The sequence below is a fragment of the Crotalus tigris genome, unplaced genomic scaffold (assembly GCF_016545835.1).
Source record: "Crotalus tigris isolate CLP2741 ecotype Arizona unplaced genomic scaffold, ASM1654583v1 scf7180000024280.1573445, whole genome shotgun sequence".
Taxonomy (NCBI): Eukaryota; Metazoa; Chordata; class Lepidosauria; order Squamata; family Viperidae; genus Crotalus; species Crotalus tigris.
In genome coordinates this window covers 1123617-1195705 of record NW_024100452.1, presented here as the reverse complement: position 1 = coordinate 1195705, position 72089 = coordinate 1123617, and the positions used below count along the sequence as shown (strand labels likewise).

Sequence of the window (72089 nt, the reverse complement as noted above, 5' to 3'; positions counted from 1 at the left end):
CGGCGCAGGGGGCAGCACCACACATGCGCGGTACTCCCGGACAGGGAAAGTCCTCAACTTACGACCGGTTGGGTAGTCCTCGACTTACAACCGGTTGGGTAGTCCTCGACTTACGACCGGTTGGGTAGTCCTCGACTTACGACCAGTTGGGGTCACGGCATTAAAAAGGTTGAGAACCACTGAGTTAATGGAATTGGGTATGTCTAGTTTAATGAAGAAAGGATGAGGGGGGACATGATAGCAGTGTTTTAATATCTCAGGGGCTGCCACAAAGAACAGAGAGTCAAGCTATTCTCCAAAGCGCCTGAAGGCAGGACAAGAAGCAACGGATGGAAACTAATCAAGGAGAGAAGCAACCTAGAACTAAGGAGAAACTTCCTGACAGTTAGAACAATTAACCAGTGGAACAACCTGCCTCCAGAAGCAGTGAATGCTCCAACAATGGAAGTTTTTAAGAAGAGTCTGGACAGCCATTTGTCTGAAATGGTGTAGGGTTCCTGCCTGAGCAGGGGGTTGGACTCGATGACCTCCAAGATCCCTTCCAACTTTTTTATTATTATTATTATTATTATTATTATTATTATTATTATTATTATTATTATTATGTTCAATGGGACTTACTTCCCATATTACAGCCCCCATCCCCAAATTAGGCATAATACTGACTTGAAAATGACTTTCTCATTTATTTGCTTGTTTACTGAAATGGAAGCTTTTCTTCTCATCTACTTTCATTGCAAAAGAACCTGTTGACATGTTTGAAGTTGGACTAAAAAGAGAAATTTCTAAGAATGTTCTGATTAAATGTTTAATTAGGGAAGGATAGATCATCTTCCAGTGCCTTCAGGCTGAAATGCAAATGGCACTTTTCCCTTTGTGGAAGTGAATTTGAAAGAGGATATGGAGAAAAGAGGCAGAGCCATGAATGTGATCTACACATTTGGTTTCAGTTCTTCCCATTATTGATGCCTGGCTTTGACTAGTTACCTTAGAACAGGGGTCTTCAAACTTGGCAACTTTAAGATTTGTGGACTTCAACTCCCAGAATTCCTCAGCCAGCCCTGGCTGAGGAATTCTGGGAGTTGAAGTCCACAAATCTTAAAGTTGCCAAGTTTGAAGACGCCTGCCTTAGAAGGAATGGGGCACACAGTAGAAGAGGATTCCCTGCCACTGATTAAAGAGTAAATGACAATACAAAAAAAAATGTTCAGTCTAAAGAACTTTGGTCAGTCCACCCAGATAGGCTCTTTCTGTTTAAATAATCACAGAATAAATCCTACATTTAATATGCTTTATCAAAATAATAAAAAAAGAACCACGCACCCTTTCCTTCTCAAATTATCTTTGGCAACTATATGGTCTCAATAATAGAGAGCTGTGATTAAAAATGCATAGACATTTTCAGAAGTAAATGTTTCATTGGGAAATAGATGCCTGGACAATCTGAAAGTGGTGAAAGAAAACAGATAGATATAGGCGGCGGCAGCATCCTGTACATTTTATATTTATCTTGTGGAATAACAACTGTATTGCTAAATTGAACTAAAGATGGAACGTGTCCAGTGATGTCTATTCTGATAGCTAGCAAAGGTCTAAGGTTTCAGGTAAGCTCTTTCATGAATTATCTGAGATTCTTTAATGTGTAAATGACAAGGCTGAGCTGAGGACATTCCAGATACAAAATATCTAGTTTACAATTCACTTTGAATCTTTTCTTGTGTACCTTGAGACCAAGTGGAAAGTTCACAAATAAAACAATATGGAAGAAGCCATTACTTGTTGCTCTTTGCCGCATTTGATTACAGATACTCTTCTCATGAAGAAAACTAGGCTAGAAAATTATGGGCAAATGATAAAATATAGCACCAACATAATCTGCCTCATCAGAGTCTCAGCATCAGTACCAAAACAGGAATGATAGAAATTTGAAAGAATCTCAAAGGCATCTTGAGAATGAATTTGAAAAGCAGAACTGTCTTTTCGGTGATAGCAAACATTTGGAATTTGATGGCAGATTTAAACACAGATCTGTTTTTAAAAGTAAAAGATCAAAATGAGACTTTAGCCATTATAGCTCTGTAGATACTTTCTTTCATGGAACATATAAAGAAATTGGATAGTATTTTTTGCTTTTTCTCATAAAGTCAGAATGAGAAAATATTAAATTCAGACTGAGGACCTTTATTAGATCAGCTTTTGAGTTTCCATAATGCTGTATTAGGCAAAATATTTCATGAGCCTAATACAAAGAGGGAAGGGGGCAATGGGAGCAGACTAGTTAGTGATGAGGTCACATCTTCAACCATTTACAATTCTAGATGAATTGTGGGATTAATTTGGAAACAGGTTTGGTTCCATTCATTTCATCTCTATTACCTGGATCCTCCTGAGGCTTGCTGAGAACAAGAAAGCAAAAATAATTCCCTCCATTTTTGAAAATATAAACCTAATTGTTAAAGTCAATATTATTTCCCTGTTATTTAATTGCAATATTGGAGATATTACAATGCATTTCAATGTATTTTTACTTCTTCTCTATGGTCCAATCTTTATAGTAATAATTTTCTGGATATGCATAAGTTTGTTCCATTATTTTATAGCAAGATGGAAAAGATGAGTCCCATGTGTTTATATGTGTACAAGTCTTATTTGTGCACAAGTCATCTTTGACTTAATAATCACTTGTGAGAAGTCAGCCCTCTCCCCAGAGAAGGAAACATTAAAAAGACAGAATATTATATTTCCTCAAAGGATCTTAAAAGGCAGAAAAGCATGCCCACTTTTTCTTAATAGCCCCAAGTCTCCCTCCCCCAACAGCAGAGGCCAACTCTATAGAAATGCAGATTTGGTGATTCATTCAGAAAGACTTGAGCTAGGAAGTTTGGAGCTGATGAGATTAGAAAGACAAAGACCCCCTAAAGTCTACATCTCCCACCCAAACTCTAAAACATGACCATTAGGATACAATAGGATTAACTCACCAATACCAAAAAGGGACACACTGAACCTCAGGTCAAAGTTCATGTCACAGGAACAGGAAGCAACCTCAAAGGCCCAAGAAGGTATAAAAACCCACCATTCCCAGCTACATGTGGTCAGCTTTCCCAGAGCCCTCTGTCTGGCTCTGCTCTTCAATAAACAACAACTTTCTTTCTAAAGCAGTCTCCATTTTGTTTATTATTGGCTTAGACTGGACCCTGATGAAGATTTTTCCTTCAACACACTTGTGTAGCAACCTTGCAAAGTTATAACACTGAAAAAGTGACAACCGGTCCTCACACTTATGACCATCACAGCATTCCCACGGTCACATGATCAAAGTTTGGGCACTTGGCAACCAGCATGTATTTACAATAGTTGCAGCATCCCAGGGTCATATGATCACCATTTGTGACCTTCCCAGCGGGCTTCTGATAAACAAAGTCAACAGGGAAGCCAGATTTGCTTAATGACCACATGATTCACTTAACAACTGCAATGATTCACCTAACAATCATGGCAAAAGGTTGTAAAATTGGGCATGAGTCGCTTAACTGGCTTGCTTAGCAATGGAAATTCTAGTTCAATTGTAAGTCGAGATCTACCTATATTTATGCGGGTGAGTGTGTATTTTACTATAGTCTTACAGTGGAAAGACCAGAAAAATAAAACTCTTCTGATGATATATTTTTGAAGTGAAGGAAGAAGGGATGCTGTAAGTAATGTGTGATGTAATGTGGGTGAGGTTGTAACACACATAGAGATAATTGGGTTTTCAGTTTGGGGAAGGGCAGCTTTTAATTGTTTTTAAGCATTTTTGGGGGCTTCAGTTTTCATGTTTCCACCTCAAAATGATATGATACTTTCAGAAATTGTCATCAGATAACCTGCTCAGAAAGCTCCGTGGTCATAAAAAGGGGAAGCTTTAAAACCAAAGGACCCTTCTTTGCTTTGAGTGAGTCTGTTTGCAAAATGTACATAAAACTTAAACTTTTAAAAAGTTACAGATTAGCCTACAATTCTGTAATAGTCCTCCAAAATCTAGCAACTGATAAAAATCTAAGAAAAAGGAACTGTGCAGAAGGAACTAATTGATCTGATACAACAAACCTAAAAATAAAATGCGAGGAAAATGCTTCAGCAAACCCTTCAGCTCAAGATGAAACAGATTCTGTAGCAAAAAAAAAAAAAAAAAAAAAAATCCGGAAGCAAGGAAATTGGTTAACTGAGAAAGTAATGTTTGTTTACCTGTTCTAAAAAGCTACTTTTAATTTTCTAAAAATAATACTAAGTCTGATTTTCTAAAAATAGCTAGATTTTATTTACCATTTTATTTCACATGTATTTTCCCAAGAAGCCCAGAACAGTATTTTAGCACCCAAGAGCCCGACGTAGGCAGGTTACTTTTGCCCAAGGATAGCCAGCCAACATCATGCTCGACTTCAATGCAAATTTCCCCCTGGCTGTGCCCACCTACACTGTCAGGGCTCCAGGGAAGCGAGCAGAACAGTGGGGTCTGGAGTGGACAGCAGGCATGAAGACAGTGTAAACAGGCAACCATCGTCAACAAATGAAACTTGGGGGCACCAGAAGAGGAAGGTTTCTGTGCATAGGACACAAGAAAATCATGTATAGGATTTGAAGAAGGGTAGGTATAAACTCCGTATTATCTTCACCCATTCACAGATTGTCAGCTGTTTAATATTGCTAACATTCCAGAATCAGAACAATTATTTGGTTCAGTGTCTATAGAGATTCTCAATCATCCAAGTAATGGTTGTCCCAAAAGTACTTTTTCAAAATGCAATTGGACTTTGATTTTTCCTTGAAGATGTTTTGCTTTTCATCCAAGAAGTTTTTTCAGTTCAGAGAACTGAACAAACATCTTGGATGAGAAGGGAAACATCTTCAAGGAAAAAATGAGGTCCAGTTGCCTTTTGAAAAAGCATCTTTGGGACAATGCTTTGGTTCACACTTACATGAATCCAAATCCCTAGGTAGTTACATTCTAGGGTCAGGGAAATCTCTTCATTTTACAGAGATATTCTGTTTTGTCTCTTTGAGAAACAAGAATGCCAATGCCCACAACAGGGCATTGGCATTCCCAGGGCTCTGTTCTGGGCTGTGCTCTTCAACATCCTCATCAACAATTTGGATGAGGGGATAGATGGGGAAATCATCACATTTGCAGACGACACCAAGCTGGCACGAATAGCCAACACTTCAGAAGACAGGCTTAGGTCACAGGAGGATCTGGACATACTTGAACACAGGGCGCTATCTAACAAAATGAAATTCAATGGTGAAAAAAGTAAGGTTCTACATTTAGGCAAGAAAAACCAAATGCACAGGTACAGTATAGGTGGAACCTTGCTCAATAGTAGTAACTGTGAGAGGGATCTCGGAGTCCTAATGGACAATCACTTAAATATGAGCCAGCAGTGTGCTGCAGCTGCCAAAAAAGCCAACACAGTGCTGGGCTGCATTAACAGAGGGATAGAATCAAGATCACGTGAAGTATTAATACCACTTTACAATGCCTTGGTAAGGCCACACTTGGAATACTGCATCCAGTTTTCGTCACCACGATGTAAAAAAGATGCTGAGACTCTAGAAAGAGTACAGAGAAGAGCAACAAAGATGATTAGGGGACTGGAGGCTAAAACATATGAGGAACGGTTGCTGGTATTGGGTATGTCTAGTTTAACGAAGAGAAGGACGAGGGGGGACATGATAGCTGTGTTCCAATATCTCAGGGGCTGCCACAAAGAAGAGGGAGTCAAGCTATTCTCCAAAGCATCTAAAGGCAGGACAAGAAGCAACGGACGGAAACGAATCAAGGAGAGAAGCAACCTAGAACTAAAGAGAAATTTTCTGACAATGGGACCAATTAATCAGTTGAATAGCTTGCCTCCATAAATTTTGGGTGCTTCATCACTTTTAAGAAGAGACTGGTCCGGCACTTGTCTGAAATGATATAGGGTCTCCTGCTTAAGCAAGGGGTTGAACTAGAAGATTTCCAAGGTTCCTTCCAACTCTGTTATTCTGTTATTCCGTTCGATTACTGACATGTCATAAGATTTGGCATTTTTAATTTCTTTTGATTTAATGTCTTGGATCCAGATGATGTGTCACAAAGGTCCTAGTGATGGCAGGCACTGTCTTGTTGACTATTTTGTCAGGGGACTCCAACGTGAAATGTCTGCTTGGTCAGGGCAAATGAGCCTGGATTCCATTTGAATTAGAGATTTGACATTTGAAGAGAGTTTTTATTTGAATTGGTAGTCTGAAGGCAAATTAATTCAGTATTTCCTGCCTGAGCAGGGGGTTGGACTAAATGACCTCCAAGGTCCCTTCCAACTTTATTATTATTATTATGGATCATCGCACAGTCAGCCAGATGTTCAGACTGGATTTGGCATTTTGTCTACCTATCGAGTCCTTACCCAGGACCTGGGATAGGCAGATGTGGATGTTTGATGGTATTACAGATATCGTCGCAGGATGGAAGCAGTTCCTAATAAGGCCGCCTTTTGCAATTGACTAATAGCGAATTTGTCAATGCCAATGGTGTTCAAGTGGTGCTCCAGTTGTTTTGGGATTGCACCCAAGGAGCCTATTACTATTGGTACTACCCTTGCTTGCTTTTGCCACAGTCTTTCTATTTCTATTTGTAGGTCTTTGTATTTTGTTATCTTCTCCAGTTCTTTCTCTTCTATTCTGCTATCTCCAGGCACTGCCACGTCCACTATCCAGACTTTTTTGTCTTTCTTATCGACAATTGTTAAGTTTGGGGTGTTATGTTGCAGGTGCTTGTCTGTTTGAATTCTGAAGTCCCAGAGCAGTTTAATTTTATCATTTTCTATGACTTTCTCTATTTTATGATCCCACCAGTTTTTGCTTACAGGCAAATGATATTTTTTGCAGATCTTCCAATGCACCATTGTTGCTACTTTGTCATGCCACTGCTTGTAATCAGTTTGTGCAATCTTCTTGCAACAGCTTACCAAGTGGTCCACTGTTTCTTCAGCTTCTTTGCATAGGCGGCACTTACTGTCTGTTGCTGTCTTCTCAATTTTGACTTTGTATGCATTTGTCCTTAAGGCTTGGTCTTGTGCAGCCAGAATTAGTCCCTCGGTCTCTTTCTTCAATTTTCCTGCTCTTAGCCATTGCCAGGTTTTATTATTATCTGCTTTCCCAGCTATTTTTTTCATGTATTGGCCATGTAGTGCTTTGTCTTCCCATGCCTCTATTCTGTTCTTCATTTGGTCTTTTTGTAGGCCAGTTTGGTCTCTCCAGTAGTTAGTAAGCCTTCCTGACATACTAATTTCAGTGCATCTTCATCATTGTTCTTCAGATATTCTTCCAAAGCCATTTTTCTTCTTCAACCATCTGATGTACTTGTAGCATTCCACACCCACCTATTTGCCTTGGTAGATAAAGTCTGTCAATGTCACTGCGTGGATGAAGGGCATGATTCATTGTCATTATTTTTCTGGTCTGCCTATCCATTGCTTTTAGTTCTGCTTGAGTCCAGTCCACTATTCCAGCTGTGTACCTAATGACTGGGATTGCCCAGGTGTTGATTGCCTTTATGGTATTTCCTCCATTGAGTTTAGACTTTAAGATCTTCTTCACTCTCTTGATGTATTCACCTCTAATCTTTTTCTTGACTTCAGTGTGCTTGATATTGTCAGCTTGAAGGATACCCAAGTATTTGTAGTACTCTTCCTCATCCAGACTCTTAATGTTATTTTCGTGGGGCATCTTGATTCCTTCAGTTTTCACTATTTTTCCTTGTTTGATAGTAAGTGTGGCACATTTGTCCAAGCCAAACTCCATTACAATATCTTGGCTATATATACGGAAAGTGTTGAGCAGCGATTCTATTTCAGATGATGTTTTTCCATACAGCTTCAGATCATCCATATAAAGGAGGTGGGATAGTCTGGCAGATGTTTTTGATGTTTGATAGCCATGTCCTGAGTTATTCAGTATTGTTGACAGAGGAAACAGTGCAATAACAAATAGTAATGGTGATAATGAATCTCCTTGAAATATTCCTCTCTTGATATTAACCTCTCCCAGCCTCTCACCATTGATCTGCAACTGTGTCTTCCATTGTGCCATCGATCTTTGCACAAATTTTCTGATGTTTCTACTGACTCCTGTTATTTCTAGGCACTTTATTATCCAATCATGTGGCAGAGAGTCAAATGCCTTTTTGTAGTCAATCCATGCCACATTCAGGTTGGTCTTCCTTCTCTTGCAGTTTTCCAAGATCATTTTGTCTATTAGGAGTTGATCTTTTGTTCCTCTGCTATTGGAGCGGTTTCCTTTCTGCTCAGGTGGAAAGAGATTGTTTTCGTTATTATTATTATTATTATTATTATTATTATTATTATTATTATTATTATTATTATTATTATTATTAACAATGACATCTGTATCTGGCCCATTTAAGAACAGCCGACTTTGCACTGGGAACAACTCATCAATGTCGGATCTGTGTTCCGATGTCTTTACTTCCTGCTCTGCTTCTTGATTTTCAATTGATTTGGAGCAGCTGATTAATCTGCTTGTCATTTGACTCTAGGATTTTCACAGGCTAAATTGCTTCATGGAACTTATGCTCTATCTGACTCTGTCTGAACTCTCAGCCAAGACTTTGCTCTTTTCCAGAACATGTATGCTCATGCACAGTGAATCTGCCTGCCTGTTTATATGACTACTTCCTACCCACAAGTAAACCTTTTGTAAATCTATCTGGACCTACATGTACTAACACTGAAACAGTACCGGGGGAGGGTTGTCTTTATAAAATTGAGATGGTGCTTGTCTGATAAAAGCCCTGACATATTTTTAAGTGCATGTATTTATTCATCAAATTTAGATCCCACTCATCTCATGCTGAGAGTGACTCTGGGTAATTTACAAATAAATAAGATTCCTTCAATGTCATGTTCCAAACTACCATCCTGCCTTTTTGATACTCCTGCAGATGCTCCTGGTTCATTTTACTTTGTTTTTTCCTCCAAGAAAAATAATATCAATGTTCTGTGGCCATGGGGCATTGGAGCTAGAATATGGAGTATTAGACATTGTTATTATTTTTTATCTTTAAAGCAGTGGTCCCCAAACTTTACAGCTTGGTGGCCCAGCATGGTGGGGAGAGGGGAACTGGCCCACATAAGTGGCGGGCTGGCACGCACGTGTGTACACTGACCCGCTACTCGCGCAAGTCGTGCTGCATGCACGTATGCATGCGCTGGCCACCTGCTTGCATGGCCCGGTTCTGAACAGGACATTGCCCAATAGTGGGCTCTGGCCCAGGGATTGGTGACCCCTGCTTTAGGGGAAAAAAATTTTATGTGCTTCAACAAATCATGGGTTTACCTTGAGTCTGCAAATAATTGCTCTTGAGTGTTGGTAGTACAGATTTGACTACAAAAGAAACAGACATTGCATCAAACATTACTAGAAAAGGAATGACCAAAGCTTCTAAAAAGATATTATTCTGGTTCAGAATCATAATTTAACTAGCAATGTCCTCATATAATTACTTCTATCTTCCTGGAGCTTAAATGCTGCTGTAATCCAGCAGGACTTAGAGTGGCTTACATTCTCTTCTTACAGTAATAGGGTTAAAATAAAAAAAACATTATGTAACATAAAGTAATCAAACCACTAGTATGTTGTAATGGTAATGATGTGATTGGTATAGTGTAGTAATTTAGTATAGAGCCAGTTTGATATAGTGGTTAACTATATAGTAACTGAAAGACTAGTTCCCACCATTAGGGCAGTACGGTAACTACCTTGAGTGATTTTGGGCCAGTCACTCTTTCTCAGCTCTATGAAGAAAGCAATGGCAAACCATTTCTGAAATCTTGTCAAGAAAAATTCAGGGACTTGTCCAGGTAGTTTTCAAGCATCAGCACTGATTCAAAGGCACAAAATAAACAAACAAAAACCTACAATAAGAAATAATAACAGAAAATTAATGGAAAAGAAACTAAGACCAGGGAGAGAATAACATCCAAGCATAACTCATCGAATATATATTAGATTCCTCCAAAAGATTTTCTTGTCCTCCAAATTTATCAGCTTCCCTAAACCACAAAAGAGTGGGGGCTACACTGATCTCAGGTAGTACACTATTCCCAAGAAGTAGAGCTGCAACAGAGCATGCTTGACTCATTCTTTGTAAGTGATGATCCCAAAGGGAGGAATCTAAAGTGAACCCACTCTGCCTGATCTTTATGTATGAGCAGAAGAAACTGGGAGTAGACAGTCCCATAGATACCCACATCCTGAGCAATGTAAGGCTTAAAGGTAGCAAAGAACACTTGAATTGCATTCAGAAACCAATTGGTAGGACAGCTGTCAAAATAGGTGCATTATCAACATCCCCTTTATTATTAGTTCTTTTCATAAATTCAAATTGTTCTTGTTTCCTGAGTTTGCTTACTGCAATGTTTGCTTGACAGGCCCAACATTGGACTGAAAAGGGTTCAGACAATGCTCTTCTTCTATAGTAATCCATTCTATTTCTTTCCACCACTACTTTTCTGATTTTTTTTTTTTGACTGGTATTCAACAGTTTTAAGGCATGATACTTTCTGCCCAGTTTTATTTTGCTAAGACATCTTATATTGCTGCAACTCTCAGGATTCCCTGAGAAAGCAAGTTGATACCTTTCTTTAGTAGTCATGTTTTGATCATATCTGATCTGTAATCTATTCTTATCAGAATTCTCTTGATTCAGTTTAATGGTATGTGATGAAGAATTAGATGGCGCATACTTTTAACGAAGTCAGTAAAAAATAAAGTAAATTACAACTGTAATTCTGAGCTCAGTTACGATTTTAAGTGGAGGATTACCTTTACTTATTTATCTATTCATTTATTTAGGCCTCTCCAAAAGAATAAACTCTGGATGGCTTAGCATACCTAAGCATAATATCAACACAATAGTCCCTCTTTTAAATTTACAATTTATTTTTATTTTATTTATACCCTTCTGCTGTGAATCTGCCTTAATGAATCATATAAAATGCAATGTGGGTACTTTATTAATAATGCATGTGAATAACTATTAATCAAAGTAACACGCTAGGATTTTTTAAAATTAGCCCTATGATAATGAAGGTTAATATAGCCATTAACTCGGTTTCTATAAAATGTTCTCCAATAAGTTAAATTTAGTTCTACACATTTCCCAAAACAGTAATCACTGGTGTCCTTGGTAAATGAGTTGGAAATTAGCCCTCAAATGTTTTATATGTCTGTTTTCTCTTCTGAGCAACACTGGGCGATTTGGCAGGCAGGGGTAATAGAAAATTCCTGTGTTTCTCTAAAATTATAGCAAGCTCTTAACACAAATTGCTGACAGCCCGTACAATTATCATCAACGGAGGAAAAATTAAACAAGTAAAGCCAAACCTCCAATGCCACCCTGATGGCATTAGATCACCCGTGCTTTGAATTATTTCTGTTTCCAACTGAGCAACAAAGAAGGATCTTTCCCTTCTGGCTCACCCAGATTGTGACCAGACCACTTCTAATTAGTGACAGAAGCTTCTAAGTTTATACTGTCCTAAATTTTGCCAAATTTAGGACAGTATAAACAATCTTCAAGATGGGAGACTGGGCACTGAACTTCATGTAAGAACAAATTTATCATATTATGCAAAGTCCAGTAATTGGCTCTGAGCAGGTATTTTGCATAGATATTCAGTGTGATTACTCAGAAGGATATGTAGAGGGCATATGAAGACAATCCAATACTAAAGTACTCCTGGTACAGACACAAAGGTAAGTCGGGCAGGAACATAAAGAAGCAATCAATCTGGTTTTCTTCAGTTTTGCTCAAAGCTGTGCCAGCTTTGATAAGTAAAAGCTGCTTCTAGGTGGCCAGATAAGAAGGTGTCATATAATGGAAAAGTGTGGGTTCAAAGCCATCTTTCAGACCACCAAGTCATTGCAATTAAATGACTGACCTCCCACCCCAAACCATCCTACACCCTTGAACAGGCCAACAAAACATTAGCATCTTATTTTTCTTTAAGTCTGTTTAGTCAGCCCTAGAGCAGGGGTTCTCAACCTTGGCAACTTTAAGACTTGTGGACTTCAACTCCCAGAATTCCTCAGCCAGCTTTGCTGAGGAATTCTGGGAGTTGAAGTCCACAAGTCTTAAAGTTGCCAAGGTTGAGAACCCCTGCCCTAGAGACATAAGGAATAGAGTGAATTTGGAATAAAAAAATCCCTCAAATATTTATGAACTCAACGTGTCATCTCTAAAAGACACAGAGGCATATTATTCACGTGTACTCACCTATCAAACCACAAAAACTGAGAAAAAGATTGCTAAAGAGTTAATTACTCCAGTAGCTCTACTCGAAAGGACCTCCATAACAACTTTTCCAGCTATGAGGAGGATCCTAATCCTCCCTATCTTCCAAGAAAAGCCAATGATAACTCTTGATAAGGTTTAGTTTTCCCCAATGGTGCATTCCAGCTTCTAAATGCTCAAAGTCCTGTTTGTTCATTGTCTTATTACTGGCCCTCTCTTCATACATTGCAGAATTAAAAGATGGAGTACACTAATACTAAATATATTGAAGGTTCCTGGTAGGTATTAGGTAAGTTGTGGAGTATCAGGAATTCAGTTATTTTTTTTATTAATCATATCTGAAGCAAGTTTGTCTCCAGTCTCAGAGGCAGAATGCATAGCCTTCATTATACATTTATAAGCAAAATATTTAAATACCAATTTTGGTTCTTTTAAACATATGATGGTCTCTCTATTTATGTCTATACTTACTCCAAGAACTAAACTGCCATTTGTTTCATCTACATCAAATTTTATCAGAGTGTTGCTGTTTTGTTGTTTAGAGAAAAGCAATATTTGCCTTGGGTGCTGATTTCTTTTTCTTGCTATGTAAATGGAAATACAACAGCAAACAATGTCTTGTTTAAAAACTTTGTGGTTTTCAATTTAACCAGAAATTACACATTACTATGTTAGCATGTTTAAAGCTTTAGTTTCATTGAATTAAAATCAATCAAATAAACAAATGTTATCTCAAAGTAAAAGATATTGTAAAGCTACTTAGTCATGAGAATTCGGGGTTAAGGTTGTTTCAAGATGAGGTATGTTATTGTCTTGTTTTATTCATACAATTTTACAGGATCTGATTCCAGCTGATATTGTCTTAGTTGTAATTCTACAGTTTCTTGGAGAAAATGTGAGCATTTTTGGTAACAGTTTCTCACTTATCTTTATTAGACTATCTTAAATGAGGTTTTTGAACAAAGATATATACATAGCTAAAAGATATGATATTGGCACCAAACTATCTTTCCACTTCCAATTAAAGCCTACATTTTAAAGATTTACTTTGGAAAATAATTTATTGATCAATTTCTACGTGCTTTTTTTTTTACTTTTATCTTTCAGCCCCATTTTTCCAAGGATAATAGCTGCAGGCTTCTTTATAAATTGTCTTAACAGAAATCTTTTATTTTCTCATTTCATTCCCTGTAAATTTGTTTCTAGCACTATTTCTCTCTGGAGAGATTTTTATACCTTTTTTCTCATTTTATACCTATTTTCATTATTATGAAAATAATGAAACTTTTGGGGGAGAAATTAAGAACATAAATAAATCTTGCAGTTCTATATTAAATTTTCCTTCTCCCTCTTAACCATTTACTTTTGCCTTTAGAGGCAAACCCAAGAAACTTACGATAGGCATAATATATCATTTTTTTTCCTTAAAAGACACAAATCACTGATGATTTCACAAAATTTTAGAATGAAGGGTCTTTATTCTTCCCTTCACCAGAAATTACATATGCTTTAAGATGCCACAATTCAATTTAACAATATTGGATATCTGACATTGCTACAGTTGAAAGACTTCACACCATTAACCGGCCTTTAAGTAAGATATAAGTGGGCAAAATTATCCAAGGGCCACAGATAAATGCAATCTCATTTTTGTGGCCCCACAACTCCTCAAGAACTGGTATTGACATTCACTGATGAATTAATCATGAAACCTTTTTAAGTTTATTGCCCTTGTCCTGACTCTCAAAGGACTGAAAATGTTGCGGTCATTGTCACATTTTGTCATTATCACATTTCTTGTAGAGGCTGAAAATTAAAATTTAAAAGAAAGATATCTCTTGTTCTAGGAAAACAACTTACTGACGGTACATGCTGACAGTAGTAGCTTTGTTAAATGATAGAGGCTATGTCCTTAAAAAAAAAAAAACAATTGCACCATCTTACATAGCCAAACCAGTAGAGGGCAGCTCCACCATATTTTAAAAACATAAAGAATAATTGTTTATGGAACAACAGCTATTTACAGCAGGTTCCAAATCAGGTTAAACCTCTTTTAATAGGATTAAATGGAAGTAGTTATTTCAGTGAAGTAGATGCAGGAGGCTTTCATACAGACAGGACTGTGTTGCCAGTCAGAAGATCAACAGCTGTTCTATTCTTCTCACCCTAAAAGAGTTTATTATGAAAGGGGGGGGGGAATACAGATACAGCTGAGAAAAACTTGGGAGCATCACATCTGGACGTCAACACTGTCTGGGCTTCCCATGCCATTCTGTGAATGAGGCAGGACATTACATCTTAAAAGCTTCACTTAGAAATAACTCCAGATTTGTTAGCTTCAGCAGCTATACTCCTCTTTTGCATATAAACATCTAAATGCAGCTTGGCCATGGGATGAAAATCACTTTTAAAGCTCAAATCATTTTCTTATTATGCTTAATGTGAACTTGGAATGTTCTGCTGCCTGCTGTAGAGATTGATCCATGAAATCCAACCCACTCATTTTCCAAGACTAAGGCAATATTTTGAAAAGGTTAAAGGAATAATTTATCATGAACTCATACTTTTTTTCTGCCTCTCTAAACTGACTGACCCAGTGGGCTTCAATTTAGAACCAGTTTTATTTTATCTTGGTAAAGTTCAATTAAAAAAAGGATAATTTGCTGAGAAGTCCTCATTGGCTGTGTTCACAGAACATGTTTTTAAACAAGTCACTTAAAGATCTAGTGGATGTATATGTATCAGAGGCTAAACATGGTTAATTTTAATCTTAGTTTGTTTTCTGCAGCTAAGCCTGTTTTGCAAAACCTATTTGGTGCATGTATATATGTATATGTATATAATATGTATATGTATATATATATACACACACCAAATAGGCTTTGCAAAACAGGCTTAGCTGCAGAAAACAAACTAAGATTAAAACTAACCATGTTTAGCCTCTGATACATATATATAATTTCTTTCAGACTTAACAATTGTTGATAGGAAAGACAAAAAAAGTTTGGATAGTGGATGTGGCAGTGCCTGGAGACAGCAGAATAGAAGAGAAAAAACTGGAGAAGATAATAAAATACAAAGACTACAAACAGAAATACAAGGAGTGTGGCAAAGGCAAGCAAGGGTAGTACCAATAGTAATAGGTGCCTTGAGTGCGATCCCAAAACAATTGGAGCACCACTTGAATACCACTGGCGTTGACAAATTCACCATCAGTCAGTTGCAAAAGGCAGCTTTACTGGGAACAGCTTCCATCCTGGGATGATATCTGTAACACCATAAAACACACACATCTGCCTATCCCAGGTCTTTGGTAAGGACTCAATAGGTAGACAAAAATGCCAAAACCAGTCTGAACATCTGGCTGACTATGTTGTTGTTGTTGTTATCACCAGAAGTCAAGAGGGTGCCCTAATGAATCCAAAAGCAGATATGTTTTCTTAGTACTCTTCTTGGCAAATTGGCCATTTGTATGTACATCCCTCCCCATGCTCTGGTGCAATTGGTTCGTGCAAAAGTACATTTTATATGTTCAAAAAGTTGTACTTCCATATGCCAAAGCTTATTATTCTCTTCACTGATAGCTATTAAATAGTATTATATGAATGTTGTTTTCATTAGAGTACTAGAGAGTTTATTCCTGAGGTCAGCACTTCTTTCATCCCAATTTTCCAAGGAGGCTTCTGCAAGTTAGAAAAACATGGTGGTCACAGTCATGGTTTTCAGGGTGTAGATTTCTGATTTTTCCTGTTTCTGAATGCTTTCCTATGCAAAATTACAAATTGGCATGTTATAAAAGAATCTGTAGTGCTTCCATTTCTCTGTGCTGTGTTAAATAGCTCCTACAACAGGTAATATACATTTTTTTTTGGCATGGAAGTTTTAAGATTGCAACAGAATTATCCTCCTTTACTATCTGTGGGAGAATAAGTACTGAAGTGAGTAAATAAGGTCTATAAGACTTGGAGAACTGGGGAAAAACTTGGGGGTTAGAGTCAGGCTGGAACCAGAATATGAAAGAAAAAAATGGAAGAGCAGAAAAATACATGAGTATGTTGGAGAAAAAGAAGGAACAGAAAAAAGCCTTGGAATGGTAAGATGAGAGAATGTTTTGGCATGTAGCTGAAGTCTTCTGGGGAGAGGGTAAGAGAGCAAGGAAATAAAATGAAAATGTGAGAAGACAAAAGTGAATATTGCTAAAAACCTGAAAAGAGAGAGACTTGTAAAAGAAAAGATGAAAAGAAGGATGTATAGGATTGTTAGAAGTGGAAGGAGTGGTTTGATAGAAGTCAGTTGGAAAGAATTTCATCATTTTGGATATGGGCCTATTCTCTTTGAAGGAAAAGAGAATATTTCTCAAAGGAACATAGAATATTTCGTAACTCTATACTATTCTGAAGGGCTCAGGCAAGAACTGTTTTCTTTCAACTACCATATGTTTGATTTACCAATTTCATTTCTTCCTGGATAGGTGTAATGTGGCCTCCATTATTTATTTACTGGCTACTTCCTGAATATATTACTGTAATAAGTTTTATGTGAAGGTGCCCTTAAAGGAAACTCAGAAACTCCACTGGATCTAGAATGTGATCTAGTCTGGTTTCTGATCAATGTGATGTTTCTCATCAGGAATACATTTTGCCTGATTTCCCATGGTTTTCCAAGTCAAAGTCAGTGTTTGTTGTAACATAGAAATCCTTTTATTGCTTGAGTCTGTATTCCTCAAAGAATACCTTCCCTAGTATCTTACCAATCAGAAGCTCTATTTACCCTGTATGACAGGCATGTCAAACTCGCGATGTCACGTGACGTCGCGCAACGTATCCGGCCGGTTTTGCCATTGCCGGCAATGGGGTGGGCGCGGCTTCCACATGACATGTCCGGCCCATGGGCCGGCAGTTTGGTACCCCTGTTCTATGGCTTTGGTAATGGTGCCAGCTAAAAATAATTAGGGTCAAGACTTTTTCAGTTGTGCCCTTGTACTATGGAACATCCCCCTTAAGGTCCAAACATGATTCTCCTTAGCCAATTTTAAGAGAAATCTGAAGCCTCCTGAATTGCTCTTTATTATTGATGAATATTAGTTTGGTATTGGATTCCAAATAGTTTTTTAGTTCATTTGCCAGAAAATTCACAAGTGGGACATCTTTCTTCAAAGCCCTGAATGAACCCTGAAAGTCCAGTTATAGCAGCAGATGTTATTTTGTAAACTTGGGTTATAATATACATATGGATCAGTGGGAGAATAGGTGGTCAAAAGCATTGAAATTTACACTATGTTATAATCTTAAAGAAAATGTTTAGGAAAAGATGTACAATTGGTACATATCATTGGAAAAACTGCCTAGAATATATAAAGGCTCTTCAAACTTATGCTGGAAATGAAATCAAGAAGGGACATCTTAACATGCTTGGTGGACATGTAAAGAAGCCAGAAAATTTTGGATATACAAAACTTTGTATGGATTACATACAATAATACAAAAGATTTAAAAGACTCATGCATAATTAAAACCACAAACCTTTTTTGGGATTAATTTGTAAGCAAATGGAAAAATATGTAACTTTGTTTTTATACAGGACAACTGCAGCAAGACTATTATATATGTACAAAAATGGAAATATTTGACTTTACCTATAATAGATGAATGGATAGTGAAGATGTTGGAACTTGCTGAGACGGCCAAATTTACTTCCTTAATTAGAGATACCACATTGTCTAAATTTAATACTCCCTTTTTACAATCCTGTAATCCCCTAATTCAGAGTAGAGTTGGGTGACTGGATGAAGTTGAGCATTTACTAGCGGGATGCCCTTCCTAATGCTACACAGAGTTCGCAGCAGATATTTTTTCTTTGCGCCCTAGGAGAGAAACATCTGCCACTACATAGGATTCAACTCTCAACCTTCCAAGTGGGAGGTGAGTGTCTTCACCACTCGGTCACCGTGCTGCTCATTTGTCTAAATTTAATGATGACTTTGTGCAGGAAATAAACAAATAAAAAACATGTTCTATATAGTTTGAGAATTAGAATAAAAATAATAGGGTTTTTAAACACTTATGATCTGGATGTTTTCTTTTATTAAATTGTTCTTAATTTTTTAATGTAAGCTATCCAGTGTCATTGGGAGTCAATCATCTTCTAAACAGGAAGGAAGAAAGGAAGGAAGGAAGGAAGGAAGGAAGGAAGGAAGGAAGGAAGGAAGGAAGGAAGGAAGGAAGGAAGGAAGGAAGGACAAGCAGCCCTCCTTATCCATGATTTTATTATTCATAGTTGTGAATGTCTGCAGCTAATGTGGTTGAGACCTCAATTTCTGTGCTAAAGGATTTTGCATATCTGCAGCTAGGAACGCAGGTTTTGTTATATCTGCCATTTGTCTCTGCATAAAAGTGTAAATCAAACACACATTCCATTTTCTCAATGATCTGCTGCCAATCTGCCCATCAACCCACTCAGCCTTGCTCTTCCTCCTGTTTACCCAGCAATCCTTAAGCACTTCTCTCCTTCCTTCCCTTTAGCTCATCTAGCCTCAGTCTTCACACTATAAGTCCACTCTTCTTCACAGTGCCTTTTTGAACACTTTCCAGGGCTCTGGAATCTAACCCCCATTCCTCGTAGATTCTAGGTCTTATTATCTAAGGTTTCATTATTCACAATAGTAGACTGGACTGGAATGCACAGAAAGAATGAGGCCACCTGTTTATTTTACATATGTGACCTGCTTGGTGTAGGGAGCACGTCCATTCCTGATTTTTTGGCTTTTTGCACATAATATAAAACCTACTACCAGTACCAAAATAAACAATATCTATATATTTGTTTATCCCAGTATGATTTATAAAAGTATAAATTCTTTTGTAAACCTACTGAGAATTAAACATAAGTGAAAGGACATCTGAATAGGTTTCCGTAGGATTGTGAAATGTTCCTGGGTTTTTACATGGAATTTAGAAATAATTGCATTGTGTGAAGAACTTTGTCAAATTAATTTAAACAAATAAATATGGTAAAGCAGAGCACTTAGACTAATGTGAAAAGAAAAGCTATCCTGATAGAAACTTCCTTTTGTTCTCCTCTGGTCCAGCATTAGATGAGAAGGATCATATTGAATATAGCATGTGGTCCCCCTAAGTTTACTTGCATGTGACAAAATAAGATTTAGTTGGACTTACATGGAATTGGGGATAGGTCAAAATACTATCTCTTTTTTTGCCTGGGGAAACAAATATTGAGTCAGAACTATTAATGCGTGATCATTTATTTTCTTTCTTTTCCTAAGATGATTATATCGTTGTGTTTAATCACACAGTCAATGTGTCAATGCTGCTAACATCGGATGTTTTTGCTTTGACAACAGATGGAGATGTAGCCATTTTCTTCTTTTCGCTTTTAGAGTTAGGTGATGCTGGGGGTGTGTGTACATGAGAGTTCAGCTAGACATAATAATATTGGACCTAGTGTGAGAATCAAGGTTGTTGAACTAAGAGATGATAAGAATTGGCTGGCTGGAGAGCTGGAGGGAAAGCCCTGCTTTAAACTAATTGGGGATGTGATTTATGACTGTTAATTGGAGGAAAGAATTGATATTATGTGCTCAAGGGGGGGGGATTCAGTTTTTGGCTTTGATTATGTTATTGCCGATGTTATGGTTCTTGAATAAAGATTCTTTAAGGTAAACAATGCCTCAAAGTTCTTTGAAGAGTTTCATCTGTCGGAACCATGACACAATGTTCAGACTGGATTTGGCATTTTGTCCACTTATTGATTCCTCCCCAAAGACCTGAGGTGGGTAGATGTTGTTCTTCTTGTTGTTGATGATGATATTAGTTTGAAATGTTGTACTTTAGATTCTAAAGTACTGTTGTAAAATAATTCAACAATAACTGAGGAACGTCTGAGCACAATCCAGAGATAAATCCAACAATTTACCTCTGTAGGTGACAGGGATCTCCTGCACTTCAGATCCAAAGACAAAAAGGTGTTTTGGAGTGGCCTGTGCCACACATGTCAGTACCTGCTTAAAGAAACAGCATCTTTCCCCCTGGGCTCAAATGGTAGCCATATAATCCTACAAAAACATATATTTCAAAGAGGTGCCAACAGTGCACCCACCCTCTCTAGAGAGCACCTTATCACTTGCTGTCAGCACCTTCACACAGCTGAATGTAATACAAACCACTTGTGCTCTCTTGAGTTTTCTGATGCTATCACCTTTTCACAGAAAAACACCTTCAATTGTCATGACAACCTACAAGAGAGAAAGTTAATAGCAGACACTAGTAGAGTAGCTGGGATAGGAAAAACTGTACAGAGGAAGTAAGACATTTTAGTATTTTTAGATTTCATCTTTGTGGATTTAAAACCCAAATTACATTTCAACTGGATCAGTTTTCTAACTATCATGAATGAAAATATGAATGGAATGATACTTTCCCATTATGCCATTGTTACATTGTTCCTATTGATACAGGAAGTTTGTTCTGTTGCTGATTAATCGAAGAGGTGTCCATAGTGTATTATACGGGTGCTCAGTGAAGCACTTTTAAATATTTTTACACAAAATTAAAAAAACATTTCACATTAAAGAGATTTCTGAAGAGAACACATATACCCCTTAGCAACTAGCTTCGACTGCAGCCACATTTTGAACTGAACCAGATTGGTTCCAATTATCAAGTTTCTGCCATGACAGCAAATAGCCACGTGTTTAACTTCTGCCCCTTCAATGTCCCAATAGCAACAGACAGTTTAGAAAAGCTCTTCACCTATCTCCCAATTTTGATAACTTCCATTTGCCTGTTCTCGATTCGGGAATGATGGTGATCAGCCAATGTATCAAAGGTCACTTCCATACCATTCAAAAGGGCTACAAAATGTCAGCAATGACAAGTCCACCAAATACAATCCCTTAAATTAATTTAATTAATTCAATTAATTTCCCCAAAGAGCCACATAAGAAACTAGGACTGTCATGTAGGACTGCCACCACTGCCCCCAGCCACCATCACCATAGGTTGAACAGGGGCAGTCAAAGAAACAGAGGTGGCTTGTGGGCCATAAAATGTCCAGGTCTACCTTAAGGCCTGCAACCACCATCAAATTAACCAGCCAAAAGAAGTATTGTATGGCTAGCCTAGTTCTGGTCTCTTGGATATTACCTGATCCCTCTTCTAGAATTTGAGGTTGGAAGCAATTGTTTCAAGAAAGGGTTGTTTTCAAAACCATTCTATTTTTGGATGTAAAGGAAGAGAACCTGTTCCAATTAGGTGGCCACCACATTTATGGCATAGTGGAAAGGAAATGCAGAACAGTACTGATAATGTCCCTTGAAGATAGCTTGTGTACATAAATAAGCCATGGAAGCCTGATCAATGCACATCATGCTATCAATGACCAAAATGATGAAACAAATCCTACTGATTCATATTCTATCTTTTCCTCATAAGCACTCAAGATAAATAACAATGTAAAGAAATGCATCTAATATCTATACAAACTCTTTGAGTGCTTTCTTAAAATCAGAAAAAGTGATGGCAAAGCATAACTGGGTCTATGTAATATAAATTGAGAGCCACGGAGGAGTCCCAAGTAATAGAGTTTAATTATTGCTCCCTAGAAAGCAAGAATCATTAGAACTGGATTAAAGGCTCCAGTCATTTTGATTCAACAAAGAATCAATACTTTCAATCCCGAAAGAGTCGATTCAGTTAATTCTAGTCTGCTGCATTCATGAAATTATGCACAGCAAAATATTCATATCAGGCCCGTCTTACCATGAAGCAGAGCGAATTAGTTGCCTAGATTTCAATGGAGGGAGGGAAGGAGCACTGGCAAGGGACTGTATGTTCCATACAGCATGTCTTCCATCCCCCCGTTTGCCTCCACCGCCTTGGCTGTCCTCTTCTAATTATATTGAGAAGCAATTGTTGACATTTGCAACTGAACATTTTCAGAGGAGATTGCTTTGGAAAATATGAGATATAAAAATATGAGACATTACAAGACCAGGCTGCTTCTGAAAAGAAGCAACCGATTTATTTAGAGCCAACAGACATTCACACATCTCTTGTATCATTTGCAGTAGAAGAGTATTATCGGAAAATATGAAATCCTGATGCTTTACATATTAATTGTCATAGCATTTAATTTTCACAATATGAAGATTCCTCAACACTTAAGACTTGCATGTGCTCAGTGGAACTGAACAAATCCAAAGTTAATTAATTGGACAGGGTAAGAAATTTTGTGACATTAAAAAAATAATAATCAAATGATAGACATAAGCTTTGAACATTAGTGTCCCTTCCATGTGTCCTTGGAAATATCTTACATATAACTGGTTTACACATCATGTGAATTGAGGATCTTAGGCCTAATCTGGTCCATTAGGTTTAGCTGTGATTATACTACTAGACAATAGAGAAATGAGTTAAGTGTATCGATGCATTTAATATCATTTTATTAAACATGCAAACAGTAGGAATTCTAAGCTATTGCTCAGCAGAAATGCTTCAGGTTATTCAACCCAGTTCTGCTAAAGTATATACTACCATGTTATTTCTGAATAATATTAATATGAAAACAACTATTTAAAAAAAGCCCCTGGGATGTGACAGGGAAAAACATGAATGAACAGTCAGCAGTCAACGTGTGGCTTCTGCCTTCACGGACATACTCATTATGAACAGCATTTGGTGGCAAACATATCTAACTCGCGTAATATTAATTTTAAATATTGCTCTCAAAATACATATTTCAAAACATAATACAATGTGTGTATGTATCTGTGCCTGTGTAGTCATAATATATGCCTCAACAATAAAGAGCTTTTTCTGTGCTGTTGTGTCTATTCCGGAAAATCCCTAAATGATTTAAATGTCAGTCACTGCAACCTTTTCAAACTTTTCCACAGTGCATGAATTTTGCTGCAGTCTTTCAGCATTCAGTCACTTTATTGTATTGTTCCCAGCATAAATACTGAGACAATGGTTATTTTTAGACTCCAGCAGGTTTACAGATATTTGCAACCTATGAGATCCATAAAGCATTCAAGAAAAAAAATCATACTAAAATCTGAACGCAAGTTTTCCACAGCAAAAATTCCTCAGGACTTTGGTTTTGACTGCCATCCCATAGTAGAGGAGGGCATCATCTGGGTCTCCAGAAGTGAGAGGTTCCACAATGGGAGCGATGAATAATGGGAGAAAGCAGAAAATGCTGGGCTCTAATACAAACCTGGCCCTCATCTCAACAGGAACAAGAATGCTCTGTGTTTTTTAACCATTGTATTAAATTTTTTTTCAATTAAAAAATAAAATAAAATTAGTAAATCATTCTGGACTTTTTGCATGAAACAGGAAAAAATAAAATTATATGGATTTGATCCATATCAAAAAATAGTATATAATAGAAAAAAAGAAAGGTATGATGCTTAATGCCAATTTATACCTATATCTGTGGTAAAAGAAAAAAGAAGTCATTTCTTTGTATTTCTTTTCCTCTCTGCACTTTTGACTTTCTTTTTTAGTCTTCCTTTTCTTCTCTTTTCTATCTTAATTATTAGTTTTTGTTAGATTTTTTTTATATTTTTATTTAAAAACAGGGATCCTCTAGGAAACACAGCACAGGTTACAGATTCTGCTCTGCATCACAGGACCAAGATTGGGTGGGTAGGGGGCTTAGAATGGCACAGATCACCACATAATAATTTGAGGAATTTTTTTCTGAAATATTTTTCTCTAGAACTCCCATCAGATCTGGTCCATTTAAAAATGTGATGATTCTTTTGTTCATTTTCTCTGCACCCCAAACCAAATCCATTCAGTTACTCTTTTTGTAGATTAATAGATTGACTGGGTCTCCAACCCCTTAATTTCTTTCCATCATTTCATTGGGTTAGAAAGAATAAAGGGAAACTTGGGAGAAAAGAGGGGTTCCCAACCTGAGATTCTGAACTGGGGTCAGGAAAGATTTGGCCCTCCAGAGATTGTTGGACTAAAACCGTCAGCATTCTTACCTTAGCGATCCTTCCAGAAATTTTCATTCAGCAACTTCCTGAGAGCTCATCTGTAGATTTGAGAACCTCTGTCAAGGAGAAAATATGCCAGTGTGGAGGAAGAAATTGCCTGATTTTCAGCAATTTCCTCTGAGCAGAAAATCTGTCTCTGACTCTTCTGTATCTAATGTTGTCAAACCTTAGTAAGATACAAGAGAGTTTCTGCCTGTTTCTCTGGAAAGCAACTTGGGAATGTATTATGGTTTAGCGCCCATCATTTCCAATCAATATCCTGATGGGAATTATGGGAGTTGATGAAAGTCCAAAATTCTAGGGAGCATCAGTTTAGAACAAGACTGGTTGAAACAAAAGCCGTATTTTTTTAAAAAAAACAAGATATGACTAGTATTCACGTACATACTATTGTGTGGTTTCTTAGCTTGGATACTGCAGTGTTGCCCGGAAGTCCTTTGTGTAATTTATTTAGTTCAAATGACTTATATTTATAAGTCTTTCTTACAGTTGCTATAGTTTCCGTTACATTCACCCCCAGCTAATTTTCCTTTATCTCCATCACTACAATTTTAGTTTGATTTCTTTTTAGTTGTAATTTGTGTCACTCCAGACCGGTATGGACTAAAAATCCCCATTAAGCCAATGACAGCAGAAAAAGCATTAGAACAGTAAAACAGAAAAACCATTAAAACAGTAATTTCAGGCAGCCATAATGAGAAAGGGCAACACTCTTGCCCATTCATTGACCAAACCTAGTGAAGTTAAAGGGACGAATTTCTTCTAATTAAAACAATGTCACTTGAGATTTATATATCATTATAAGCTGCAGCAAAGTAACATATTGCAACTGCACCTCCTTTGTTAAGTAGTTGAGAACCTAAAGGAAGGATCTGCTTCTTTTTAAAGATATTTTTTTCAAATAAAATAATCAAAACTACCAACATTTGTTAAAGAGAGTAACGCAGAGATATATTGTTTTTCTGCTGTAAGCTAAACTGCAATCCTTAACAGTTGCTATGAAATTTAAGAAAGTAATTTTAATTTTAAAAATCACACATTTAATTATTGGTTTCCAGCCCAATATCTACTTCAGCCCAAACTTACTTTTAATAGACATACTGTGACATTATCAACAGCTATAAGAACATTAATTCTTGGCTCAACATTTACTCGTTATAATATTAGATATATTGTTTCTCAGCTGAACTTCATTATCTCTATAAAATAGAATTAATTGTAAACCAAGAACAAAGGAGAGAACAGGAGTGAAAAATTCTAAACACATGGAATAAATGTTTAATAATTCTAAATGATACCATATGTTTAAAAAAATTGGGTATGTTTTATGAAAACCTTGAAAGTGCAACCCCATGCAAATAAGGAAATATTGTTCTTGGCAGTTAATAATATTAAACATTGTTCTATAATGTTTCACAATAAAAAAAACTAGTAGATATTTAAATTATTCCTTCCATTCTACACTGATTTAATTGTTCTCAAAATTGCACTAAAAATGCAAATAAAACTACTAAAGAAGTTAAAAAATTAAAAAAGAAAGCAAAGATTACTACTATTTGTACTAATAAGTGACTTGGATGCAATTCCAAAACTGGAGCACCATTTGAACACCATCGTTATTGACAAAAGCATCATCAATTACAAAAGACAGCTTAACCTGGAACAGCTTTCACCCTGTGTCATCTTTAATACCATCAAACATCAACATTAACTATCCCAGATCCTTGGAAAGGACTTCATGGATAAAAAATGCCAAATCCAGTCTAAATATCTGGCTGATTGTGCAAGCAACCATAATAATTAGGCCCAGACTCTAGATCTGGGATGTCAAACTCCCGGCCTGTGGTCAATTTCATCATACTGAAGCCGCGCCCACCCCATTGCCGGCAATGGCAAAACTGGCCCAATACGTTGCGCGATGTCATGTGACGTTGTGAATTTGACATGTCTGCTCTAGATGGTTCAGCACTCCTCCAGATGAGTTGGTATGCAATTTAATGGGCCCTCCTACACTCGTAGGTGGCAACCATGGCTAGGAAGCCTCTTTGCATAGATCTATCGGGTGCCAATTGGGCACCTTTCCTTGACTGGGAAGCCTTGCTCACAGTCACTGATGCCTTGGTCACCTGCCATCTGGATAACTGCAATGCACTCTACATGGGGCTGCCCTTAAACCAGAAAACTATAACCAGTCCAGAACATGGTGGTGTATATAGTGATGTGTGTTCCTAGGTTTATATACTGCCGTTGCGTGAGCTGCACTGGCTGCCAGTTTCCTTTTAGGTGCATTTGAAGATGCTGATTCAAGATGATCTTTAAAGGACCAGGTTATCTGTGGGACCACCTTTCCCTAAGGACTTGTCTTACCAGGCTACATAGAGTGGGCATGGTCCAAATGCCTTCCTTTAAACATTGCCACCTTATGGGAGCTATCGCAGGAAGCATGCCTTTTCCACCACAGCCCCTGCACTAGGGAACATTCCTCCTAAAGTTCAGCAGGCCTCTATCCTCTTAGCCTTCCGGAAAGCACTGGAAACTTGGCTTTTTTCCAAGCGCTGGGATAGGAAGAAGTAAACTGCATGTTGAAAACAGAACTTGGTGCAGGTTTTTGGTTTTTTATATTTATTATTTTATTGCCCATATCATTTTAATTCTTGATTAGACACCATATATAAATATTTTAAATAAATAAAATAAATAATAATATGAGATTTCATTAAATGTTCTCCATTATAAAATCAGGAAAACAATTATCTTTTTGAGTTTTCAGATTAAAGTATCTTTTATCATTAGAAGTAGAATAATTGCAGTGAGCCCTGCAAAGAAACTATTCTACCTGCATTGAATCAGTATTTAATAGTGTTCCCAACTCCATCAAAGAAATACTGATAGCTAACTCTTCCTATTATTCCTTTAGCAAGGGACTAAATTGGTAATCCAGAACATCTGGAGTACACAATTGATTTTTCAGAAGATGAAACAAAACAGAGTAATCCAAATCAACTGGGAGAAACTAGCAAAGACTGCCAAATCCAGTAAATAATTAGGCAGGTAAATTTTTTAGAACTGTTTTTACTTTTAACATGCAAGTACTTTATGTTCAACTTATTTATTGTAGTACTAGCTTTCCAAAAATATTTATGTGCATGTATTCTGAATAAATTATCATGCTGAAACTATCACTGGTATTTTAGAAAGATTTCAAAGATTTCATCTATCTGTTCTTTTCTATTTCTGATGTACAGAAAATGTGAGAGCAAAAAAGCATGCAACTTCTAGTAAAAAAAGAGCAGAGGGTCCTAAAAGAATTGTATGTTTCCTATGAGTCCTTATTTTCCTTGCAAATTACAATGCCAGGCCACTTTGTTCACAAAGGAAAACAACAAATGGATCTAAAAGAGGTAAGGTTGTTAAAACTGGAAAATTTATGAGCTACTGTACTGATTTCCTCATATGCTTTCAGAGCATTACTGCCAACTCAGCTACAGCAGGAGTGCAAAATCTGTCCATGGAACAAAAAACTGCCACATGAAAGAAAAGTGAGTCATCATTAGGACATTTATTACGACTTCTTCTGTTCAAGGTAAAAATTGTCTTTTGTTGGAAATGAACACAATGCACCATTCACAGTCTTGACACAAGATGACTTCAACTGCATTTAAAATTGAAAAAATTCTGGCTTGAACTGATTCCTCCTGTGAATACTTATGCTGCTTCATCATTCCTACGTGGCTCCTCCTCAAATGGGTGTGGCTAAACAAAACTGGAACTCCAACTAGGATGATTTAGCATTATGTTTGTTTAGCACTGATTGGGCCCTTTCTTCTAGCAAGTGAAAGAAATTAGTTAGAAAAAGATTATGCTTATGGGTTTTAAGAGAGAAGACAACAATTCTCTATTCTCATGTACTCATAGGACATTCTGATTTGTTTACCTGCTTCTACTGGCAGCAGGAACCAAATACCAACAAACTTTCCAGATTACGTACATTTAATGTTAAGTGGAAATCGGTGCAATATCTTGTAAACACAACCTGCATAATTTGTCATATGTAGCATAACAGGTCTCTATCATTTGCACACCGGTCTTTCTCTTCCCTATTGAGCCAAACCAAATTTGTCTCGGCTAGTTTATCTCTTTCCTGGGAGGAATACACTCTATAAATAACATTATTAATACTGATCTATAACTGTAGACATGGCCAAAGATCCTGCCAAAAAGGTGGTTATCACAATGTATGAACAATGACGCATGACATCATTGTAAAGCAAAAGTAAAGGCTATGGGTTATCTGTTTGGCAGTTCAGGTAAAAATTAAAGTAAAGTAAAATGAACCTAAAGTATATCAACAAAGAAGAGATGTCAGCTAATTCTTAATATATACCAGGGAGGGCAGAAAGGCTGCCAGGGATCTATTTCCATTTTGTTGCTGATGTCAAAAATCGACATCATTTTTACCTCCCTCCAAGTGCAAAAATACCTAGAGAATCAGAAAAGAGTATATAACTAATTTTTGACAACAAAACCTTAACCTTGGATTTTCATAACATCTGAAACTCACAAGATGTGATCCCTTGACATGTAGACGGTTGGAATTCCCAATCCATGTTAACTTTTCTAGAACCACATTCAAAATCAGAACCTGCCATGAATTATCACACATCTTTCTTCAACAATAAATAAATAAATAAACCAGATCCACCCATACAGATCACTTCAAGATCTCAACTGTACTTCTTGTCAACATAGACCTCACAGATGATGACAGTTTTGTGACATTTCTCATATGCACTATTAAAAAAAATCTTGGCATGAATATACATTGCTATATCTGCAAATAGCATAATGTTACACAAAAACCAATGACAAATATTAAAAGATTTGTTTTTCTAAAAAAGGAACAGAGTGGTTCTGGATTTCAAGAATGACAATTCTACAGCTTCAAGTTTGGAGTGTCACTGTGTTCCACTTCAATATCCTATACTGCAAACACACAACTAGTGTTCATAAAATATAAATTAAAGTAAGTTAAATCACTAGCCATTGAAATACACAAACATACAGTATTGGAACGACTAAGATAGTTGAAGAATTAATATTTTCCTCACAGTGGTATGAAGAAATTGCTGTAGATTTATATTGGTGTAAACCACAAACAAGAACAACAATGGTTCTGAAATTTCAAATAACAAAGTACAGAGCAAGTAGTCAAATCCTAATGTTTCTGATTTTGATGCAGCAATTGAGCTAATTGCATTTAATCTGCTGCTGGCTACAGTAAACATGCACAGATCAAAATTGTTTTTCATATTTCCACAAGTGATGGGTATAATGCCAAGAGCTGCCTTTGGAGACGTATATCTCCTTTTCCTTTTACCTTAATTCTTCCTGAATCATATCCCTCCAGGTGCAGTTGGAATGCAATTACCAGAATTCCTAGCCTTCCCAAAGGTTTCTGGAAATTCTGGGAGCTGTAGTCCTGATATATCAAGAGGGCAGCAGATAGAGAAAACGAAAACAGTTTTGCCTTATTACTGAATTCTAGCAAACATCACTATAGCCATAGCAACTGAATGCAGCATAAAAAGATCCCCAATATTTTTGGTCCAGATCTTACTGATAATCTTCGTATAAAGGCAGAATAAAAATCTACCCACATTCAAGAAAGTCATGATCTGATGTTAATCTGACAAATATAGCCTAATATTAAGGATGCAGTATGACTTATTTTAATTTCTCCCCATCCAATCTCATGTCTGACTAGCAAATGAAACTATGTCAACAAAAATAGGACACATGCATTCACTGTTAAAGTGCAGAACACCAAAACTAGACAAGGATTTCTCAGTTTCTATGGAATATTATAACCTCATTACATCACATTCTTATTTGTTCCCCTAAAAGTGCAAAAAGGAAAAAAAAAGGGAATATTGTCCAAAAGAAAACCACAAGCCTAAAAGGTTTCAAAATCCTCTAATATTTTATAATTAAAAATCTAAAATCCTTCATAAAGAGATGTCTCCAGGATTAAGTAGATCCAAACTCTGACATCCACTGCTCGTACTTCTCCAGATCTGCGGCTGAAACTGATTTGGAGATTTTCTTCAGAGCCAAGTCAAAGTCCCCCTTCATGACAGGCATCTGAAGGTCTTCTTTGGAGAGGGCTCGGATCTCTTCCGGTGACAAGCCATTAATGCGTCGCCTCATTGCCATCAATGAGGCATCCCTAAAAAATAAAATACATAAACACTACATATTAGCAATGATGTATAACAGTAAGGCTGAAATACCATTTTACCTATTTGTAACAGGGGTCTTTTTGCATTACCAACAATAATTCTACTACATTTCATTTCCTATATTTAAAAACAAACAGCATAAAAATTTGCATTTGTTTTCTTTAAAAGCATAAATTCTTGCATAACTTATCCCTTGAAATTTTCTACTTATCTTCCAAGCCCAAAAGAGGTCTGCAAAATTTGGATAAGTATACAGTCTGAAAGCTAAGGGCACAGCAGGTGGAGGGTTAGATTCTGTGGTCTAAATTAGAATTTATGAGTTGAAGTTTGTGTATCTTAAAGCTGCTAAATTTAAGAAACACTGATCTAAATAGTCTCTTCCCCTATGATTTCATAATCCTTCACAGACAAGGTTGGCTTTACTCATCTTCAGCAACTAAAGATGATACAATACTAAGGATGAAAATCACCAATAATTCTAGCAAATGGGCAGATGTAAAAAAAGCTATAAAGCAATTGTTTTGTTACAATTTATAGAGATATTCAAGCAATTATTTCGATTAAGAACTAAAAGGCAGTTTAAATTCATCACTGGACTTATTCTGCATTACACTATGCAAAAAGATGACAATCTGGTTGAAAAACCAATTCAGTACATATATACATAGCTAGATACAGATAGATGAAATATGATTTAAATATTAAATATTTAAATATTAAAAGAAACTTTTTGCACCTCCTTCTGGGCATCATATCTTTCTCAGCAATTGCTTTACATCATAAAGCTGTATGTCAAAGAAAAAGGTCAAAGATGATGCAAAATGGAGAAGGTAACTTATCAAAAGAACAAAACAGCCCAAAGACCAGCTTTATACGTAAGCTGATCCATCAGATTACACTCCTTCAAACAGTTTTAGGGCTATTATGCCACTCTAAAAGGCTTCTTTCTACTGCCACAAACACTGCCACTTGCATATGGCAATTTTTCTTCTATATAAAATTAAGCTGTACTACAGAACAGTATTTCTCAACCTTAGCAATTTTGAGATGTGTGAACTTCAATTGACTGCAAGCTGGATGAAGAATTCTGGGAATTGAAATCCACACATTTTAACATTGCTAAAGTTGAGAAACACTTCTATAGACAGAATTAAAGTTCAGCCAGGCAATCTTCCCAGCACTACAGACTTAGTAGATACTTGACCCATTCCTCAAATATATGCAAGCCAAATTGCAATGTTGGCACATCAAATATCGTGGCTGCTGTGACCTCTGCCTACTCACAAAATGAGTGAGGACAATGAGGATGACAAATCATAAGCCATAATGGAAGAGATTTGCTCTCCATCTTCTCCTCTGGCACTTTCACTTAGATCAGTGGTTCTCAACCTGTGGGTCGGGACCCCATTTGGGGTCGAACGACCATTTCATGGGGGTCGCCAAACAAGGCTGTCTGCCATTTTTCCCCCTTTTCTTTGGCCACGCCCCTGGCACCCGATGATGTATAAGTGGTTGGGGGTCACCACAACATGGGGAACTGTATTATGGGGTCACGGCATTAGAAAGGTTGAGAACCACTAACCTAGATGTTCAATATAACTCCATTTTAACTTTGTTTTCTGTCCATGTGGGAACATTTCCAAACAAGTACAGGTAGTACTGACAAAGCTTGCCAATTACAAGGTTTTTCACTGCTTCCTTCCTTAGGACTGATAAAAAGTGACTGGTTCAAGGTCACCCAGCTGGCTTCATGTCAAAGGCGGGACTAGAACCCCTGGTCTCCTAGTGGCTAGCCTGATGACTTAACCACTACACTAAAGTAGCTCTCAACAAATTGTTAGGCAGTCTAAATATATTTTTGGAAATAAAAATGACAGCTAGAATTTGGCGCTTCACAATATTTAATTTTCATTAAAAGAATTTGAAGGAAAAGTAGACGGAACAGGAAAATTTCTCCAGGGATAGCTTCTCGTCCCATATATTCTAAATGGATGGGCGTGTTTCAGGTGCTACTGTCCAATGGAACCTAGAAAGCATAAATCTTCCCTGAAGTATCTGGAATGAACTCTCCTGACCCTGCTGGCCTTTAAAACATTAAAAACATGCCTCTTTCCTCCAGGGTTGAGGCCAGGCTGACTGGAGTTTCTACCTGGAGGAGTATAATGTATATTGTGGATTCCCAACTGTTTTGATTTTTAACTGTGATTTGTATTTGTTTGATATCTGCTGCCCAATTCTATTTCTTGTTCATTTTACATTACCCAAAATCACCATTGTTGAAATGGGCAGCCATATAAATCTCATAAATAAATAAGTCTACATGGCCTCCAAGAACAGTATCCAGAAGTATCATAACAATAACATGGAATTCTAAGGACCAAGTTGAAAGCTCCTAACCCAAAGACGTCTTCCCATGAAAAAAAAAAGCACTGGCTTAGCTATATGGTGTCAAACTGGGTCACTGCCCCATTATAAAACACTTTCCCAAGAAAACTACACTGTCAGCTTAACTATAGGACATTCAGAAGGCCAATCAGTGCTAGGTTTGGGGGAAAATTCTGATAAGGAACAGAGCTCTGAGAAATTCTCTAAAAAGAAACCATGTTCATGGAAAACTGCCTCTTTATTCTTTCAAGCCCCCATTGTTTTTGTAGTCTTGGTTCATTGTCTCATAGTTACATCCTAATTATCTCACTGACCTCACTAAACACATGATATGTTATATCTAATGAGATGCCCAACTGCTATATCCAATCACAGGTGTATTCTAATTTGCTTAAGTCTATAAAGTGAGACTATAATGCCACCTCTGTTTAGGCTGGGTTTTGGATTTTTTTTTCCTTCCATACTGTCAATAATCGAATTTGTGTTTGAATGTAGTGCATCCTGGTCTCCAGCTTAAATGAAACTACTTGAGAGAAAATATTTTTTACTGCATTGGGAACAAGCAGACATCATATTACTCAGCTAGTACTTAAGCACAGCAGAAGTACAATTAACATAAATGGAAGAAATATATAGATGACTGAATATCTGTAGCAGAAAATAACACTTTTCCACTAGGTGCATGATATTAAGAAATTTTCTCTTGGAACAAATGGTGGAAGTAGACTAAAACTAATGATTTCAATGGGAATGATCTTTTTTCTAATCTTGCTCAGTATTTTACTTATCACTCATGTATGAACTCTAACAAAAATATGCCAAATCTTCATTTCCTAGTTCTAAAACATACCACTTGACAAAATGTCAATCTCAACAATTTCAATGACTTTCAGAAGCCATTTTATAATTAATAATATAAAAATAAATTCCTGTTACCAAGATCAAACCATTTGGGCTTTAGTCATAAAACATTGTTAATCTGATTATTCTTTCATTTTCAACCTTGCAAAGTAGTATGAATAGTAAAAACTGAGAGTTAACCTATTACTCTTCCACCAGTTTTTGCAAATATTGAATTTTACAGAATTCAACCTTTCACTAAATAAAGTAGAATCTACAGCTGTAGTAAAGATATATTATTTTTAATTGAATCCAACCAATATGTTTGTGAGTTTTGTGTTTCCTCACAAATATCTTAGAGAGCCCACAGTTAGAAGAGAAATACAAAGAAATATGAATATACTTCACTAACTGTTCATAATAAGCAAGAATAACACTTGGTAATCTTTTCAATTTCCTTTGTGTAGAAAGTGAATATCCTAAGAGAATCCCAGTTTTTTTGTATGTCAAGCCTCTATGGGCTCGACACTAACGGGAGGGGGGAAGGGGCAACAGCGTCTGGGGCGGCAGAGACCAGCGACCTGCGCAGACAGACTTCCCCTCTCCTTGTACCTGGCCTGTCAACAGGCAGAGTGTGGTAGTGTGATTGTCAGCTCCGCAGCGTCCCGCCAAACAGCTGACCGGCTCCATGGCCAGGCCCCCAAACAGCTGTTTGGTGCAGGGAAGCAACAGGGTGCCAGAAGCCTGCAGCGCGGCCCAACAAGCAGCTGATCGATGCAGGGACATTCACAGAGCTGGGAGACTGCAGCGTGTCCTGCCTAGCTGTTCTTATCACTTCACATACCGGATGCTGGTTAGGTGGGTGGGGGATGGGGCCCGGCTGGGGAATGTATATGTAAGCGATTGTTCCCAGCGCTGACTTTGTTTGTTGTTTATGTAACTAAATGCATGCCAGAAGTTCCTTGATTAAATCCAGCCACTTGTGAACTCATCAACTCGTGTCCTCTTGGAGCCAGGGGCGTGGTACGGATTTCTGACACTGTACCATTTTTATATTATATAAAAAACATACTTCTTCCTGTGCAAAAACTGAGAGGGCAGGAATTACTAGAAAAGTATGAAAAATGTAAATTCTGAAAGTTTAGCAATGTTCTTAGAAAAGGCTGTTGTGTATTCTGATTGATCTAGACGGGGGGGAAAAAGGATACCTGCAAACATTAGTGATATCAGCACCAGAGTAGCCTTCAATCTTCTCAGCAATTTCTTCCAGACTAATGTCAGGATCCAGTTCTACTTCCCGGAGATTAATCTTAAGCAGCTCCACTCTGCCTTTTGCTGTAAAAATAAATGTTATCTGATTAGAGGAAACTGACAAGTTAATATTTCTACCACATCTAAAGTTATAATTTGGTTTTCTCTTGATTAAAGGAATTCTGAAAGCAATTTTGTTAATGGCTCTAGAATTCTCTTCCCTAAATTGGTGCTCTTAAGATACAGGGTTGCTACAGAGGCCACAATGGTTGCATGCTCTAAGAGTCAGTCCCAATCCAAAGTGAGGAGATTGGACGGGAGGTTCTAACTCTCTTAAAACTGTGAGGCATGTTTAACAATTTTTTTCAGAAAGAAGTAACTGGTAGAAGTAATTTGTGAATTTACCTAGAGTCATCTAAAAACAAGTAAGTTCTTGTTTTCCTTAAAACATATTAACAATTAACCTTACAATGGTGGAGTATATACAGAAACAAAAGATAGATAACCTTCTTTTATTAGATTATCTAGGAAGCTACAAAACTGTTCTGTCTGTGTGCAAATAATTAATAAGTTTAAACAAGTTGAAGTAAAAATCATCTTCTGTGTTACTATGTGGTAATAGTTTCAATTCTATCAATTCTTCCATCAAAACTATTTTCCAGCATATTTGCCACCAAATGAAATAATTCAAATTTTCCAGTATGTTGCTACTACCTTTCTGGCTGCAACCATTAAGAAAACTAACAACTTTTAGTGTGTTTCAAGGTAACATTTGAATTATTAAAAAAAAGAAGCTTAATAAGGCCAATTTACGATTTAATATAATGGCCTGTGTGGTGATCTATCCTATTTGACTAAGGTTTTGGACAACTTTAGAAGATCCCTACACATGATAATATTGCTTTAAACTTTCTCCAAACATTACCAGAATTTATTATATTAAATTTTCTTAGTGTTAAATAACATCAATAAAAATCTTTCCTTATGGTTTCTTCAATTTTGGCTGAAAGCAATTTTGATAGTTTTGTATGTCATTTGGTTCGCCATAAAGTCAAAGATAAATGGGGCCTTTATATTTTATTCTCATATGGTTTATTGAAAATGTTTTCTTTTTTTCTAATACACTGTAACTTTTTGAAATTCACCCTTTCTTCTTGTTAGGTGATGAATTTAGCTTAACTTCAACTTCAGGAACTGTTGTTGTATTAGTTTCTGGAACTGCAATGAAATGTATTTGACATTGTGAATGAGCCAAACTTTCTAAAAACATTAATAATTGTTCTCTAATTTTTGAATTTTTCCCATCATATACATAGTTTAAATAATAAAGCTCCTTCTTTTTACCAACACTCTTTATCTTCATCATAAAATCATGATGAAATATAAAAGGTTGAATCAGTAAAAAATTTCAAGTTTTGAAAATATTCATAACCAATGATTTCTGAGTAAGTTCCAATTCTTAATAAATATTTCTGGGAAAAAGAAATTACCTAATTTTCATCGATATTTATACATTCCATTTTTAGTCATGATGTTAAAATTCTTCTGAATTTATCAGCCTAGAAAGATTTTGTAATTAGCATCGTAAAAATGGGGAACTCATCAAATTTGCAGAAGACCCAAGCTGGCACGAATAGCCAACACTCCAGAAGACAGGCTTAAGATACAGAAGGAATTCGACAGACTTGAACATTGGGCGCTATCTAACAAAATGAAATTCAGTGGTGAAAAAAGTAAGGTTCTACATTTAGGCAAGAAAAACCAAATGCACAGGTACAGTATAGGTGGAACCTTGCTCAATAGTAGTAACTGTGAGAGGGATCTCGGAGTCCTAGTGGACAATCACTTAAATATGAGCCAGCAGTGTGCTGCAGCTGCCAAAAAAGCCAACACAGTGCTAGGCTGCATTAACAGAGGGACAGAATCAAGATCATGTGAAGTGTTAATATCATTTTATAATGCCTTAGTAAGACCACACTTGGAATACTGCATCCAGTTTTGGTCACCACAATGTAAAAAAGATGTTGAGACTCTAGAAAGAATAGAGAGAAGAGCAACAAAGATGATTAGGGGACTGGAGGCTAAAACATATGAGGAATGGTTGCTGGAATTGGGTATGTCTAGTTTAACGAAGAGAAGGATGAGGGGGGACATGATAGCAGTGTTCCAATATATCAGGGGTTGCCACAAGGAAGAGGGAGTCAGGCTATTCTCCAAAGCACCTGAAGGCAGGACAAGAAGCAATGGATGGAAATTAATCAAAGAGAGAAGCAACCTAGAAGTAAGGAGAAATTTCCTGACAGTTAGAACAATTAATCAGTGGAACAACCTGCCTCCAGAAGTTGTGAATGCTCCAACACTGGACGTTTTTAAGAAGAAACTGGACAACCATTTGTCTGAAATGGTATAGGGTTTCTTACCTGAGCAAGAAGTTGGACTAGAAGACCTCCAAGGTCCCTTCCAACACTATTATTATTATTATTATTATTATTGTTGTTGTTGTTGTTGTTGTTGTTGTTATTTAATATTTGGAATTCCAAGGCTACTTTCATTGACATATTTATAGAGAATATTTGGTTTTTTTGTCCAGTACATATATTTATTAACCATTTTCTGCCATTTTTTCCAGCGATATATATGTATGCATCACGGAAGAAGGTGTTTAAGAAAGAAGAATTAAAGAAGTAATGACATTTTTACTGCTCCTATTTAACGAAGCATTGTAATTTTAATTTTGACTACTCTTTCAAGTAATGATTTCAAGTTTAAATTGAAGTCCATATTTTTAGGAATGTGAATTCCTAAATATGTAAAAGAACATTTGCTGTATTTAATTTCTAAATTATATAATTGTTTTTTGCACTGTCATGTATTTTTATACATACATTATTAGAAAAATAAAGTTTGAAAAGAAAACCCACCTGTTGGCAAAGGTATATAAATTCTTTTTTCCAATCTCCTTCTCAAAGCTTCATCAATATCCCAGGGAAAATTTGTAGCAGCAAGCACCATCACCATTCTTGAAGGATCATCATTCTCCAGAGCTCCACCTACACCTAAAGGAGCAATAATAGAGCTAGAGTACATGGTGTTTTTCTATGGTTGTTCACATTAATTTGAGGTTTTACATGCACTATACTGTGCTCTGAATCTTGGAAGTAAAAAGATGTCACATCTTAGTTTCCGAAACATCACATAATGTAGGGGGAAAGAATGAATGAGAGACCCCCATATATTTAGAAAGGGTTGATTTTACACCTGCCTGCCCACCCGCTCAGACTTTGTAGCCTGCGGTGCCTGCTCACTTGCCCATAGTTCTCATCCATAGCTCTCACCTACTGACCTGCTGAAACTCCCTCCTCTTCCTGTGTCAGTTTCTGCTTAATGTTAGCATGGTCTTGCGATTACAATGGCCTTATGACTGCATGGCTTAGCAACAGAAATTCCAGTCCCAATTGCCATCATAACCCAATGACTGCCTGCATGTTAAACTTTTAAAAAATTATGCCACAAAAAAGACAACATTTGCAATAGTGGCAAATATCTGCAACTCGTGTGTAGGATAAGGGTGAAGGTTCGTTCTCCGAGCTTGAGGATTCGTTTCCAAACATTTCATTACTGGGCCAGGTAACATCTTCAGTGATGTTTAGTGGATGTCTGTGTCAGTGTTCTACTTATATAAGGGCTTCAGGTATGGGAGTGTCAAGTGAGGGTCTTGTGATGGGCCAGGTGTGAGTCATCAGAGAGAGGCTTGTGATGGGGAGGTACTTCAGGTCAGGGTTGTTGGGAGGGTGTGAATTAGTGGGTCAGGAGGCTGGTAATGGGTCTTGTGATGGGGAGATTATATCAGGTCAGGGTCATTGGAAGGTGAACTACTGGGGGGAGGGGCTTGAGGGTTGGTGCTGTCTCCAGATGGCTCTTTGATTGATTTGGATTCTGAGGGGTTCATATGCTGGTTGTAGATCAATATGTCTGTTGATGGAATTGCTTGTAGAAAGCCAGGCTTTGATGAATGACAACATTTGCAGCCCCATTTTTTCAGGGAACTCCAAATTCCTACAGTTCTCAGAATCCCCAAAGGTCAGTTTTTTAAAAGTGGTCTCTGGATGCACAAGTCGCCTGAATCAAGTTTAAAGGATGACCCTATGGAACTTTTCCTTTAAAGTCCTTCCCTCCTTCACTGGGTCTATTCTACAACAACGTATAAAACAAGAAAAAGACCCCCCAATGCAGGCAGAACAAACCCTATTTACCATCCATCTGAACCAGCAGCTCTGACTTGACTCTGCGGCTTGCCTCATGTTCATCCACAGTGCCTCTGCGACTACAGATAGAGTCTATTTCATCAATGAAAATGGTCGTAGGAGCATAAAACTTGGCCTTAAAACAAAGACAAATATTTCTTATGTGACATAGGGATTCATAAGATTTTTTTAAAAATTATATACAATACCCTCAGCGTTACAGTCATGTTTAACAAAGATAGATACCAATAAATTTTCTTAAAGACCCTATATGTTTCTTGCTAAATCAAGACAGTTGTGAATTTAAGGAATGTCCTACAGATGCACAAAAATAAATAGCATATCAAACTAAGACATAGATATGCAGGAAATTGTTGATGTTGTTCATTTAAACCACCAACCCCAAACCAATTCAATATGGACATTTATAGTATAATACACTCATTGTAATGTACATTGACTGCCCTGAAATCATTTTACAAAGAACAGAAGCCAAGAACAAATTATTCAAATAAGAGTAACATCTGAGGAAATCAACAATACCTACCATTTCAAACAGCAAACGAACTAATTTTTCAGACTCGCCTCGATATTTTGATGTGAGAGTGGAGGAAGACACATTGAAAAATGTAGTTCCACATTCTGTAGCGACAGCTTTTGCTAGCATGGTTTTACCAGTCCCAGGAGGGCCAACCATAAGCACTCCCTGAAATTAAAATCCAAACAACTGAAGAAACCACAAGCCTGATGCAGGCATATAACAACATAATACAATTAAATTAATCTAAACATAATTTAGATTGTGGATCCTCAGATTAGGTTTTCTCAAACAATGAGGTGATGAGGCTTGATTATCTACAAATTCTGTATATCTTGGATCTCTTGGCAACTTTCAATACCATCAGCCATGGTACCCTTCTGGACTGGCTGCAGGAACTGGAAGTAAGAGGCAGTTTTGCAGTAGTTCTCCTCCTTCCTATGTAGCCAGTTGGTATTGGTGGGAAGGGAGAGGTCCAGCCCTAATCCCCTTTAATGTTGAGCACCTCTACCCAAAACTGATCGGTGGAGCCATCCAATGGCATAGAGGTCAACATTCAACAAAAAATTATATCCAGTAATGATACCCAGCTGATGTCATCATAGTGCTTACCCAGTGCCTAGAGGCTGTGAGGATATGGAGGGTGAGCTTCTTTTTGGGTGCAGTACAAAGTACTTTTAAAGCCCTTTATGACACAGAGCCAGGTTATTTGTGGAACTGCCTCTTTTTGAGGATATACGCCTGCCTCACTAGACTGGATAAAGTGGGCATACTCCAGGTCCTTTCCCTTCAATGTTGCCTTTTACTGCAGCCGTCCCCAACCTTTCCGGCTTGGTGGACCAGCAGAGGGGAGAGAGTACGGTTCTGTCTGAGTAGCAGGCATGCACGTGGGCATGCGCAACTCCATTTGTGTAAGCAGCGGGCATGTGTGCCTGTTGCTCGCACAAGTGGAGCTGCACTCGCACGCTGCTTGTGCGGCCCAGTTCCAAACAGGCTGCAACCCCACGGCCTGGGGTTGGGGACTCCAGCTTTAGTGAACCTAGGAAGAATGTCATAGCAGCCTCCGCCAGTGAACATCTATCCCTTTGAGATCTGGCAGGATCTCCCGCCCCCCTTTACCTTCCAGAAAGCCATTAAGAGGTGGCTTTAACTCCAAGTATTGAGATAGCAAGGATAGAGCCCAGGAGATTACATTCCAAGATGACTGTGATTATTGGAACATAATGTATGATTTTTCTTCTTTATGTTGTATTATTTTTATTGTATTTTTATTACTTTGTTAGCAACTCAGAGTTGTGTCTCGCAAAACGGGCAACTATTTAAATCTTTTTAAAAATCACTCACACTCCTGGATCCTGGTGTTTCTATTCGCCTTGGGAGCAGTTAAAGATAATTATACATTGGGCCAAATGGAATTTCTTTGATTATTACTGCTCACAGAAAGAACTGCTTGCATATTTTCAACAATTTAATTCATTTACAACACATTTCTCTATAAAAATTGAATGTTTCAAATAAGTTTCTCCAGCATTGCAACCATATTATGTTTAATTTATATTTATTTATTTTTATCCCACCTTTATTTTATAAATAATTCAAGGCGGCAAACAAATTAATACTCCTTCCTTTTCTTATTTTCCCCACAACAGCCCTAGGAGGTGGGTTGAGCTGAGAGGTGTGATTGGTCCAAAATCATCCAGCTGGCTTTCATGTCTAAGGCGGGGCTAGAATTCAGTCTCCTAGTTTCTAGCGTGGTGTCTTAGCCACCAGACCAATTAGACTAAGCACTAGACAAAACATAATATTTTTTATCTACTTATTAATACAAGAACTGGATGTGCTAAACAACAATGAGAATCTGAAGCCTTGAAATGGGAGAGAAAGCTGCTTCATTTGACCTGGCAGTTTCTAAATTTTACAGACCTCTTTCTTCAGACGTCGAACTATATGCGCCTTATAATTTTAAAACAAATGTCAACTAAAATCCTATTTCTGCACTGGCTGCCCTCCTGTCAGGCAAGATCCCTACTCACTCCTGGATTTAATCCCAGGTCCAGTGTTGAAGTTCCTTCATCTTTGAAGGTTGGGTGACTTTAATCTCCATGGACTGGCTAGAACCAGGACAGGTGGGGTTTCATGGCCTCTACTTATAAAGATCAAGTGATCATGAGTAATCTTTTGCCTATCGTACTCAGGCTGTTATATTGACCTCATTTTGCCTCAGAGCACTTGTTACACAATCTTGATATGGCTAGCATATCTTTTGCCCCACTGGTATGCTTAATTTCCTAGTCTAAATAAAATTGTCATCCAAGTGATCAGGCTGATTTAAGATAAACCACAACATGCATTTCATGGAAAAGAATGTATTCAAACAAATGTTCAGGAGAGTTCCTAGCAACAGGTAACCTATTCTGTTGAATGCCTGATGAATTGAAAGCAGCAGGAGGTGATCTAGTCCTTGATGTTGATCACTCCAACCAGCCTAGACTCTTGGCTTGACTTTTCATGGGCATGGTCTGTGGTAGAGGCAGGGGAACATTTTGCAACATTAGTTAGATTCTTCTGAGGTTATGGGTTCTGATGAAATGTAGAGGATGTAGTCTTTCAGGTCCTCTGCCACCTATGGGCTAGATCTATGCCTTAACTGAGTCCTCCAAGGGAAGAACAAATGTGACTAGCTGGTGTAAATTTCCATTCCTGGATTACAATAAATGGGTAGCTCCGAACTGTGTTTAGGTTTCTGGGAAAATCTGGTCTATGCCTGTCTTGGGGAGCTTCACAATTATATATCTTAAATGATAAATCCACAGTACAGCCCCAGTGTGCCTAGCAACACTTCCTTAGTTCTCTCCAGACCCCATAGGTCATTTGATTTTACTGTTTTATTTAGACATCTTTTAAATAGCTGGTGATTGCCAAAAAAAGGAGTACAGAATATCTTGAGAGGAAGATTTATCTTTTGCTAAATGTCTGTATTATGAGCAAACCCACCACACTAATCATTTTGTGAGGTGCCCACAAAAGATTTTGAAAATTCGAAATATACCCAATGGTTCCAAAAGTTAAAACTCATGATTTAAACTTCACTTCTTCTTTTGCACCTAACTTGTAAAGAATTTAGAATTTACTGTGGAGAAAGTATGAAAGAGCCATTGATGGGGGAAGAAAGGACAAAGCTATTAAGGAAGGACTTGAGAAGAGACTGCACACTCTAGAGACTGAAACAAGTGTGAGAAAAAAAACTCAAAATAATCCCACCCTGATTTTGTTTACATAAAATGGGGCAGAGAAAAATTTGGATAGAGTAGATTCCTTAAATCCCTGAGGTATCTATTTCTTGATCTGGTCAATCTTAAAGAGCAAATTACATCTGTCCTTCTGTCTATTGCTCTAACCATAATCCTTAAAGTTTTGCTGTTCCGACTGTGCAAGATAAATTTTCCATCTTGGTCTGTTGTGAATGAGCGTTTCATGATCTTTTATCTTTTTTCATTCATACTGTTCATCAATGCATAGTTAGAGCTGTTGAAAAGTTACATATAATTCATAAAGCAAAGGTTAACTGCTTCTGTGCAAAACCAGCTTCTTAATTACAGACATTACATTATTTCATAAGAGGAAAGCAATGAATAAAGACAATACACACTTATCAGTTTTGCTACTGTTACTGAATATCTTTTATCCACCTGAAAATTACTATCAAAAGATTTCTAAAGAAAAATTGTATTTTTAGGATAATCACATTAACACCAGACATCAAACTGAACTTTACACCATTATTGTCTTACATATTTTCACAATAAAACAGTTAATTAAAACTAAAATAAACACATTTTGCAAAATGTGTACTTCCTTTGAATTATAAAAATAAATCTGACAAAATACAATTATTCAAAAACCATGTCCATAATATGTTGGATTCTCCTCAAGAAACTCCTAAGCCAGTATCCTTCACAACAAGCAAAAGTTAACCACCAATGCTATGTCTACCCTGGAACCCAATCTAAATCTGGACTTTGCCAAATCAAGGCAACAAACCTACACAACAGTGCTTGCCTTCTGGAAAAAAAATAAGGGGAAAAATTTCCAAACATCTATTCCAAGGGTGTCAAACTGCCGGCCCACAGGCCAGACGCGTCACAAAAAAACCGCGGCCAGTCCATTGCCAGCAATGTGGAAAAAGTTCCAATATGTCGCATGATGTCACATGACGTCGCAAGTTTGACATGTCTGATCTATTCAAACCATTCACCATAATGAGAAGGTTCCACTGATCTACCAGAACATCTGTCCAGTCATATGCTCAGCCAAGCTGAAGAATTCATGCTGAATTCTTGCATGAGGCTTAAGAACTCACACAAAATATACTATTCTGTGCAAACACTGAACACTTTTTCTCCACTTCAGACATAATTGGTGAAAAGATATTACAAGCTCTTACGGCAATATACCAAAAACAAACGGCACAACTTATTGTTAATGGAGGTTTGTCAGAGGTTTTTACAATAGAGAAAGGTACTAGGCAGGGATGTCCATTATCACCGTTGCTGTTTGTTTTAACATTGGAAATATTGTTGATCAAAATTCGAGAGTCGCAGGAGATAAAAGGAATAGAAGTTAACAAAAAAGAATATAAGTTAAGAGCTTTTGCAGATGACTTGGTGGTTACTTTGTCGCAACCTACTTATTCTGTAGTAAAGTTATTACAGTTGACTTATCATTATGGTTTGGTTTCGGGTTTTAAGATTAATGTTAATAAGACTAAAATCCTACCTAAAAATATGACTATTCGGGAGAAGCAGATTTTGGTTAATTTGACGGGTTTTGAAATTGTTAATAAGGTAAAATATTTGGGGGTGATTTTATCTGTTTCTAATGCAAAATTGTTTAAGAATAATTATGAAAGGTTGTGGGTTAGAGTACAGAAAGACTTGAGGAATTGGGAAAAGTTGCAATTATCTCTCATGGGAAGAATTGCAGTGATAAAAATGAATGTTCTACCCAAGTTTCTTTTCTTGTTTCAAATGTTACCGATTTTGAAGAATGAGATTAATTTAAGTGAATGGCAGAAAGGTATTAACAAATTTATCTGGGGAGGGAAAAAACCAAGGGTAAAGTTTAAAATCATGCAAGACTCCCGTGAGAGAGGTGGACTCAAGGTACCGAATTTGAAATTATATTATGATGCGGTGGTTTTAACATCAATTAGTGATTGGGTAAATTTAACAAATTTGGAGATACTCCATTTGGAGGGATGGGATTTACTTTTTGGTTGGCATGCCTATTTAATATTTAATAAAAAGGTGGACCGGGCTTTTAAATCTCATATTATAAGAATTTCTTTACTTAGGGTCTGGAGAAAATATTATAAAAGTGATTTTAAAATACCATTATGGGCTATACCTTGGCATGCGATAGAGGGGATAAAAAGAGGTGTCAAAATGGATATGGTGTCTTATACACAGTTACTTAGATGGGATGGACAAAATTGGCAGTTAAAACTATTGGAAGAGCTAGCACATGAAAATATCATTTATTCTTGGTTTCAATACAGGCAATTAGTAGACAGATGGAAGATGGATCGTAAGGTGGGTTTTCTCAGAGAAGATGAAAATTTTATTAAGCAAGTGAAGGATCAAAGACAAACTCATATTAAGAGAATTTATGGGGTTCTAGTGGAATTGGATTCAGAAACAGAATTAATGAAGGATTGTATGATTAAATGGGCGCAGAATTTTGGTGAACCACTTCTACTGGATACCTGGGAAACTATCTGGGTGAGAAATGTTAAATTTATACAAGCACAGAATTTAAGGGAGAATTTTTATAAAATGTTTTATAGATGGCACCTTGATCCACAAAAATTGTCTTTTATGTACCCTGACCTACAGCCTAAATGTTGGAGATGTGGTTGTTTGGATGCCACCTATTATCATATCTGGTGGTCGTGCAGAAATATAAAAGCTTTTTGGATTAAGATATGGTGGAATATTCAGAGAATTTTTAGAAGGAGGGTAAAATTTACTCCACAATTATTTTTATTAGGTATAGTTACTGATTGTGATACAAAGGAGGTTATATTGATGTTGAACTTGATCACAGCCGCAAGGCTGTTAGTAGGACAATATTGGAAGAAGGAATCTTTGCCTACTTTGCAGGAATGGTTTCTTAAAGTGTCTTATTTGGCGGAAATGGCAAAGATTTCGGCTTTCTTAAAAGAACAATCACAAGAGAAATTTCTTGCTGTTTGGGATAAATGGATAAAGTTTATACAATTTAAATTGGATATAAAAATATCATTTAGCTTTTTTATAACCTTTATTTTTATATATATACATATATTTTAGTGTTATATTCTTTTTTTTTCATATAATCTTTTTAACTTTTTTTAATTAAACCTATATTCTGCTCTGGGAAGCTCCGGGGGGGGAGGGAGTGGGGGTTTTGGGGAGGGTTGGGGAAGGGTTGTTTTGTTTTGTTTTGCTTTGTTTTGTTTTGCTTTGTTTTTGTATTGTATTGTATTGTTTTTTCTTGTCTTTTTGTAAAAATTTATAAAAACTTTTAATAAAAAAAAAAATAGTTTCAAAGCAAGAAACAAGAAAAAGACATTTTATCATATTCCCCATATCATGGGAAAGCAGACAACTGCAGATCATTTCAAATGCCAAATACATTTAAAAAAAAACACATAGATGTATGTTTATATCATAATTCATGTCAACACAACACAAAACACAACATGCTTTGCTACTGTGTGCCCTTGTATTCACTCATAATAACTTCACCTTTGGCGTAACATGTATCTGCAGATTAGTGGCAAAACTGTAGACACATGCATAGCTCCCAGATAGTCAAACATCTTCATAGCTACCTAGAACAGCACTTTCTCAATTCTTATTCTTCAAAGAAATCCTTTACGTGAGATTCCTTGATGACATTTAATCTTCTGGATCTATGAAAATGAGTATCTTGTTAAATTCCTTCATTGTTTCAACAGCTTCCATACCACAACAGTCTTCATCCTCAATCTATCTACAGAACAAGCCCATTTCCATGATATCATGGCAAAACTAGAAATTGTGCACATAAACACCAGGTTATATAGGAAGCCCATAGATCTCCATGTATACTGTATGCTTCAGTTTCCATTCAGAATACATCAGTTATATTATCTATAATTATATCCTTACAACCACATTTGTTTTAAGTCAAAACAGGAAAAAGCCCTAGCAAACGCCTACCTAACTGTGGAGGTAAGTTGCATTTGCTTTGATTTAGCGAAATGACTTCATAGGCTTATTAACTAGAGGTAGAATGAATTACTTTACAGATCAGCTGTATGTTCACTCTGATACATTAGAGATCTCTAGAACAGTGTTTCTCAACCTTGACAATTTTAAGGCATGTGGACTTCAACTCCCAGAATTCCACAGCCAGCATTGCTGGCTGTGGAATTCTGGGAGTTGAAGTCCACATGCCTTAAAATTGTCAAGGTTGAGAAACACTGCTCTAGAAGCTTGGCCTGCTGGAGATGCCTATTACAGAATCAAATAATAAAGCAATAATTTTAAAAGCCTGAAAATTAGATTGGGAAATGAATGGTAGTTACATCTAAAACAGGGTTGGTTGGTTAACATTATCTAAAATGAAAGATATTCAGTGAAGCAATAATTCAATCTAAAATCAAAACATTGGGGGGGAGAAGAATATGCAGCCACAGAATTAAAGCTTTCAAAAAAAATCCAATTTTCTTAAGAAATTTACTAATTAATAATAACCATATTCCCAACCATATTCTTCACTTCAACAGAAGACAGTGAAATTGTTCCAAATAAAAACATTTGAGCCATGATATGTCCCATAATTTTAACCACCTCTACAAACCTGTATTCCTCAAATAAAATCAAACATGAGCAATGTTATCAGTTAAAAGTTTGCAAATTTATCTGCAGTAAAGATATATTTTAGAAATGGTTTGGGGGAAGGGTATTAGGACATTTTACTTGGAATAAATCCACTGAATGAGATTTGCTAGGTAAATGGCAATGGAGAAGCTGTTAATACTATTACAGCAACAAGATAATCTGATGCTATCTTAGAAAAAGCCATCCTGGTGACCTTATCATATGATTTCTCCCCGGGCCATCACACAGCTCCATTGTGTGTAGTAATCAAGACTTCTTCACTCATGGTTTTAGTCATCTCTTGCTTGGACCTGTGCAAACACTTTACATGGGCTATTCTTAAAGAATATTTGGAAATTACAGATGATTCAGAACGCAGCAACTTGAGTAGTCATGGGCATACCTTAATTCAGTCATATAATCCCACTACTTTGGGATTCGATTTTAGGTGCAATTTCAGGTTCTGGTTGACATCCTTAAAGCCCTGCATAACTCAGGACCAGGTATCTTTGGGACCACCTAAATATCTACCCATCCAATAATATCTCTATGTGTGCATTCTGGAAATGTCATCAAAAGACATCACAAAGTGAGCTTTGTCAATTGCTGCCCCTTCTATACAACACCATTCCCCCTGAAATTCAAAAGCAAAAGAAAAAAAAGAAAAGCAAACAAATAGTTTTGGAGTTTTAGGAAGGCTATTAAAAAGTGGATTTTCCAGCAGAGAGCTGGGATATCCTAATGTTATTCCTTTTGGTTTTGGAGTATTTGTTCAGTCTAATTGACATTTCCAAAGTTTATATCTACAGACATATTCTGATTTTTGTATTGCAATTTTGTTAGTTTTAACCTGATTTACAGAAGACATACATGATGTTCAGAGTCATCAGTAACTAGAATGAAATAAGCACAGCAAATAAAAAATGAACAAAATGCTAACCTTATGTCCTGTAAAGGAAGAATAAGAGCTTCAAACAGATCTTCTACGATGGTTTAGTACAAGGGTAGGCAACCTCGGCTTTTTTATGACTCATGGACTTCAACTCTGGGAGTTGAAGTCCATGAGTCATAAAAGAGCCAAGGTTGCCTACTCCTGGTTTATTATCATCTGATCATACCCAATAAGCAAATTCTTTATATCAAAAGAGGTACTCCTCGACTTACAACCATAATCAAGCTCAGAATTACAGCTGTAAGTCATGTGGGTCATCAAGTGACCAACTCCATTTTACAAACAATTTTTCCAGTGGTCCTTAACTGAATCATCATGGTCGTTAAGTGAATATGTGGCTGTTAAGCAAACACGTCTGCAATGGGCGGTGTTTTTTGTTTTTTTGTTTTGCTGGAAACCAGAAGGATACACCATTTTCCAGCAAAAAAAAAAAAATCATAAATCAAGGTCATTTGATGACAGGACACAGCAAACAGCCATAAATGTGAGACAGCTGCCGAGTGTTCAAAATAAGAATATATGTCTGTGGGGAGGAAAGAATTAGAACTTCAGCTCCAGATCGTAAATCTCTTTTTTTGGATCTGTGGTAACTTTGAACATTCACTAAGAAGTCAAGGACTCTCTATATAGAATATTTCCTTTTTTTAAAGTAATACAAATATTACCTTTAATATATACCCCTTCCCCAAAACTGGTAGATTTATTTCAAGAGAAAATGCTTGAATATGTACTACAATGTTATACGGGCAACACAGAGATATAGTAGCTGGAGGGTTCTTACTTTCCAAGGTCTTCTGATTCCTTTGAAAAAATCTGGCATCCATAGTGGAAGAACAACTGCTTCTCTTAATAATTTTTTGGCTTCTTCTAAATCTGCAATATCATCCCTATGGAAAATAAAATTCAGATTTAGAAGGATAATATCTCCCTCTCTTTTTCAACAACAAATATATAAATAAATGTTAAGTGCTTGCACTTCATTGATAAAATATATGATGACAAGCTCTTGCACAGGATGCTAGTACAATTCATTGTTCTGAAAAATGACCTTCCATTTAAAAGACATGCGGAAAATGACTTGCAGCTAATCGCAGAACAGAATGTTCAGTTTAAAAATAGGTTTCTTGAAAACATGATTATCAAGGCAACACCTAAAAAGCTTTTCAGCATTGTTGCACATTTTAATGAGCGTCTGTAATGAGCCTTTTGTTCATGGTACTATTTAGACAAGAAGTGTGCTTCGTAAGCATAATAGCACTCACAATTAGCTCAAGAAGCTTTTCTGCTGTAACAGAACTGGAATGAACAACTCTAGTCTGATATGGGCTCCGCCATATGGACTTGCTTCCTGTCTGTTTTCAACCATCTAGAGTTGGCTACAGTCTCCAAACTCTAGTCTAGGGCGACGCTCAAAGCTGGCCCATCTACTGAGCACTTGAAACACCTATCTCAAATATCTCCTTAGTCTTTCAGTAATTCTCTGTTTTAGTAATAATAGTTATTTTAGCCAAGGACAGGAAATCTGCATACATCTGCAGCCCAGAACCCCAATATATGAGTACAGTAAACTGGCAATGGTTCTGCAGATTAGAGACAATTAAGATATTGTTATTTTAAGGACAGGCAGAATGAATAGGAGGATACCCTGGATCACATTCAAAATTTCAAATGACAGAATTGCTACTTTTCAGTAAGCTCCTTAAAACACTATAAAGTCCTGTTCTCTGTGATCCACAATATGGGAAATGATAATGAAAAAATAAAGATTTTAGGAGCTCATATAACATACCTGCTAACTTAGAATCGTAATGGCTGCTAAAATAACTTGAGAATTAAAGATATTTCTGGAAACCTTATTTGAACTATTTTCAACACTTTTCCAGTTTCAAATGTTTATGATCCCATCTAGACTTAACAGTAATTATTGTTCCATTATGGGTGCCTTGTGAGGCGCTATAATGCTTTAAAGCTAATGTATCTCCATATGGTGTCTGTAACTTTCAGATTTCTCCAAGTAGATATTTACAGCTATATAAACAGCTTCTAACAGCACAAACTTTCATAAAACTATATGCAATAACACATTTAAAATTTAACATAATCATGCTTTTATATAATGATATAGAAACTTATTGGTAATTATCAGTTTTTCAAATCTAAAAATTCTATTATACATGCTTCTCTTATTCAGAAGGCGAGATTTTCAGGATAACGTACTCTCAATATACAAACTGCCCAAAGGATTTTAGCTGATAATAGACTATTCCTCTTTGATCTTCTCTTGACAATAATTTGCTATGAATTAGCACTCTTAAATTATTTTAAACGTCATGCATCTATGAAATATTATTCTATCCTTTAAAACAGGAAAAGTACTGCAAAGATATCTAAAGTGTTATCCAAAATAACTCGATATGAAATAGTTATTTTTGTTATTATTACACTCTCGTTTTATTGTTCTGCATCCATCTAATCCATCAAGCCTTACAAAACCATTAATTTTTAATGTGCAAAATATCTCTGAGTTTTTCTTAATATCAGCGTACTACAAAATAACCACAATAATTGCCCACATGTCAACATCTCCTGTATATGTATCCACAATAAATATTAATATATCTCATTTTACAAAAGAATTACTATACCAATGAATACTTAGATTTCTTGACACAATGTCCCTTTCAAGAGCTTCAACCAAATCTTTATCATATCCTGTTCCATCAAATTTCTGAATTTCACTGTCACCACCACCATCCTGGGGGATCTTCTTTCCCTGGATAAAGGAGTTAGAAGCATGTAAGTATACATCTATATTTCTTTTTCTTCTCTTAAGCAATTATCTGGGTTCTACTCAGATAAATTTGATGAATTGTAGTTGTGGGATAAAGGAAACAAAACCAGTAACTACCCATCATAAATATCAGGGATTTCCAATATTATTTTTCATGAAAAATGAAAATTTGAATGGAGATCTGAAGGCCAGATGACCATTGTGGGAAAGACAGAATATGCAGCACTCAGGAGTTTAGATATAATCAGCTTAATCAGAACAGAACAGAATTATTTTTCTTTTTTCTTCTGGGGACTTCATTTCCTTTTAGTTAGTTTCAAAACATAAATGTCTACTATATGCAAGACTGGATCCACCCAACATTGGCAAATACGGAAGGAAGGAAGGAAGGAAGGAAGGAAGGAAGGAAGGAAGGAAGGAAGGAAGGAAGGAAGGAAGGAAGGAAGGAAGGAAGGAAGGAAGGAAGGAAGGAAGGAAGGAAGGAAGTTTGGTAAAGTAGCTAAGTGATAAAGTGCTGGTCCTTTCCCCATCTGTGACACCATCTAAATGCAGGATTAAGAGTGCAGATACTTTTTGGCTTACCGACTCTGAAAGCAGTCCCAATTTCTTCTCAATCTAGTATCTGTGATGAACCAATGAACATCACAGCTTTATAATTTGTGCTTATACCTGGCTGAATCTGGCAAACTACTGCCCTAATTCAAACAGTTGCTCTCTCGCTGTGTGTAATGAGTGTGCTGTTTTTTATTGTTCTGGACTACACTCAAGATGGCACCCTTCCTCTCTTTCCTTTCTTGTCTGTTGCTCCTCTGTTTAGTCTGCTTTCACCACATGTCATTATCATAAAAAAATGGGCAGAGAGCAATGCCTCTTTCTGTTGACCTTGATCTCACCAGTAAGATAAGCCTGTATGGCTTATTCCTTCCTTTATAAAGTATTCTTGTGAGTTACAGAAAATACCTTGGGGGTGCCATAGGATATAAGTTGGAAACCTCTGCTCTAGATCCTTACCTTTTCATCCTTCCCTTTTCCTCTAGATTCCCTCTCTCGACTACTAGCAGATTTTTCATTTTTTGATATTGGTTGAGCTCTGCCCACAGGTCCCCGTTGTAATCCTGGCAATTCTCTCCGCAGAGGTTTCACTTCTCGATTGGGTCGTTTTATCTGAGGTGGGACTCTGTGTCACATGAAGGAAGCACACAAGAAACTACTAAGATGAGTAAAATTATTTCCATCCTGTATTGCTATTCAATTTCAGTCTTTCCAACACAGTGTCCTCCAGATACATACAGTGGGGCAAAAAAATATTTAGTCAGCCACCAATTGTGCAAGTTCTCCCACTTAAAAAGATGAGAGAGGCCTGTAATTGTCATCATAGGTAGACCTCAACTATGAGAGACAAAATGAGAAAACAAATCCAGACAATCACATTGTCTGATCTGGAAAGAATTTATTTGCAAATTATGGTGGAAAATAAGTATGTGGTCACCTACAAACAAGCAAGATTTCTGGCTCTCACAGACCTGTAACTTCTTCTTTAAGAGGCTCCTCCTCCTCCACTCATTACCTGTATTAATGGCACCTGTTTGAACTTGTTATCAGTGTAAAAGACACCTGTCCACAACCTCAAACAGTCACATTCCAAACTCCACTATGGTGAAGACCAAACAGCTGTCAAAGGACACCAGAAACAAAATTGTAGACCTGCACCAGGCTGGGAAGACTGAATCTGCAATAGGCAAGCAGCTTGGTGTGAAGAAATCAACTGTGGGAGCAATAATTAGAAAATGGAAGACATACAAGACCACTGATAATCTCCCTCGATCTGGGGTTCCATGCAAGATCTCACCCCGTGGAGTCAACATGATCACAAGAACGGTAAGTAAAAATCCCAGAACCACATGGGGGGACCTAGTGAATGACCTGCAGAGAGCTGGGACCAACGTAACAAAGGCAACCATCAGTAACACACTACACCGCCAGGGACTCAGATCCTGCAGTGCCAGATGTGTCCCCCTGCTTAAGCCAGTACATGTCCGGGCCCATCTGAAGTTTGCTAGAGAGCATTTGGATGATCCAGAAGAGGATTGGGAGAGTGTCATATGGTCAGATGAAACCAAAGTAGAACTGTTTGGTAGAAACACAACTCGTCATGTTTGGAGGAGAGAGAATGCTGAGTTGCATCCAAAGAACATCATACCTACTGTGAAGCATGGGGGTGGCAACATCATGCTTTGGGGCTATTTCTCTGCAAAGGGACCAGGATGGCTGATCTGTGTACAGGAAAGAATGAATGGGGCCGTGTATTGTGAGATTTTGAGTGCAAACCTCCTTCCATCAGCAAGGGCATTGAAGATGAAACGTGGCTGGGTCTTTCAGCATAACAATGATCCCAAACACACCGCCCGGGCAACGAAGGAGTGGCTTCGTAAGAAGCATTTCAAGGTCCTGGAGTGGCCTAGCCAGTCTCCAGATCTCAACCCCATAGAAAACCTTTGGAGGGAGTTGAAAGTCCGTGTTGCCCAGCGACAGCCCCAAAACATCACTGCTCTAGAGGAGATCTGCATGGAGGAATGGGCCAACATACCAGCGTGTGCCAACCTTGTGAAAACTTACAGAAAACGTTTGACTTCTGTCATTGCCAACAAAGTATATATAACAAAGTATTGAGATGAACTTTTGATATTGACCAAATACTTATTTTCCACCATAAATAAATTCTTTCCAAATCAGACAATGTGATTATCTGGATTTGTTTTCTCATTTTGTCTCTCCTAGTTGAGGTCTACCTATGATGACAATTACAGGCCTCTCTCATCTTTTTAAGTGGGAGAACTTGCACAATTGGTGGCTGGCTAAATACTTTTTTGCCCCACTGTATATAATATATTCAGAATTTCAAAACAGCATAGCTAGTACATTAAAATTTTTATGAACTCGGTTTTGAAAGATGCCAAAACTGAGGAAAGCTGTTCAACTCTGGGGGAAAGCTAATGTTCAAACTGCATATCTTGATCTCTAAGGAGCCAGTGTATGGCTATGCTTTGGAGCGGAAGGTATGCTACTACACAGTTCTTTGTATCCACATAATCCCTTTCATCCCTTTTCATTGCTGTGCAGATGGTGATGATAGAAATTGTGAAGACATTTAAAAACTACATATGCATCTCGCAAAATGGAGCAGGAACTAGGAAATCGGGGGAATTGTAGAGACAGAGATAGATGCTAGGAAAAAAAGTAAAAAAGATGAAAAAAATATGGCTAAGGAGTTAGCAATACAGTCTGGTAATAACAGGTGCAAGAAAGAATAGGAGCAGAAGCTCAATTCAGGCATTGCACCAAACTGCAGTTAAGGAAACTTAGTTACAATTCTGTGTGAAATCCAAAATAAATTAAGGTTTTTAACAGTCCAGCATATTGGAATCTAGGAATTATGGTTAGTAGTTTTGAAAATAATTGTAGTTTGGTAAAGCCTTCCATGAAAATCTGTAATTATAACTGAAGTTGTTTTTAGTGACCATCATACTAATAGCAATAGTCAGCAGACCTTAATGTTATATTTGTAATGCAAACTAGCATACTAGGCTATGAATAATAGTTCAAATGTTTGATGAGATTCTATAGTCAATGCTCACATTTTAAAAGTGAAAAGGAGGAATAAGGTAAAACGGCTCTTTTCTCAATCATTATACTACTTTCTCTATCAAAAATGTAGTTGCTACTGTCTGCAAGTAAACATCCATCCTATTTAAGCCCAATTACCTGTGTTCAGCTGGAACCGGAGGTGGCCAGACAATTGGATCTCTAAAATGTTCATCTTGATAAGATACAGGAATATCTGTAGGCTTGTCTATTTTAAAACTCTCTAACGTGTTGACAATGCTCTTTACTTGTTCAAATTCTTCTAATAATTCTTGCCGAATCTGAAAAACAAATAAATATGAAGCTGTTCAAAAATTAAATTGCAAGGTATTATAGCATGCAGTTTAAAGCAGAGCAGTTTTGGTATAAACAAAAGCAATCTGGAGGGAAACTGTTGATTTCTGGTATTCTTTGCACAAGGCAAACTAATCTGGATAAAACTCAAGTCACTCCAATACAAGGGCTGGGCCAGTCTAAAATCTGCATCATACCTGTGTTTTATACACCTCAAAGGAGCATTCAGACAGGACTGCCTGCTTGCTTATTGTTTGTTTTAAGCAGCAGAGCTGAGAGGTTTAGACTATAAAACAAATTTTACAATTATGCTAGATAAAACATTTTTCTTAATTTTCAATTAGAAACACAAATCAGCAGGCCCCTGCTATGTACCCCAGAAACCCCCCCTCCCTCAATTTTACTTCTTTTTGCCAAATCAAAATTGCCACAGCACTGCTGCCAATCACAGTAGTATAGCAAGTTTCTCCCTCTTCCTCAGAAGGAAAAAAAATGAGCCCATAACTTTATTCTAAAATAAAGTTATGAGGTTCTAAAAATGTCTCACTTTATTGCCAATGGTACAAAGTGCATCAGAAAAGATTATTATGAAATTATCACATAAATTTCCTTGTAAATGTTTTGCAAGGAAAAAGATTCAGAGGTAGCTCAGCATTTTCCTGAATATTCAAATGTTTTAAGTGAATATTAAGAAGCGTTACTTGCTTTCTCAGGCTCCAAGAAGTCTGTAAGACAGGGGCTGTTTGTGTAAAAACCTGGTGTATAAATATATGACTATGTATTTGTGGCATATACATTTTTGTATTTCCATGTATATTAATATGTAGGGAGGTTACACATTTTAGGTTACACATTTTAAATGTACAAGCATATGCTTTCGTTTGTGGAGCTCAGTGGCAGGTGTTCCTATTCTCCGTATCCCCTAGGTTCATAACCATGATTTGATGTCAATTGCTTGAAAAGACTGCCTATCCCTGCCTTAAACCTTAATTCTCACTCCTAATCAAAGCAATTTTAATCAAAGCAATCAATTATATTTTCTCTTAACTTATGGTTCCTCTCTTCATCTCTATTTCTTTCTGGCATTTAAATCTTAACTTTATTGGATTTACATTTAGAGCTATGCACAAAAAGGAGAATATATATTTTTTCAAACCCAGAAGAAATCATTGCAATCTTGTTTTGCCAGGCTATTTTGGGGCAACCATTACAGTTTTGTTCACTGGAGTTGGGAGGCTAATAAATTCATGTAAATATATAAATAAATACAAGTCAGTAGACATAAATCCCAAAGTTTATTTGTTGTTCCAAGTTTTGGATAACCAATATCCAGGGAAATCCTTGTGTGATTTCATGAGGAAGATGCCAGGCTTCTGGCAGCAACCTGGACTGAAACTGATTATTGCAATTCCAACAAGTTTGACTTCAAATTAATGCAATTATTAAGGAGGCTGAAATGAAAAGAATTCTGGTGAATATATATATTTGTGAAGGAGGCAGCCTGCACTTATAACCTGAGAATCATTTTTATAGTAGTAGGCTGGTGCATCTCCACCTCTCTTTTCTCTTTAAAACAGCTCCCAAAGCCGCAAATCCCACCAGTCTGTCAATCCCAATGCCTTCCTTTCCCTCCCATCAGCCACTGCCAATGTCTGAGGTAACATGGCTCCCAAAATCCCAAGTGCTTTCTCTTTTCTCCCCTCCACTGCAACCACTGATGTCAGAGCACAGTGGTCAGATCTTTGCTAGCTGCCTGAACGGAGGGATTTTCTTCCCCAAACACAAATTATTGTTTTTTTCCAAGCTTTATTCAAATGAAAGCAGCAGTGATACGTGAATTCCAACAAGTGGAACAATTTAGAACCAATATCTCTGTGTACATTAGGATGACTTCCTGTGTCATTTTTTTCTTCACTCTTTGTACACAGGAAGGAGACAAGTCTCTTCTGCAGCCATTCTTGCCAGTCAAGAAGAGAAATAATTTTATTTTATTCTGCTTTAATCAGACCCCACTTCAAGTACTGTATCCTTCTGGCACTTCAATTTAAGAAGGATTCAGACAAGGACAATGAGGATGAAGAGAGGATGAGACATAATTCCTATGAAGAGAAATTGAATGAATTGTGATTGTTTAGCTTTGAGAAAAGTGAGGGGAGATATTGCAATAGCTAAGTACCTGAAAGCAGAATACACAAAATACTGTAATGTTAACTTACAAGTAAAAGACAGTAGGAGGAGTTAATTACCCAGAGAAGTGCTGGATCCCCTTCCCATGATGTATTTAAACAGAATTTAAACAGTTTTCTATTTTACTGTATAAGACTTAATTGGATTTTTGCAACAAGCAAGGGCTTGGACTCAGGGGCTGTGAAACTCTTAATTGTAAGAATATTATTCCATAACAGCCTATATATTTATTTTCATAATAGCCTATTTCACCTCAAGGAGTGATCCACCTCTACCTCTACCTCCACCTCTACCTCTCAGGAAGAGCCTTACAACCTGACTCTGCCAAATGGCCTGAAGTCTCGATGGGGGTGTTCCATACTTGAGGTGGCTAGTGGATTAAGAGACAATTCTACTTCCACCGTATTGTATATCATTTGCTTCTTTAGCCAATTTTATTAATTTTAATTTTAACATTTATAGTTTTAATATTTTGAAGTTTTATACTGTCATTTTTATCTTGTAAGCTGCCTTGAAAAGATGGGCAGCATATTAAAAGTAACAAATAAATAAATAAAGTTATCACAATTCTAGAATGGATATTTATTAAGAAGCATGGTTGGTCTACTGTTTAGGGCACCAGACTAGAAACCAGGAGACTATGAGTTCTAGTCCCGCCTCAGACATGAAAGATAGCACAGTGAATTTGGGCCAGTCACTCTCTCTTAGACCAATTCACCTCACAGGGTTGACATTATTGTAAAAATAGGAGGAAGATATATTAGGTATGCTTGCCACCTTCAGTTATTTTTTAAAAATAAGAAACATGAGATAAAAATAAATACACTTGTTCAAAACACTGTTGTAATGTGTTATTTATTATTAAGTTAATTCATATTATATAGTTTTAGCCACCTGATTAGAAACTACCCACCATTAAAAACACTTGTTTTTAAGAACATCAAAGGATTACACATAAAATATTTCAGGGAGTGTATAGGTTGGATCAATTGGAAACATCTTTAAACTGTCATATTATTTCAAATTATTAATGTTCTAGTAAATCATTTAAATAGGAGTTTTATCAGGATCCACTTGTTTTTGTATTCTGCTTGCCTACTTCTTACAGCAAATCTTATCATTCATGTTGTAATGAAAGGTTTAGTTTATCAGCCAACTCATCAGAAACCCTGTCACTGATTTATTGTTCACAGGGAGTAACTGGTTCCCCAAAATCACTCAATATCTTTCATGCAAGGAATAGGAACAGAACTGATAATATTGGGGGATGAACCCTAGGAGGACTTGTACTGTAAAGCTTTGGGCCCTACTAGATTTCTCAGTAGCCTTCAATTCCATCAATCACTGTGGTATCTTCTGAACTGTAATAGAGTGGGAGCTAGAGGTCCTATTCTGCAGTATCACTCTTTCTTAGTATGCAGTTTCAGTTGGCTTAGTGAACCCTAGGGAGGTACTGCAGGGTTAAGTTCTTTTACCACCACCCCAGCTCTTTTTAAACATCTGCATAAAGCTATTAGAAGAAGTCACCTGTCAGTTCAGGATGAGGTATCATCAGTGTGCTGATGATAGTCATGCTGCTATCCCAGGCTGCAGTGATGATGCCATGGAAATCTTGTCCTAGTATCAAGAGGGTATAAGGGTCCAATTGGGGCAAAAGAGGCTGAATCTAACCCAAATAAGATGGAGTTACATTTCATTCATCAAGATTCTTGGTCGGCTCCAGTACTGCCTCTTGAGGAGAAGCACTACACCAGAGGCTCTGATCTGCCACTTGGGGGGTTCTCCTGGACTCATGTCTACAACTGAAGGAAAGGTAAAAAGTGTTGTCAGAAGGACCTTTATCCAGCTTTGGCTGATACACTGTTTGCAACCCCATGGACCTCAAGAATCTCACAACTATGACTCATGCCCTCATTACAAACCAGTTGGACTACCATAATGTACTCTACATGGGGCTGTCTTTGCAAATCACTTGGAAATTGGTTCAAAATGTGGCAGTCCATTTATTGGCAGATATCAATCACCAACTGCCAACGGATATTTCAAAGTACTGGCAACGACCTATATGGCTTGGTTCCCACCTGCAGGATGCCTTCTCCAACCAGAATCAGTCTGTATTGTATGTTTAGCTCGGGAGAAGTACTTGGTTGCTTGCACCTCATATGTACTATTCTTCTGTTGCAATTGTCTCTCTTATGTAAGAGAATCCCCTTGAAAGTGAAGTACGGCCCTCCTGTTACAGGTTCCAGAGGTTACCTCAGATGGATGGCATTCAGAATTACCCTCTTGTTGCCATATTCAGTATCTTTATTATGTGTTATTTTTTATAGTGATTATACAAAATAATGAGCAAGATTATTATTTCATTATGGTGCTGATTTTTACTGATTACTGATTATTATGGATGTGTTAACTGCTTTTACTGATAATATTTATAATGAAAGCTTAATTACTTATTTATTTATGATTATTAACTGCTGAATGTCTATGGCAGATTTGGCAGCACACAAATGGGATAAGTAAAGGAGTCCTTCCAACCCCACATTTCCATAATTTGAAGAGATCAACAGCAATACCATCAAATAATGCTATAAAATAAAACAATTCATAAAAGGACTAACATTATTTATAAGAAAAAGAAGCTGGAGAACAACCAGCATAAACAGATAAAAGTGCTTAGAACAAACTGGTATTGGATTCTGGCATATCATAGAGATGTCACTCTGCACAGAGCAGGCATCACTAGGGAAAAAGTCCAACTCTACATCATTGCTAAACGAAATCCTGCTTTCTAATTTTGGATGCAGAACAGCTGAAAGGGCACCTTCTACAAATGTCCTCCTCAGTTTATGTATTATGTAATATATAGGGAATTGTATATTCCAAGTAGCACTTCCTATTCAGAGAGGTTCCTTATTAGGCAAGGCAAATCAAGTGAGTTCAGATAAGAAAATATAATCTATTTTTTCTGTTAAGAAAAAATTTAATTTAATTGATGGTCAAGGACATTTAGTAACAGAAGTGACATGTTCTGCTCTTAACTTTTAATATTATACAGAGTCATATTGTCTTTCAGTGAGTTCCATTATCATATTGTTATTCTACTACACAAGAAACCTTAACAGCAATCCATTTCTTTAAACATTTGCACTCAAACCTTTTGTTATTATACCTGCTGCCACTTGCTCCTTAATGTTGGATCTCTGATCGACTGACAATGCCGTTGAATTTGCTGGATGACACCCTGGTAATAAACCATGGAAGAGTCATAATTTCCAAGAAGTGCATATTCTCTTCCTTTTTTAGCATTATCACAAATCTCAGCCAAATTCATCTTCTTTGAGAAATCTACAATACAATGTGAAACAACACAGTAAAAATTAAATTACCCTTTGGCACAAAAAACTTTCTTTCACTTAGAACCATTATTGCAATCTTTATTAAAGTTCATTTTATTGTTTTTATTTTATTGTTTTGTTATACTAGTTATGAAACCTGTCAATCATTCTGCAGAAGCTATACAATCTTTTTTTTTACTTTTAAAATTTCAGCAAGAACTGCCCACATATTTGCTACCACTACTGTATATTCAGAACTAGAAATCTGATTTTCTGAAATAAAAATGACAGCTAAGTTCTTAGAACTATATATTGAACTTTCCCTTCACTTTCCCTCTTCCAAATTGCAATTCACACAATACATCCTTAAGAAATGGATTTTTCAGCTCAACACAGAAAAATCATGGATATATAACTAAGAAATTTGATAATATATAGTGAGTTCTAGCTCTCTGATTCCCCTATCTCTTTTCATTCACTATTAGTTTTACTTTTTTATATTTTGTACTAATTGTATAAGGTTAACATTTCTATTTAATCACTTTTTTTCATTATTTTTTTCATGATTTTTTTTCAAGAATTTTCATGATTTTTTTTCATGAAAATGCTAAATACTAGCAACACAATCTCTGATTGGGGACAGATAATGTTCATAAATATGTGAATGACCTAAATGTTTAAACGATGTATTACACCATGAGGATAAGCAGCTGTAGGATTCATACATAAATAGAGTTGAATGACAAACACTAACAGCTTCTTTCCAAAACTTAACTGTTCAATAAAAATAATCTTTAATCTCCTCTAATCCTAGATGGTAAAAAAAAAAGCCTCACAATCTCAACAGCCAACAAGTTTGTCCTATTTTGTTTGTATATATACTTTAGTCTTAAAAAAAAAGTCTCAAAACATGAGCTACATGTTATTGCAAACAAAGCTGTTTCATTTGAATATACTGAACTATTAATTGCTGGTAGCTGGCGTCTGTTCAGAATATGATCCAAACAAATTAATTCACTTGAGATACAGCAAATCCATATAGTTAATTTCTCAGTGCATGGCTGAAGAAAAGCTGATGTCACCCAATTATATTTGGTATAAGGTGACGTAATTCAACATTTTACAACTTATGTGATACAACAGGAAACATGTTCTTAAAGATTTGTACCTACACATTCCAGCAAAAAAAAGAAAAAGATTCTTGATCTCAGAAAGAATATTATTCATGTCAAGAAATGTTCTAAGTCAGGCTGAGGACCCCAGGTAACCTTTGAGGAATGTGTCAGGGCTGCCCTTCAACAAACAGTGCTAAGACAAAATTAAATCGGGTCAATTATTTATTTATTTAATGGATTACTTTATTTATTGCCAAGACTATCTGGGGTTTACAGTAATAAACATAAAAAATAAAGCAACTACAGCAAATAAATAAATACATGTATAAAATTGTAACATCATAAAACCATAGTTACATCCTAGGAATCAGACCCAACAGAGGGCAGGCAGTTACAGTATAATAATAATAACGATGATGATAATGATGATGATGATGATAAAGTTAGAAGGGGTTTTGGAGGTCATCTAGTCCAACCCCATGCTCAGGCAGGAAACCCTATACCATTTCGGACAAATGGCTGTCTAGTTTCTTCTTAAAAACTTCCAGTAATGGAGCATTCATCACTTCTGGAGTCTGTTTTTTCCCTTTGTGTAAAGACAGATGCGAAAAACGAGTTAAATTGTTCTGCTTTTTCCCTGTTGCTTTTCACCTTCTTGCTTTCACTTTCACCCACTAATGGACCAATTGTTTCCTTCACTTTTTTCTTGTTTTCTACATGTTGAAAGAAGCTTTTTTGTTATTTTTGACTTTGGTCGCAAGCCTTAGTTCATTTTGAGCCTTAGCTTTCCTCACTTCGTCTTTGCAGGCTCCGGTTATTTGCTGATATTCTGACTTAGTTATGTGTCCCTCTTTCCACTTTCTATACTTGTCCTTTTTATCTTTCAATTGATCAGGGAGTTCTTTATATAGCCATGCTGGTTTCTTTTGAGAGCTATTATTTTTCCTCTTTGTTGGTATTGTGCTAGACTGGGCCCTTATTATCTCACTTTTCAAAATTTCCCAAGCCTCTTGTTGTTTTTCCCTGGAGGATTCTCATCCATGGAATCCTTCCCAAACCCTAAGTTTATTGAAATTAGCTCTCTTGAAGTCCAAGATTCTAGTTTGACTGTGTTCTATTGCTTGTGCTTCCATAATGTTGAATTCCAATATTGCATGATCACTTCCTCCCAAGGTTCCAATGGCTTCAACACCTTCTATCATTTCATCTCTGTTAGTGAGAATTAGATCCAAAATGGTATGATTCTTCTCTCTGTATTTTCTAGACTTCTTTCCTGTGACAATAAATGCTGCAATTTGGTTGATATGGGGTTTATTCCCTAGAGCTCCTCCAGAGCTGGGGGGGGGGGAGCAAATGCATGATTGGAACCTAAAAATGTACTTCCCTGAAATCTCGAGCCATGGGAAGCAAACTAATCATTTTCTATCTCCTTGCTCAATGACTACTTTGTTCCCTGTTTGCTAATACTTTCTCCCTGATGTTAGGTTTATTTCTAGTAGTCATTGTATCTTTTCAAACTGGCATAACAGAATTTAGGTAGTTCTCAGTTTGTTAGTGGATAAATTACATGCATATTCCATGTTGGAACTAAATCAACCAACTTAGACTATTACACATGGCAACTAGATCCATGTCAAAAACCTCTCTATCAGCAGAGTTGCATTAAAAGAGTTGTCCCAGTCAATTGCATTCCCTATCACTGGTTCCCATCTGATTCTATTTCTTACCTTACATAAAATTAAGCCTCCATTAGGACCTTTTTCAATGATCAAATAATGTAAATCAAACCATCAAAATCCTTTTCCAAAAATGAAAATTTAAGTTTCAGGGATTAGAGTTCCTGTATACAATACTTCATCGATCTAAACTGCAGAAAATTATGCCACCCATTTTTAGGACACTCCGCAGAATTCTGACAGTGTGATTTGAAAAAAAGATCTGTGATGGCTCCCTCAGATGCCAGCTCGGATGATGAGGAAGAGCCGGCTCCGGGAACATCTGGCAGGGCTTATGGGGAGCACCAGGGAGATTTCAGAACCTGTGGAGGTTCATCGTAATTTCAGACGGTCACTAAGTGACCAGTCACAAATTTAGGATTACTTGTATCAGACAGGACAGATGACCAGAGAAGCCAATTCTCCTTTATTATAAGGTTATATTAATAAAATCTAGCAAGTCTGATAGTACAAATTTCCCACCATCTCTTTTTCAGTCTGAGAAATTGGGGAGGTTCCTGGGTTTCTTTCTCTGCCCATTATGCAGATGTGGGCTACACCCTCTCTTATCTCTTCCCTACTGTGAAGCTTCTAAACTGGTACAACAATAGTTACACTGTTTTCTGTAAATATTAGGCACAGGGAGTCCCTGACTTATGACCACAAACGAGCCCAAAATTTCTATTGCTAAGCAAGGCAGCTGTTAAGTGAGTCATGCCCCATTTTACAACCTTTTAGCCATGTTTATTAACAGTTATTAAGTGAATCATGTGGTCATTAAGTGAATCTGGCATCACCCCATTGACTCTGCTTTCAGAAGTTCCCTAGGAAGATTGCAAATGACAATCCTAGGAACCCAGGATGCTGCAAACATCGTAAATACATGTCAGTTGCCAAACACCCAAAGTCTGACCATGTAACTGTGGGAATGCTGCAATAGTCATAAGTGTGAGAACTGGTTATAAGTCACTTTTTTCATTGCTGTTGTAAGCTTGAATGGTCATTAAATGAATGGCTATAGGTTGAGAATACCTGTACCAAACCAGATTACAACATCAAAAGACTATATAAATATGATTTGGAATCCTGTCAGGACCCAGGATGAGAAAAGGAATACTAACAAATTTTGCTTTAGGGCATCACAGGCCTGGGCACTTGAAAAGAGAAAATTCATATAAAATCCAATTAAGATTCAGATTCAATTGTGTGATATAAATCCAAAATTCCTGTGATAACTTTAGTGAAACGGCAAGATCATATGATAAGAGATGGTTCTTCATAACAGATCTCAAACTATTTAGAAGTTTAAATTCCAAAAGAAAAAAAGAGAAACTCCCCATTCATTGATAATAGATATGAGAAATTTACTTGAATGGATAAAAAGATGCTAATCCAAACTGATGTTTTTTTTAAAAAGCATTAAATCATCCAGAGGTAATAAAACTTATCAACCTTCATTGTTCATGAAATAAATGAAGACCCCCTTTAACTAAGTTGAAAAGAACTAATGTCTCCTGGATTGTAAACAATATTAATAAATATTAATTAGTACTAACACTACTAATCTAAAATAGAAAAGAATTTCCTTCTTTGCGCCATCTTCTCAAGTTTCTTATATTTTAGAAACTTTCAAAAACATTGTATTATGTACACTATGTCATTCCAGGTTCTACTAGTCTAGTTTCTATTATCAGATTTTCTACTATAAACACTAATACACGTGCTAATGAGGATCTTATGCAGCCTGCTTAATTAGTTCATTTTCCTTAGTTTTTCCATTATTCTTTCTTCTACGTGCAAAATAAGCACATCAATCACAATTGCCATACATTAATAACTGTTGTTTAAGAAATGAAGAATAGTAGTTCTCCTCAAGACATGCTGATTTGACATATTCTTTCTTAAAGCAATAATGCATCAATATCCTGATGATGCCCACAGGCCTTAACCCATCTATTGTCCAAATAGCTGGTGTTACCCTGGGGCTGGTAATTTTATGAAGAAGAAAACTGTTTATCAAGGTGACAAAGTAATTTGGAAGGGAAGTTCTAAGAAAATAACATACTTTATGGAGGATTCAGTATGAGAATCTCTGCTTTTTCAAGAAAAAAAATTACATTTTGTGTATTTTAGGATAATCCTGTCATAAAGTATTTCTCAGATGCCTTGAAATATAGGAAATGTGAATTTATTACTTGGGTGGTGCAGGACCATCACTGTAGATTTAACTCAGTTATCCATCTTTATTACTATCCATGGGCCTAATACTAATTAAAGTCAACTCTATAATACTGTTATCAAAAATAATCTCACACTAACAACTGTGCACATTAAAATGCAAACCTACATATCTTATCAAATAATGCCTACAGAAATTCCTACTAAGAAAAAACTCTATCCAGATATTGCACAGAATAGTTAAATTAATGGTATTAAATTAATAATAACTGGTTCACATATATGAATCATCATTTAACACTGCATATATGTGGTAACATGTATCATTGAAACATACAAAAAAACTTTGAAAAAATACATTTCTAGAGGGACTGCTATGATTTTCATTCTTTTGATTACAAAATCCTAAACCCGACATGAATCTAGAGATCTTTTAAATATTTACATTAAATGTTAGAGAAAAAGCAACACAAAATGAATTGGCACATACACAATTATATTAATTGTCAAGTTCTTTAAGATGTCATCTAAGAAATAATTTCAAAATACAGTTTTATTTATAGAACTATCAATTTTTTGTTTTAACAGGGTGGGAAATTGAGACATGAACAATGATCTCTAATAACATACCTAAATTGTATGTTTGATTGTAATGGGATAAATCATAATATAAGCGTAGAAATGGAGCAAAAAAAAATAAGTCAAAGAAATTAAAGACATGAAATAGGAAAATGAAAGGATTCTAGCTAAATATAGCTTATAAAACTGCCATACTCTCCTTGTCTTTCTACCACTGCAAACCATCTCTGCATTCACTCCACCACATCTGTTTTATACATTGCCTTTCTTGACTGTTTGTGAATTCATTAATTTCTTCTAACCACAATTTTCTTCCCTTTCCTAGAACACATGAACTACTTGGGGTAAAACTAGGATACTAGCCAGAATGCACCAAAACTGACAAGTACTGTCTTTAGTTTTAGCAGGGATTGCTGCTGAATTGTCAGATGTACAAGTAAAAACTGATAGTCTACACTCTCTCTATCTTCCTAAAATGCATTATGTGAAAAGTATTATATGTTTGTTGATTTAGATATAAAAAGGTAAATAGGTTTGAATTATAAAGTTTTATTAAAATAGGGAATTGAAATTTGAATGCTGAATACAAAATAAACAGTATGTGATAGATATCAAACAAATCTGTTAATAAATAGAATGCGTAGCAAATGGTTTCCTATAAAAGTGGGAGCAAAATACGAAAGTGTGTTGGTGTCCTGGGTTAATCAGGGTATTTATATATACATATAATATATAAGTGTATTTCCTTCAAATAAAAAGGATCATTTGTGGTGATGTTTTGGTTGGGAAAATAAATGTACATGTATTTGTGTGTGCAAACATTATCATGTTGTTGACAGAGAACTCAAATAATCGGCAACAGATGTTAAATGTATTAAATATGGATCTGAAAATTAATGTACTAAAGACCAATTTAATTGTGTTTGATGGAAAAAGGAGTCAATGAATGCATGTTATAGAAACGTGGCAAAAAACTAGAACAAGTAAAATGCTGGTGATCCATTGTGTGTAGTTGAAAGAGACAAGTTCTTGTATACAAGAAAGTGCTTCTCTCCACTGTACTACATAGAACATCTGCCCACTCTGTTACATGGAAGTGATAGTTGGGTATGTCAGGAGAAACATAAAAAAATTGAATGCAGTGAAAATAGAATATTTAACATGTAGTAAAACAATAAAACATAGGCTCAATAATGAAAGGATGATGAATTGACACAATAGTGAGCAAGCAAGCATGAAAAAAATGTACTGAAGGCCAAATTGTAAACTTGGCTTAGGAAGGAGTGAATACATCAACGGAAAGGAGAAGACAGAAAATAATAGATGGAGTTCATAATATCCTCAAAGAGATGAAACTTTTACAGAACAAAAGGCGATGTATAAAGTTGTACAGATATGGTGAACCAACTGATGGATTACATGCCAGCAAATCATTTCAGACACCTAGTGACCCATGGGGTGAAATAAAAGATAGTTGCAAAGAGAGAAAAATATGGAGCAGATGAATGTTTTTGTGAGACGGGTCATCATATAAATATGATACATAAATTAATAAAAGTGAAAACCAGAATTTCCTTTCTTATATCATGCCTTTAATTTCTTCTGCTCGCTCTTATTCTTTTTATGTATTTATTGCTTCATATAACCTTGATTATCATGAGTGAGCATCATGATTGGTATGTAACTCCTCTTGTCCCCACTATTTCTTTTGATTTTGCAGCCATTGCAATACTGCTCATTAACTTTCTGTCTCCTCACTATCACTGCATTACATTTATCCTGATACCTCTGATCCTGCAGAGCACAGGAGCCTCCCTCAAAGATGCTGCAATTGGCAGCCCCATCACCCTCAGTATACTGTACCATTAGCTGAGAATGGAGGGAGCTGAGTTCCATAGATTTATAGGACGTCAGATTGGAGGAGGAAATCTCAAATGATCAGGCCTTAAAACTGACCCTCCCCCTATCACTAAAGAGGGACTTCTCTGCGCCCTTATAATTGGGACCCAATCCTAGTTACAATTGCTCCGCACCGAACTCCATCCATTGCATATGGTAAAACATGCCTCACCTTTCCTTAGTATAAGCAACTGACCATCGCAAACCTGGTCTCTCCTCCCCCAAAGGCACATGGGAATCGCCGGCATCTGTAGTCCTTTGAAGCCCGCTCTCTTCGAGCAGCCAGACAAATCGACCGCCAGCGAGACTTCAACTCCCATCATGCTTCTCGAAAAGAAAAATATTTTCTTTCCAAGGCCCCTGACTTGCTCACCTGGGGAGGAACGTCTGTTACGAACTCCGGGGGGTCGCGAGTCCCAGCGGGGAGGGCGGGTATCGCATCCTCCGTCTTCGAAGCTAATCCTTGGGTCTAAACTCTAAAGCGAAAAAAGGATGGAGCTGCTGGGCCTACGGCAGGGAGGGGCCACCGCCTTCGCGTGCTCGTGCGTGCAGGGCGCGGAAAAGAGGAGAGGGGCACCGCCTTCTGGGTCCTTCAGCCCGTTGGCGCGAGTGCGGGACAGTAGCGGTGGCGATTGGTTACCATGGAGGCAGAGGGAAGGCGGGATGAAACCTCCGGACGCTCCTCCTCCTATTGGTGGGAGGGAGAGCCGAATCGTTGTGGTGGAGGCGCTTCCCGGCATCGTCCGAGATTGGTTCCCGGGTTTTTTTTTCCCTCGCTAAATCCTTCTTTCTTTCAGCCTGAAGTGAACTCTACTTGTATCAACTTTCTCAAGCCACAACAAAAAAAATTCGCATGTATATGGAAAATTGCTCCTTTTTATTGGTGTGTGAATACACACTGCCTTAAACCATTTGGGGGGTTTTGTGCACCTACCGTATTCAGTTGGAACTTCTTCATATTAAAATAAACTATAACTAAGCACAATATGGGAATGAAATCAGTGAGGCCGCGTTTTGCCTCATGGTTTGTTGAATAGTTCATAGTTGGCTGAGTTCATATGGTACCTTAAACTAGGAATGTAAAAGAAATGTTTATCTGGAGCCCCATTCAAACCAACGGCTTGGATACCATAAAAGCCTTCTCAGTCCATCCATGAGGTGGCATCTGCAGCAAACCAGAATGAGCAAATGCATAAACCCTGCAACAGTTAAACTCATCTTGACATCTAACACAAATACACCTATTCTTTCAGCATTTGAAGATGACCATAAACAAATCCCCTTAATACACTGAGACAGGCATTTACCGCTGGTTCTGTTCTGCAGTATTGGGCTTCAGGGTTTAGTGAATAGATTTCTTGATGTTTTGCTGACAACTGTGGCCTGCATCTTCAGAGGATGATGCCTGCTACAGTTGCTGGTGAAACATCAAGAAATCTATTCTTTAAATCAAGGTCACTTAACCCTGAAATACAACATAGCCCAATCTCTTTAATGTACTTTACCTGTTTATTGCTTCTACCACCACAGACTTGACACTAATAAAAACAAAGTAATTATATTAAACCAAAAGTGAGGTTTCTCTTTTGGGTAGTAGCCACACCAACCTTTGAACAAAATGCCCAGTATGTAATGGAAGTTTCACACTTTGCATCAGGTTTTAATAAACCCACAGGACTGGGATCGCACAGGACACAAAGCAAAACCCAAACAAATTCAAACAAACCACATGATGACTAAAACAATGTGAATACCCATCCTACATTTAACATCAACATCCAATAGGATCATAAGGATTGTGGTAAACTTTCCATGTGATTTACTGTAAAAACATAGTAAAAACATTGTTTCTTTATGGAACTATGTCAATTCTGTACAGTACATGAATAATTAATTCATTATCCATTATTACTTAAATTTCCCCTGAAGCAGAGAATGGAATAATTTTAAATGTTTTTACAAATTATAATCAGGCACTTTTAAATATAATTTTAATTGCTTTTTAAATAATAAAAGTATAATCATACACTTAATAATTACAAATATACCTATTAATTGAAAATAAAATAATAAAATTCTAGACATGTTTATCCAGAACTAAGTCCCACTGATTTCAGAAAAGTGTACACGTCCATCTATCTTGTAGATGGTTTGTATTTACCCTAAGGTTTTCAATAAAATACAATTGCTTGGATTGAAATACAGTGCCAAGCCACAGATCAGAAGCAGGCATTTTTTTCAGCTTTGGGCTATGCTTCCTCTTCCTTCCTTGTCTAGGAACCTCAGAGAATATGACTGGTAATGTTATCATATTATCAAACTGGACAGAAATATTAAATGTTTTCCAGACTGGGAGAAATGAAAAGAGTGAAATTGTTTCCCCTTTTGCTCTTTAAAATCCCTCCAAAGTAGAAAATCATTCCAAATTAGGGCAAAGTAATTCATAAAACATCTGTTATCTGGATTCTTGTGTTGTAATGCATATCGTAGATCTGGCTGGCAGAAGACAAAGAATTGCTTTTTGCAGATCTGTCCTTTAGGTTTCTACCTGGTTCAGCAGGTTAGGACTGGAGGAGAGAGAGGTGTGCCATTTGAGAGTCAGCCAATTTTGAGTAAATAGAACTATGTTTAGGTTGCCAAGACAATTTGAGTTGTTACAGTGCTATCTGCTCTGTTGCCTAATGGGCAGTCGCTGTTCTTGAACTGCCTGAGCTTTGGCATTACCAGACAATTTTTGTCTGGGGGATTTCAATGTCTGTGCTGAGCTAATCCAGAGAAGAAGCCTTTTTGTACTCTGTGAAGACCACAAACCTATCCTAATCAGCTGCTGACTCCCTGCCCATCAACCTGTAGCAGGACCCAGGCTGGGTTTGATATTCTGTTTGGGTGAATCTGTAACCTTGCGGAGTCATGTACCTGCAGTGAACAAGTTAGTCCTTAGTCAGTTTTAGCCTAACAACTGTTAGATATCTCTGCAAAAGGAGATGTCCCATTAATGTGATCTCAGCCCATTAATTGCTTCCTGACACATATCCATCTGGCTCCACTGGAATCTCAGTGACATCCTACATCTGAGACAGCTTAAAATACCATACTCTGAAGTGGTATTTTCCCTAATAACTCACCTTTAAACACTATGTGCTAGCAATAGATGTATGGTATGGTATGGTAATGGTATGTTTTGTGCCTGAAATGTTGAGATTCTAGGTGGTTCTGCTAATTTACTTCAGTCTGGTCTCCTACAAATTCACTTACCACTGTGGAACCAGCTTTCACAGCCACTTTTAACAACAACAACCAGGACAATGATGATGACGATGACGAAGATGATTTGTGAAGCTTTGAAACTGAGCAGTCCCTGTCTGATGTAATGCATATAATTGAAAGTGTGATTGAAAAAATTCAGTTTTTTTTATTTCTGTAGCTTGTATGCCTATAGCAATTCTATTTCCAGTGACTACTGCTCCTAGAAAAGCCCTGGATCCTCATTTTCTCTCTTCACATTGTATTCTTAGGGCAGTGGTTCTCAACCTGTGGGTCGGGACCCCATTTGGGGTCAAACGACCATTTCATGGGGGTCGCCAAACAACACAGTCCGCCATTTTTTCCCCCTTTTCCTTAGCTGTGCTA

At 36.9% G+C, this 72089-nt stretch overlaps 1 protein-coding gene across 3 annotated transcripts; it reads right to left on the bottom strand.

The window, feature by feature from the left end:
- Positions 1-27905: 27905 nt before the first annotated feature.
- On the bottom strand, positions 27906-69105 carry KATNAL1 (katanin catalytic subunit A1 like 1). Of its 3 annotated transcripts, none has more exons than XM_039323615.1 (11): positions 68833-69105; positions 60808-60983; positions 55275-55435; positions 52524-52689; positions 51367-51494; positions 49503-49608; positions 39872-40030; positions 39334-39460; positions 38002-38136; positions 35038-35164; positions 27906-30591 (listed from the first exon to the last, which is right to left on the bottom strand). In XM_039323615.1, the coding sequence occupies exons 2-11, from the start codon at positions 60967-60969 to the stop codon at positions 30393-30395; spliced, it is 1470 nt and encodes a 489-aa protein (XP_039179549.1). In that variant the 5' UTR covers positions 60970-60983; positions 68833-69105; the 3' UTR covers positions 27906-30392. The 3 variants fall into 3 exon arrangements, with proteins under 3 accessions (XP_039179549.1, XP_039179548.1, XP_039179547.1); XM_039323614.1 differs by lacking the exon at positions 68833-69105 and adding an exon at positions 68656-68790; XM_039323613.1 differs by lacking the exon at positions 68833-69105 and adding an exon at positions 68632-68781.
- Between the last annotated feature and the right edge of the window lie 2984 nt (positions 69106-72089).

Bases quoted from the DNA above. Each gene is read 5' to 3' on its own strand.
- KATNAL1 (XM_039323613.1), bottom strand. From the start codon at position 68,779: ATGGGAGTTGAAGTCTCGCTGGCGGTCGATTTGTCTGGCTGCTCGAAG. The intron at 55,436-60,807 runs GTATAATAACAA...TTTGTTTTTCAG, and splicing joins TAAGGAGCAAGTGGCAGCAG to ATTCGGCAAGAATTATTAGA. The intron at 39,461-39,871 runs GTAGGTATTGTT...CTTTGTTTTAAG, and splicing joins TTCGTTTGCTGTTTGAAATG to GCCAAGTTTTATGCTCCTAC.